The following is a 72,089-nucleotide window of genomic DNA, read 5'->3' on the forward strand; positions in this document are numbered from 1 at the left end:
CTTTGAGTTGTAGAGTTAGCTGATTTACTACCATTTTTTCTTGTTTTTTGAGATAGGCCTGTAGAGCTATAAACTTCCCTCTCAGGACTGCTTTCATTGTGTCCCATAGGTTTTGGATTGTTGTGTTTTCATTGTCATTAGTTTCCAGGATGTTTTGAATTTCTTCTTTGATTTCATTGATAATCCAATCAATATTTAATAGCATGCTATTCAGCTTCCAGGTGTTTGAGTATTTTGGGTTGTTTTTATTGTAGTTTATTTCTAATATTATGCCATCGTGGTCTGAGAAGATGCTTTTTATGATTTCAATCTTCTTGAATTTGGGGATACTTTGCTTGTGACCCAATATATGGTCTATTTTTGAATATGTGTCATGAGCACTTGAGTAGAATGTATATTCCGTGGCACTGGGGTGAAGTGTTCTGAAGATGTCTATTAAGTCCATCTGATCTAGTGAGTCATTTAGGATTGCTGTATCTTTGCTGATTGTTTGTCTAGAGGACTTATCCAGTGCTGTCAGTGGTGTATTAAAGTCCCCCACTATGATTGTATTGTTGTTGATCTCTCCTTTGATATCTTCCAGGAGTTTTTTTATGAATTTGGGTGCTCCTGCATTGGGTGCATATATGTTTACCAGGGTTATATCTTCTTGTTGAATTGATCCCTTTAGTATTATGAAGTGGCCTTCCTTATCTCTTGTTATGGCCTTCACTTTGAGGTCTATTTTGTCCGATATAAGTATTGCTACCCCAGCTTTCTTTTCCTTTCCATTTGCCTGAAAGATATTTTTCCATCCTTTCACTTTCAGTCTGTGTGAGTCCCTTCTAATGATGTGTGTTTCTTGTAGACAGCAGATGTATGGGTCATGTTTTTTTATCCATTCAGCCACTCGATGTCTTTTGTTTGGAGCATTTAGTTCGTTTACGTTTAAAGTTATTATTGAAAGGTACTTATTTGTAGCCATTTCTTTTTTTGTGTGTGTGGCTGTTTTCTTTCTGAGCTTTTTATTATTTTTATACCAGTCCCTTTAGCATTCCTTGCATTGCTGGCTTGGTGGTGATAAACTCCCTTAGCCTTTTTTTGTCTGTGAAGCTTCTTATTTCCCCTTCAAGTTTGAATGATAGCCTTGCTGGATAGAGTATCCTTGGATTCAGTCCTTTGCTTTGCATCACTTTGTAAATTTCTGTCCATTCTTTTCTGGCCTGATGTGTTTCTGTTGAGAAATCATTTGACAATCTAATGGGAGCTCCCTTGTATGTAACTTTCCGTCTCTCTCTTGCAGCCTGTAAGATTCTCTCTTTGTCCTGAACATTTGCCATGGTAATTATGATGTGTCTTGGTGTGGGTCTTTTCGGGTTCACCTTGTTTGGGACTCTCTGGGCTTGTGTGACTTTTTTCTTCCCCACCTCAGGGAAGTTTTCTGATATTCTTTCTTCTAATAGCATTTCTAATCCTTGTTCATCCTTCTGTTGTTCTGGTACCCCTATTATTCGTATGTTGTTTCGCTTCATGTTGTCCCAAAGCTCCCTTAGGCTCTCCTCCTGTCTTTTAATTCTTTTCTCCAATTGCAGTACATTTTGGGTGTGTTTTGCTTCCTTGTCTTCTAATTCACTAATTCGGTCCTCCGCTTCTCCTAGTCTACTGTTGATACTTTCAATGGAGTTTTTCATTGCAGCTATATCACTCTTCATTTCTTCTTGGGTCTTACTTAAGTTGTTGATTTTTTCATCTGTTTCTTCTAGCTTCTTCCATATGTTATCGATTTTTTCATCTGTTTCTTCTTGCTTCTTGCAGAGGATGTCGATTTTTTCCTCCATCCGGTTTATGCACTCTAGGACCCTTATTCTGAATTCTTTGTCTGTCATGTTGCATGCCTCTGTATTACTTAGCTGCTTTTCTGGAGAGTCCTCCTTCTCTTTCCTTTGGGGGTTTCTTTGTCTACCCATGTTTGATCTCACTGACATATCTAGACGTTGAGTCGTTCAGTGGTTGCTCCCTTGGTGGCAGTGACTCCTTGGTCTGTGGTTGCTCTTCGGGCGGTTGCGGTAGCAGCTGCTCTTCAGTTGGCAGCAGCTCCTCTGGTGTGTGCTGTTCACAGCTGAGGTGGCTCTTCTGGCTGGTGGGGCGAGGCTTCACATACAGCTGCTGTTCCTCAGCAGAGGGTGTGGTGCTCTGGAGGTTGCTGTAGCTTCGATCTGCTGCATTGATTTAAAGGCACAAAATACAACACAACAAGGCACCACGTACCCGGCAGTATACACAAATATATTCACGATATTAATAGTCCCAAATAAAGGTGACAACCCGAATTAAGAGAATTAGGGGATAAGGAGGATGGAAGGGAAAAAGATAAAAGAGAAAAAAGAAAAGAAAAGTAGGGACCAAAAAAAGGAGTGCAAAAATGAAATTGGGAAAAAGGAGGGGGGGAAAAAAGCGAGAAAAGAAAAGACAAGAAAAAAAAAAAGAAAAGAGTGAAAAGAGAGAATGAAGTGGAAGAGGGGAAGAGACTTTTAATATGAGGAGAATACTCCTATAGAACCGCCATTAATCCCAACAGATTCCAGCAACAGCTCCCCGGAGATGAATGCAAACTAGAAACAACCAATAATATAACGATGAAAATAGAATGAGAACACTAATCCCAAAATAAAATAAAGAGAAAATAAAATGGCACTTTAAAAAATGGTAAAATGGTAGCAGTAATAATACTGGTTAAAATAAGAAGGTAGTAGTTAAAAGGGTAAAATGAGGTGATGGAAAAAGAAGAAAAAAAAAGAAAAGAAAAAAAAAAAGAAGAAAAAAATTGGTTTCTTAGTTAAAAGGTGAAAAAAGAAAAAAAAAGAAAAAAAAAAAAAGAATTGCAGTAGTGAAGGTCCTTCGGTTCTTCTATTCTTCAGTGTGGCTCGCCTTAGACCTGCCAGGTATTCAGGAGAGAGTTGGGTTTCCCTGCGATACACTGTTCCTCTGTGTTGTAAACCACAGTCCTTATTTTAAAGCAAGCCGCATTTGTTTCCCAGACTGCCTTATTTTGTGTTTAGCAAAGAGTCAGTTTGTGGGTCAGCCTCTGGGTGGCAGTGTTCTGGGGTTGGCCTCTGAGGCTATAGGGCCTCTCTGTCCAGTGGAAGTTCACTGCCCAGAGCTGGCTGCGTAATAGTTAGTTACCGGCGCTGTGTTGTTGCTGGGATTCAAGAATTTCAACATTTTATAGATTTTAATTTTATATAAGGACTGAAGTATGAGAACCAGATTCTTAAATACAATTAAACTATTTTGAATTCTCCAGAGTGTACTTATTACCAGCACAGATTTTTTCTCCTAAGTGGCAACTCTTCAGAAAGAGATAAATTATTTCTTGTATACTGGTACATACAACCTGTAAATGAAGTAAACAGATATTATTATAAAAACATAGTGTATTAGCATAGTGTCAACATTTATTCAAAAATTTTATGTTATTAAAACCTTAAGAAAGATCTTAATGAAAAAGTCAGACATTAATACATGCCTGATACCTAGATTACAAAAACCAAATATGGAAAACTGAAAAAAAAATGCTTTGGGGTTAAATTATTTGATTTATTTTTTTGATTAAAAGTCTTTATAATATGAAGCTTAAGGCACGTGCCATTAGCAGCAGAATCTTTCACAGTAGTTCGAAGGTTTCAAAGGTATACTTATTTCTAAGGTTCAATTTTTGTTATACTTTTTATTTTTTGATGGCTGGAAAAACTCAGGAACACACACAACTGTGCAATAGAAACTCAAATACATAATTGACTCAAAAGGTAAAGAAAAGACAGCATAGATCTTCTTATCCATTTTCAAAAATGTTGTTCAAACATTTCAAAATAATTAATCCCAGCTTAGTAAAAGTCATAATGTCTCTGCTAAATATATTTTTGAAGTTAAAAAAAAAAGGAGGAAAGAAAATATTGATAATATGGATTCAGGAGGTAGGTCAAATGGAATAGTGCTCAAAACTCTCCCTGTAGTTCATAGAAATAACAATGGCAACAATAATAAGATCCTCGGTATTATTTCACCATTAGCACATCTTCACACTGTTTACATTTGGGAAGTACTAGCAGTCTGAAAATGAGAATGTGTGCCATTCTGTTAGACATCTTTCCTTTATTTTATTTTACTTTTTGATGGTAAGGCCCTTATGTGAAATCTACATTCTTCACAAATGTTTAAGTGAAACCATACAACCAATGGGTCCACGCTGCCTGTCACTCCTTGAGCCAATTAAGGGAGACAGGGTTGAATTGTGTATGAGCATTTATTCCAATAATGCCAGAAGTATGTGAGAGCAGCAGGTCATCTACAAAATCTGTTCTGTACTCCCTTATAATCCAGCTGCTTATATTGGGTAGAATAAAGATTACATGGGCAAAGTAGGCAAGAGGAATAAGAATGGGTATAACAGTTACAGATTACAGGCAATGCTAGTGGGATTTCATTGTTTGGGCAACAAGATTATTAATCTTTTCATGATAATGGACTGCATTCCAAGTTTGACTCCCCAGGTGAAGTGGGGAGCAGGGTGTACAACTCCCAGAAATCATGATTAATATTTCTTATAATTATAGCTAGTCCCCAACATTCTATTTCTGCACCTAATATAACTATACATTGTTCTTATCTATAGGCACAGTGATGTTCTATATCAGATCTCTAGAACTTACCTTACATAACTAAATTTTACACACATTGATTAACAATTGCCCATTTCCCCCTTGAAACTGAACAATGGATGGGTCCTGGGTGCCAGTCACTACTTGAGCCAATTAAGCAGAGACAAGGTTGAATCATGTATGAGTATTTATTCCAATAATGCTGGCAGTATGGGAGAGCAGCATGTCATCCACAAAAGTCTGCTCTACATCCCCGGCCTCCCCGCCCGCCCCCAGCCCCCCCCCACACCCCCCCCCCACACACACACACACATGCCTCCGTAAGTCAGCTGCTTATATTGGGTAGAAGGACAAAAATTACATGGGGAAGTAGGAATTCCAGGCATGGGGAAGTAGACAAGATATAATCATTACAGGTTACAGGCAATGCAGTCTGGGGGTCCAAAGGGCAGGTGCCTCAGAGACCAGATTGTTTTGGCAGCAAGGTTGTTCATCTTCCCATGATGATAGGCAATTCTCAAAAAAGGAGAATGTTAACTCCTCCCATGTCCGGGCGTACAGCGCTCAGCCATGTCAGAATGTGCTTTCTCCAATCAGAACAGAACAGTCACAGTAAACAGAACATGACTAATATTTCTTATAACTATAGCTACTCCCCACTGTTCTATTTCTGCCCCTAAAAAAAATAAGCCAGTCATAGATTTGCTTCCTCTTATTCTTATTTGGGAACTTTCCATCTCTTTTCCTTCACACCCCTTACCCCACCTCCACTTCTTTCTTTTTTTTTTTTTTCCTTTCTCTCTCATCAATCCCTGAACCCATCCCAGACAGGGTGATTAAAGTCCTGCTTAGGCTGCAGGGTCAAGAGATGGCCCATTGCTAACCCTGCACCCACCCTACCCTACCAGTTCTAGTACAGCACACACAAAGGCAGCATGGTTGAGCAGAGAAGAGCAGTGCCCAGTGACAGGAGAACTTCCTTTTATTCCATCACTGCTTTTTGCCCCACTGAGTGACTTTAGCCAGTGAATACTGAACAGATTTAACAGGAGTATCTCAAAAGCATCTTTCAGTTCTGGCATCTCAAGGTTCAATCTTTCTAAGACCAATAAGATTTTATGTCTCTCTCTCTCTCTCTCTCTCTCTCTCTCTCTCTCTCTCTCTCTCCCTCCCCTTACCTCCTCTCACCCTCTCTAAAAATCAATGGGAAAAATATCCCCCCAAAAATATCCTTGGGTGAGGATTAACAAAACAAAATGATTTTTCTATTTTTTTAGAGAGAGGGAGAGAAAGGAGAGAGAGAGGGAGGGAGAGAGAGAGAGAGAGAGAGAGAGAGAGAGAGAGAGAGAGGAGAGATTGTTATTTCACTTATTTATACATTCATTGGTTTCTTCTAGTATGTCCCCTGACCTTGGATCAAACTCAAAACCTTGGTGTATGAGGAGGACACTCTAACCAATTGAGCTACCCAGCCAGGACAAGATTAAAATGCAGAAGCATAAAGCTAATGATGGAGATTCTAGAACCAAATAAAGTTTTGGGTTTTACCATTCAAAAGAGGAAGGAAAATGTTAGAAATGGAGACAGAAAAGGGTGAAAAGGGATCTATACACAAGCTGATATATGCACATCAAATGAAGGAGGTGTGGTGAAGAGAGATGGACTGGAAGGAGTGAAACACAAAGCTATTAGAGGCACTTTGACTTCCTTATGAGGAGACAGAAAGAAGCTAGGTAGACAGGGAGAAGACAATGGGTGGGGGATGGAGGGGGGGCAGAAGCAGAACCTGAAAATTTAGCTAGGCTGAAGTTACTAAGGCAACCCAACTGGGTGGGGAAAGAAGGACATGTGAGGGAGAAGCAAGCTTTAAAATGTATGGATGTTGCTAAAACAGGTAGCTTGTAAATAACCAATCACAAGTCAGTGAGACTTATAAACCAATCCCAAGGATGTTGCTAAGGCAGAATTCTTTGAAAGGACCAATCAGGAGCTAGCAAGGCTGTCTCTAACCCCCCAACACCCTCCCCCCACCCCCACACACACACTCCCCCCACCCGAAAAGAAAAAACTTGTTACCTCTCTCTCTCTTTTTTCTGGGGTGCTATGGATCTCTGACGTTCCTGTGGTGGGGGAGTACATCCCTGTGCCAATGTGGCTTATGGCCATGTGGGACACTACACATAAACTAAATCACTCAGGTGTACTACACCCAATTGTATCCTGGAACAGAAGCTCTGGGCACTGGCTTGCTTTTTACTCTCCTGGAATGCTAGCTGCACCTTTTCCAGGACTGGTTTCTCTCACTAAACTTTGTCGTTTTGTGAGACAGTGAACTCGGACTCCCCACATTTTGGTTTCACTTCCAGTTTTCGGAAATTCAGAAGGCATAGTTAAGGTCTATAATGAGTTTAAGATTAAAAATAAGAGATATGGCCCTAACTGGTTTGGCTCAGTGGATGGAGCATCAGCCTGTGGACTGAAGGGTCCAGGGTTCGATTTTGGTCAAGGGCACATGCCTGGGTTGTGGGCTCGATCCCCAGTAGGGGGTGTGCAGGAAGCAGCCGATCAATGATACTCTCTCATCATTGATGTTTCTACTTCTCTCTCCCTCTCCCTTCCTCTCTGATATCAATAAAAATATATTATAAATAAATAAATAAATAAATAAATAAATAAATAAATAGGAGATATGGAAAGTGTAAGAGACTGGCTATATGGTGAAGGGTTCAGAGACACCCCACCACCATCAACCACACCCCTCAGAGGAAATAGTTATAGTGCATAGGGGAACTAATGTGAGATGTTTCTAATTTAAATCAAGTCATAGCATGAAGTTATAAGTGTCTTCAACTTATGTGTTAAACAAATGCATAATGTATTTGGTGTCCACTTTAGGCCTGGCACTGTACAGTGGTCCAGGAACAAGGTGGTGAATAGAGGCACATGTAGCCCTGGCCCTGTAGCAGCAGTGGTTACAGTGTGGTCCCCATGTGCCAAGGTTGTGGTTTGATCTCTGTGAGGGCAAGTGCAAGAGGCAGTCAATGAGTGCTTGGATGGATGGAACAGCGAATCTGTGTTTCTCTCTCTCTTTCTCTCTCTCTCTCTCTCTCTCTCTCTCTCTCTCTCTCTCTCTCTCCAATTTAAAAAAACATATAAAAAGAAATGGATGTCTGGGCAGGTTGCTCGGTTGGTTGGAGTATCATCTCATGCACCAAAAGGTTGCGGGTTTGATCTCTGGTCTTGGTGCTAGGGAGCCAACCGATGGATGTTTCTCTCTCACACACACTTCTCGCTCTCTCTCTCTCTCTCTCTATCTATCTATCTCTCTATCTCTATCTCTTTCTCCCTCAAAATAAATAAATGTATCTTTGGGTGAGGATAAAAAAACAAAATGGAGGCACATGTGCTTAGCCTATGATGTCTCTCTCTTCTGTAAGAACCTCGACAAATGCTAATGACTTCACAACACAGTGCTTCTTTACTAGTTGAAACCTGTGCAAACACATGTGCTTATTATGAGCAAAACAAACCATGATTAGAAAGACATTTTCTTCCCTGCTTGGAGCCTTGAAGTTGGTGACACTTCAGGGGGCAGAAAGGTGAAAATTACTGTGGCAGTTTAGTCAGTTCTAACTATGCTGAATTCATTCATGAGCATGCCCAGCAGGCTGTCCACAAAAACAAGCCTCTCTGATTCCGCAGGCTTCACTTTCTGGCATTAGACTCTCCAGCAGCACAACTGCACTTAAAGTACAATCACAGACACTTGTGCTTCTTATTATTTTCTGAATTACATAGAGGCCCCTTGAGTAGATGTTCAAAAGAAGAAAAACTGTTGGCTGCTCCTTGGCATCTACAAATTCAATGTAGGAAATCATAATAACCAGCCTGTTTATTTTCGGAACTGTCAGGTTGAACTGCTACCTCAAATTCAGAAACTTTAATTCTCTTTACAAAATAAAAGATTTCTTTCCCCTGCTGTGGTCTACTGCAGTGAGAAAACTTCCAGTTCCCCAAGCCCATTACCCATCACCCACTCTAGCTTTTGGAAAAGATGCAAATGTTCAGTTATTTCTTTCAGCTGTACCACCTCTCAAGGTGCTCCTGCACACAATTATCTTAAACAGTTTATTTTACAGTACAGAGGATGTACATTTCTGAGCAGTATAAATGTGGTGTAGGTCTCCTAAACAGTCTTTTCACTAATCCCTTTACCATCTTTATCATATAACCTTCCTAAAGCCAGTAAGTAAAATATAACCTCTACTAAATTTCTCCCTTAACATATGTGCACACCAGGTTGTGATACTGATATATGGTCGTGTGCTTATGCTTCACACAAATAGTGCAGCTGTATCCTTTGGAGTAAACATTCAGGAACACAGAGTGAATTTCGTTTTCATCAAGGTTGCCATAAATAAATCTCCAAAGGAGACTGATAACATGTAACTTTGGACTTCAAACTGTAAAGGTTCTCATGTGCTAAAATAAAATGTGAAATCAGTATGAAAGCCCACAGTGAAGGTGAGTTTACACGAAGTGTTACAAAATTAAGAAAAAAAGAAAGACAGCATCAATGTTTCAAAAACATGGTAGATTAAATGTGCAACCTACACAAGCAAGGAAAATCATACCTGCTTTCTGTTTTTCAGGGTTTAGGAAAAAGATGTTTTTAATTGTTAAAGGCAGCAGGGTTATGTCTCTAAATCTTTCTTATTCTGCTCTAGAATTAAAGAGAAAAGAAGTGAGAAGCAATGAATTTAAGAGAGACACCAAGATGGTCATTTTATCTCTCAAGAGGGCACCAGCTTTATTAAAAGTCAGAATGATAAAAATGTATTCTGACTCTCTACCCAATTATTTTGAGATCTTTGAAAAAAAAGAGCTCTGAAAGGGAAATGTAAGAAGTAATCAACAAGAAACTCATAAATATAAACATTAAAATAGATTTAAAAAATTTCTTCCTAGACACCCAAGATTATAAATACCCATTCTCTTCTCCCCTCTTTGGTTACACTGGGGTTGAGACAACATTGCACAGTAGTATAGTCAAAAGTGGGCAGCTTTGGTTTCCTGCTGAAGGGGCTGCCTCCCTACTGAATGCTGCCAAAGTTCTCCCTGCACCTAGCTGCCACTTTCTCTTCCTTCTGTGGACAGAGCCATAAACAGCAAGCATGTTAGGAACTCAATGAAAACCGTTCTTTCCACTCTTCAGCTGCTGAAGGCTGTGTAAATATCTGTACCCCAATTTTGATCAGCATGTAGTAGAGCTGGGCCCTGAACCCCTTTAAACTAACAGCCTCAGTCATTTTCACTGCCTTTGCTCAGCTCTGCTCATGCTACAAGGTCAACCCCATGCTCCCCTGATATTAGGAATTCTTCTCCAGCCTCTTCTTGTTTAGTATTTGCCTCAGATGTCCTATATCATCTCCAAGACTATAAATGTATGTTAGCTGATGGATGTTGGCACCAATTCAATGCCAACAGGAATCCCCAATTTGGGGCACCATATAGAAGTAAACTTTATTCAGTGCAAACAGTTCAATTTTGGTACAGCACAGCTGTGAGAATAGCACAGCTATGGTTTAAGTGTTTATGTATGTATGTGCATGGACAAAGACTCTACTTTGGTAAGGATCAAATTCAACACTACAATTACCCCAAACAAAGTGAGGAAAATTCTATTCAGGCTGATTGTGCTGGAGAATCTGCCCTCTTTCTGGAAGAAAGAGAGAAAAGCCACACTGCATAGTATTAACAGTAGCCATTAGTTACTGAGAAATTGAAATGTTGTTCATCTGAATACAAAATATCTCATTAATAATTTATGTTTATTACATGTTGAAACTTTAATATAGTTTATAAATTGATTTAAATAAAAAGTTCTATTAAAATTAATTTTACTGTTATTTTAATTTTTCAATGTTGCTGCTAGAAACTTCAGAAGTACACATGTAGCCCACATTATGTTTCTATAGGCTGGTGCTGATCTAGGACCCTTTAAAAATTCTTTTGCTTCTATATTCTTCCTATCTTTGGTAACAAAACTTTGGAATTTATGGCACTGAAACTCTCTTTATTCAAAGAAGTCTTTCTCTATTTCACCTAAGCCAATTCACCCAAAACCTATTCATTCAAAACATTGCCATCTACCGAGACAAAATAGTAATAGCCCTGAAAGCAATTTCACTGCTAGAGTCCTGGCACAAGCGTCTCCCTCCTGCTCATATTTATGGTTAAGCAAATATACAGTGACCCCAGAGTGAGATCATTGTAAGACTTGCTGAGTTTTAACCTCCGATGGCCCCATATGTACCCCTGGCTACTTTCCCTCTCCTCTTATGATATAGCACAGGATAGCATATCTTGGCAAGTTGAGCACCCCACTGAGGGGGAGGGAGAGGTTGTAGCACCAGAGTGCTTCCTGTAAGAGGTGCTCTTCATAAGGGGGTTCTCACAGATCCTCCTTTGGGGATTACAGTGTTCAGAGCCTGCCTTCACACCTAAAGATATTTTCAGTGCTTCCAAGTGAAGTCTCCAAATCAATTTATATTCTTAAACACATTGTAACATCTTCAACACCTGAACCCCAAGTTTCCCAGTGGCCTCATTGGAGACTTTTTTCATAGCCACACTAATAGAACCTGCCCAATGGGTGGGGAGTGAGGGGCCAATGAGAAGGAAGATCAAAGTTGACACAAACCAATCCTCTGACAGAAATTTTGAGAACCTACCCAGCCCCATCCTCAAAACATACTCAAAATGGAAACAATATTCTATGGTAATATATTTTCAAAACTTGTATCAGCTATTTTTGTAGATGACACTAGTACTACCTATTGACTATATCTTAAAAGAGAATTAGTACTTAATAATAAACTGCTTAATTGTTTATAGACCACCAAAAGTTAGTGCTGGCCATTTTGATTAATTACATATTACATACATATGTTTGTATGTGTGTGTACATGCATATGTGTGCACATATCACACTCATTTTCCCTTCAAGTATCAAGCATTCTTTTTGTGAAGTAAGATTCTAGGTCATGTTTATTTTTATGTTTTTATATTTTCCAATTTTTCCATATGATAAGAAAAGAAGTAGAGATAAGAGAATGAGAGGTGGAGGGAGAGAGGGAAACAGAGAGAGAAACTGCTATCTCAAAGGTGCTCCTTTCAAAGAAGGAAGTGAGTCGTGATAAAAGCCCTCTCTCAAATAGCTGGGAGGAAACACCCAGGAAAACTCAGTAATGCACTCATGGGATCACACATCCCTCTCTTATCCCTGAACTAAAGACATTTTCCTCAGAAGGAATGGGGTAACATTACATGCAGTGAAGGTCATTTTTCTTTTACATTCAAGACAAAAGCTTTTTAACATTCTTCTAGTATTGCCTAACCTAATGCTCAGCTGGAAACTAGTTTTTTTTAATGCTGATTCTCCAGGTCAACCTTCAGATGCTCAGAGGTAATAATTTTAAAAAGAACAACAACAAAATTACTAACGGAGCTTTGCATTGGTTCTCCCTACAAGCAGGCACAGAAGTATTGCTCTATGGCCATAAAAATCAATTCTTTCCAGAATAATATTGAGATCATAGCACCGCTAGCAGGAAACAGAATGTTCTGGAAATTCAATTTACGTACATGCATTTTAGGTTTAAAAATGACAATGTCAGAATCTCCATGGTGCCTCAGAACCTGCTGCTTCTGGACTAGCCCTCGGTATGAAGGACTGATTCGCATTCTGCAGGTCTTACCAGCCTACAGGCTGAGCACCAATTTATGTGGATTGATGGCCCTTTATTTACTCTGCCTTACAGGCTGTGACCATTTGAAACTTCAAAATGAATGAAGTCAAACATAACAGCCACTTTCGTTCAATGAAGCAGTGAGACAAGACTGTGGAAACCAAGCATTCCCTCAGAAAAGAAAATGAGCCTGGGATCCCTCAAGCTCTCAGATCTCCAACACACTGCATCTGAGTGCAGACCAAAGGATCTGTGCTGAGCAGGGATGAAACCTGGGGATGCTGCTTTTCTAGCTAAAATATACAGCTTTAAAAACTTAGCAATCCATGTAAGTCTGTTCATTTAATAATTAAACTTTGAAGTGTTTATTCTAAATACATAGAATTGTATTCTAAAGTTAAGAGGCTTATTACAGTCTTGTTTCCAATTTTAAAAAAGTAGAGAATTGGTTACTAAATTATAAGTGATTAAAATACTGAAATACCACAAAATCATTAAAAAATCACATTTTAGCTCTGTCCCATGTGGCTGGAGCATCATTAGTTGGAGCAACATCCTATGCACCCAGTGGTTTCAGGTTTGATTCCCAGGCAGGGGACATACCCAGATTGAGAGTTCTATCTCTGTTCAGGGTGCATATGGGAGGCAACCAATCAATGTTTCTCTTTATCTCTCTCCCTTTCCCTTCCTGTCTCTCTAGAATTAAAAAATAAACAAACAAAAAAACATATCCTCAGATGAGGATTAAAAAAATAATAAAATAATAAAATCAGAAATTAGAATATTTAAAATATAGAGATAATCCTATCTAATAGACAAACATGGTAATTGACCATACCTCCGCTATGCTTCCCATTGGCTAGTCAGCAGGATATGCAAATTAACTGCCAACAAAGATGGCGGCTGGCAGCCACACAGCTGAAGCAAACATGAGGTTTGCTTGCTCCAGTGATGGAGGAAACCAAGGTTCCCTGCCTGCCGCGGCCCAGCTCTGAGCTCCGGAAGCAACAATGTTTCAATTATAGAAGCTAAACAAACCCAGATATCTGCTTTCAGCCAGCCACGGCCTCAGAGCTGGAGCTGGGTCTCAGAGTTGGAGCCGGCTCTCAACTCCAGTGACAGCTATAGGTGGTAAATAAATCCCAGAATAAAAAGAAAAAGAAAAAAAAAAAAGAGGCTGGGAGCTTCAGTCACCCGCCAGCCTGAAAACGGCCTTCAGCCCCTCACCCAGACTGGCCAGGCACACCAGTGGGGACCCCCACCATGAAGGGGGTGTGACCAGCTGCAAACAGCCATTAGCCCATCATCCAGGCTGGCCAGGCACCCCAGCAGGACCCCCACCCTGATCTGGGACACCCTTCAGGGCAAACCAGCTGGCCTCCATCCATGCACCAGGCTTCTATCCTATATAGTAAAAGGGTAATATGAAAACTGACCCTAACAGCAGAACAACTGGGAATGACTGGTCACTATGACACACACTGACCACCAGGGGGCAGACGCTCAATGCAGGAGCTGCCCTCTGGTGGTCAGTGTGCTCTCACAGGGGGGAGCTCTGCTCAGCCACAAGCCAGGCTGATGGCTGCCAGTACAGCAGTTGTGTGGGAGCCTCTCCAGCCTCCTCAGCAGCACTAAGGATGTTCGGCTGCAGTTTAGGCCTGGTCCCCACTGGCAAGTGGACATCCCCCAAGGGCTGCCAGAGGGCTGTCTGATTGCCACCTTAGGCCCAATCCCCCAGGGAGCAGGCCTAAGCCAGCAAGTGGTCACCCTGAGGGGTCCCAGACTGCGAGAGGGCACAGGCCGGGCTGAGGGACTCCCCTCCCCCCAATTGCACAAATTTTTGTGCACTGGGCCTCTAGTATATCACATAAAAAAGATTTTCAAATTGTATGACATCAAATGTATGTATCAACACAGATGAGCTATATTGATTTAATAATGCAATATAGATGGAAATGTAGACATAAGTACTTTAAAAAACACTAAAATTATACACACAAAAATGTTGATTATAGATGTTTCATTGTGGAATTATGAGTGATTTTTTAAGTTCCCCTATGTGTTTCTATGTTTTTCCCAAATTTTTAAATTAATGTAATATAAATGTAAGAAAAAATATTCATAACTACAGTCAAAATAAATTTCTATCTCAATATATATCTCTGTTTATTGAGTATCAACATCCACTAAGGTTTAAAAAATATTCACATATCTTAACACATACCTTATTATAACAATGCATTTTCCATGACTGGGATGGCTGAGCTCCACAGGGCCCTGGAAGCAAGGCCTTGACTGGGTGAAATATTAGCAGCAGTCAACCTGGGGTTTCAAAGCAGGTAAGGTAGGAAGTCTGCAATGCTTTTAAATAGTATCACTTAGACGTTCCATGAGCTGACAGCATTTATGAACAATATAGTGGTCAAATAAATATGAACTGGCAATTACCATTAATGAGCAAATCCCTATTAATCACAATTTGAATAAGGATGAAAATTGGCCACCATCAGGAATATTATTTCAAGCAGGCATAAGTCTAAAGAGGTGGGAAAAGAAAGAAAGCATGAAGATGAAAAGACCCTTGATACATCTACCTTTGTTCCTCCATTCCCGTAAGTGAACCAGAAAAGAAAATCTAGCAAAATGCCTAGATTAATGATTCCACAATATATTGAGAGGTAATTTGGAAAGTTTAGAGCTGTGAGAATACCCTGTCCTAACTTTACTTATAACAATGAAATAATAAAGATTCTCCTGAGTTAGAGAACAACTTTACAAGTATTGGACAAATTCCAAAAAGTTTCATGTGTGACTACGGAGAATTTCATTTATGAACCTCTAAAATTTAAATGCAGAATTACATTTATATTGATTTGGGGCATTTTCTAATGAATTTCTAGTTGTTTCCCACTTGCATATCTACTTTATAGAACACTAGAGGCCCATTTCATGAAATTCATGCATTGGGGAGGGGAGGGGGTGTGAGGGTTTTTCCCTCAGCCCAGCCTGAACCCTCTCCAATCTGGGACCCCTCAGGGGATGTCCAACTGCCAGTTTATTCCTGATCCCGAGATTGGGCCTAAACTGGCAGTTAGACATCCCTCTCACAATCCAGGACTGCTGACTCCTAACTTCTCACCTGCTTGCCTGCCTGCCTGATTGCTCCTAACTGCCCCTCCTCCCAGCCTGATCACTCCTAACTGCCCCCCCTGCCAGCCTGGTCACCCCATGCAGCCTGCTGTTCAGTCGTTTGGTTGTCCCTCACTAAACCCCCTGTTGGCCTGGTTGCCCCATACAGGCTGTGTTCAGTTGTCCGTCTGGTTGTTTCAGTTGTGACGGCCCCTGGCTTTTTATATATTAGGATACTTATATACTATACTATATTATATTATATTATAAAATCACTAGAGGCCCAGTGCACATTTGTGCACTGGGGGGTGTGGGGGTCACTCAGTCCGGCCTGCACCCTCTCCAATCTGGGAGCCCTCAGGGGATCCCTCTCCAATCCAGGAGTTTTTGTCTATCTTTACAACCATATGAGTGACTTGTCTGAGACCCCAAGTCAGTTTGGTTTGTTGCTCACAGAATAATAGTAATTATTATTACTATTATTAAATTATTACTAAATTATTAATAATTATTACTAAATTATTAAAATAATAATTTTTTTCTTTGCTTCATTGGTGGGGATTTTCTGGAAGTTATAGGATATCTTCCTTATTAATTTTTCCTAGACACTCTGATTTTACTTATGTCTCTCACCTTTGCTTTCCCTCCATCCCTCACCACAACAGTAACTTGCTCCAGGCTCACTTTCTCACTTTGCTCTAGTGTCTAGGAGATCTGTCTGCCACCACAACTATGATTCCCAGCATTCCCGGTGCTCCCCCCTCCCACCACCACCCCCCGCTCTGGGCTTCCAGTTCTGGTCCTGGGGCTGCCACCAAAACTACTATTCCCAGAATTCCTGGTGCTCCCTGCGATCTTGGTTTTTCCTTCCTGCTCTGTCTCCGTCCCATGGCCTCCCACTCTTCCAAGTCCTCCAAGATGCCAGCTCTCCCTCTCTGCTCGTCGTCTGGTGGCTTGGGGAGCCAAGTTCCCCAAGCCACTCCACTCTCCACCTGCTCTCCCACTCTGCTCTCTTTGTTGGGTTAATTTACATACTCACTCCTGATTGGCTGATGAGTATAGTGGAGGGACAGTCAATTTACATGTTTCTCTTTTATTATATAAGATAGTTGATTATATTATATTTACTAATCTATCTACACTAATAAGAGACAAACATGCAAGTTGACTGTACCTTTGCTATGCCTTAAGCCATGCCCACTAGCCAATCAGAGCGACTATATGCAAATTAACCCAACCAAGATGGCGGCCAGCAGCCACGGAGCTGGAGTGAGCAGAGGCTTGGTTGCCCCAGTGATGGAGGAAGCCAACTTTCCCACCTGCCATGGCCAGCTCTGAGCTCAACTCAAGGCAACAAAATTTCAATTATAGAAGATAAGTAAACCCCAGATACCTGCTTTCAGCCAGCCGTGGTCACGGAGCTGGGTTGCGCCTGGCGATGGAGGAAACCAAGCTTCCTGCTTGCCCTGGCCAGCTCTGAGCTCCACTCAAGGCTACAAAGTTTCAATTATAGAAGGTAAATAAATCTCAGAATAAAGAGAAAAAAGAAAAAAAGGAGAGGCTGGGAACTTCCGTCGCTGGGGGGCTTGGCCAGCCTGAAAACAGCCCTCAGCCCCTCACCCAGACTGGCCAGGCACCCCAGTGGGGACCCCCCCACCCTAAAGGGGGTGTGGCCAGCCTGCAAACAGCCATCAGCCCCTCACCCAGGCTGGCCAAACCTCCATGGGGTGAGGGTCCCCACTGCAGGAGGCTTGACCAGTCTGAAAACAGCCATCAGCCCCTCACCCAGGCTGGCCAGGCACACCAGTGGGGACCCCCACCCTGAATGGGGTGTGACCAGACTGAAAACACCCATTAGCCCCTCACCCAGGCTGGCCAGGCACCCCAGCAGGACCTCCACCCTGATCCGGGACACCCTTCAGGGCAAACCAGCCAGCCCCCACCCATGCACCAAGCCTCTATCCTATATAATAAAAGGGTAATATGCAAATTGACCCTAACAGCAGAACAACTGGGAATGAATGGTCACTATGGCACACACTGACCACCAGGGGGCAGACGCTCAATGCAGGAGCCTTCCCCTGGTGGTCAGTGTGCTCCCACAGGGAGAGCTCTGCTCAGCCACAAGCCAGGCTTAAGGCTGCCAGCACAGCAGTGGTGGCGGGAGCCTCTCCCGGCTCCTCAGCTGCACTAAGGATGTCTGACTGCAGCTTAAGTCTGCTCCCTGCTGGTAAGTGGACATCCCCCGAGGGCTTCCGGGCTGCCAGAGGGATGTCTGACTGCCAGCTTGGGCCCAATTCCCCAGGAAGCAAGCTTAAGCCATCAGGTGGACATCCCCCAAGGGGTCCCAGACTGCAAGAGGGCATAGGCTGGCCTGATGGACCCCCCACCCCGAGTGCACAAATTTTTGTGCACTGGGCCTCTAGTGTATATATAAAAGCCTAAGCTATCAAATGACCAGTCGATCAGTTGCTATGATGCCCACAGACCATCAGGGGGCATATGCTCAATGCAGGAGATTCCCCCTAGTGGTCAGTGCTCTCCCACAGCCAACCTCCTGCAGTTGGCTGGCCAATCTCCCGCGGTCCCTCCCCCCGGCCAACTGGCCCTCTCGATTGGCCCAGATCACCAGCCAGGCCAAGGAACCCCACCCATGCATGAATTCATGCACCAGGCCTCTAGTCTATAATAATAAAAGGGTAATATGCTAATTAAACTGGATGTTCTTCCAGACGTCCTTCTTTCTGGACAAAGCTATAGTGGGAGGTGCTGAGGAAGAGGCAGCAGAGAGCCCCTGGCCACAGTGGCAGTGGGTGGAGGCCAGGACCAAGGCCCTTGCATGAATTTTGTGCATCAGGCCTCTAGTCTATATATAAAAGCCTAAGCGACGGAATGACTGAACTACCAAATGACTGGTCAACCGGTTGCTATGATGCACACTGACCACCAGGGGACAGATGCTCAATGCAGGAGCTGCCCCCTGGTGGTCAGTGCACTCTCACAGCCAACTTCTCACAGCCAGCCAACCTCCTTCAATCCCTCCCCTCTAGCCAATCTCCTGCAGTTCTTCCCCCTAGCTAGCCAACCTCCCATGGTCCCTCCCTCCAGTGCCTCCTGTGGCCCCTCCTCCCAGCTGGCCAGCCCCCCTGATTGGCCCTGATCACTGGTCAGGCCGAGGGACCCCACCTGTGCACAAATTCATGCACAGGCCTCTAGTGTCATATGTAAATCTCATATAATACATCTTATTATATAAATGTCAAAAGCATTATGAAATCTATTCTAAAGCTAATAGATCAAGCATCACACTATTTGGTATTTATTGTGTTAGCCCAATAGCAGGAAGTTGTTCTAACAGTTTGTTTGATCAATTGAAGCCTGGATTCCATGGTGGCCTTTAAGCAATGAGTTGAGGTATGGAAATGTCTCTATCATACCGTAATTAAAGGAAATTGGAGGTTTAAGTAGATGGAAATGTGGAAGTGGGCCTCTTCTGTGCAAGACTCAACATTACTTCCAAACCATGGCAAAGCAAGGGACCACCGCGAGGGGCCAGCACCCCAAGAAGAACTTTGTGTGGCTGTCCAACATAGCCTTGGGATGATGATAAGAGATTTTGCCCTTGACTTAGATTCTCTTATTTCAACAGAAAGAATGATATCTCAGGGTAGCAGGGACGTAGGTATGAGGCTCAGCTATCAGAGACAACGTTGGCCCAATGCAGTAGCAATCAGAATTTACTGACACCTAGAAATCTATACAGATTTAATGATGGCTCCCTATTAATTGAATAGTTGGGTAACTTACAAAGGTATTCCTTGATTAATATAATCCATAAATCACTATGTGTGATGACAAACAACAAACAAAAAAACTAAGGTGTGAGTATGATTCCACACCCAGACCTAAATCAGTTCCACATTCTGAACCCCTTGAGTGAGAAAATAGTCAGAGAACCATTAGGGATGGACTCTAAAACAAGGCCTCAAGGAAATACTGCAAATCTTCCCTCATTTTCCCCAGAAAAACCTTTACCCATATTAAAGGGTGATTGTGTGAAGAACAGATGCCCAGATCTTTATGGGATTATGATATATTAGTTCTGAATTGACACTAAGCCCAGGGGACTCAAATGCCATTGTGGTTGAATGGCTACAATGGAGCTTATGAAAAGACAATTGATAAACAGAATCTCGGTCTAAGTTTATCTCACAGTGGGTCCCATGGGCTCATAGCCCATTCTATGCTTAATTCCCAAGTTTCTGCATGAATAATTGGAATATTTTCCACATTGCTTCCCTGACCTAAAGAATAAGAACTATCACAATAGAAAGGGTGAAGTGAGGCCCCTGAAACTGCCTGCTCTATCCCTGAAAAAATGGTGAAGCAAAAGTAATACTGCATTTCTGAGAAAAATCAGTTTAGTGTTACCATAGAAGATATTAAAGATGCAAAAATTGTGAAGCTAAATGGAGCCTCTGGAATGACTATGAATTATTGTAAACCTAATCAAGTTATGATTACCAATGGCCAATTAGTACAATTAGAAGCAGTTTTGCCTTCACCTGGTAGAGATAGAACCATTGTCTGACAAGATAATCCACAGAGACCTAGACAATCAGATCAAGCATGTTAATGACAATATCAGGAAATACCAAGTAGCCCAGTTACCCCAGTGTAAGAATGAAAATGATAAAACTTATTAAATTCAGGAGCATGAATCTTTAGTGACATTACTAGGGATTGCTGGTTTGGGTAGCATATTATTAATTTCATGTGAAAGGAAGTTATTGCACTTGGCACTGACTATAAGAACAATAAAAAATACAATATACATTATAAATATAGTATATATATTCAAATGTGTGTGTGTGTGTGTGTGTGTGTGTGTAAACTCACTCTAAATAAATAAAGAGATGCCAGTTATTTTTAGCAAACCAAATAGCTGATGCAACCATTGTGAGGTAGAATACAGCTTGGCTTATAGCAGGAAGGGAGAGGAAGCTGGGTGACCACAGAGTAGGAAGCAGGAAGGAAGGTTAGTGTGTGATAAGGTCCAGGGATTATCTGGAACCAACTTACAGGCCTCAACAGTCACAGTGAATATTTTCCATGTGGCCCTGGGGGAAGGGTGAGGAGGACTGATGTGATTTGATTTGTTTAAAAACAATGAATCTGGCTTCAATGTGAAGACTTTGGGAAACAATATTAGGAAAATTAGAGGTATTAATTTGTCAGAGAAAAGAAAGGAAAATAATGGTAGAGTTGGGGTAATATTCATCTTGAAGGTTCTAGTGACCATTATGTTACTTATTGTGTTGACTTATTTATTGAAAAATTATGTATTTATACTGCTATCATTAGCAAAAGTCTCAAGGTCCATTTGATTGGTTTCATGCAAGGTGCCATGTCACTATTTACTGAAAGCAAACAGAATGACACCATATAGGCTGTGAGGGAGAGTGCCACTATTAAAGATTAATAATCATATTTTTAGTTTAGATAGAAACAAATTATAATCAAATATAATGGATCAACCCAATGGGCCATCCTACATTGCCCCAGAATGTAAGTGCACACCCAACTTTGGAGAAAATTGGCTTAAAGGGATATTCAGTGGTATGGAGTTAATGAAAGTTTAGAAAAATTGTCAGAAGTGTGTTCTATTTGCAAACCTCCTGGGATAAGATAAAGAGTTTTGGGAAACTGGGTAATAAACTCCTTTCTCCAACATCCTAAATGTGCTCAGATCCTCAGAGTTGAGGGTACAAAATAAAAAGCCCAGCTTTCCACTTCTGTCTTTCGCCTCTGTCTCTTTCCACCTCCGTCTCTTCCCATCTCTTTCTCTGCCTTTTCCATAAATCTGCACTAAACCAACCCCGTAGTACAATGCTCAGTCAACAATCCTGGGGAAATCAGAGCTGCACTTGAGGAGCAAGGGCACACAGTAATCCAGGTGATGGGGAAGAGCAGTGGATCATTATCTGGGTTTAAGAATTTGTGAGATAAGAACTTCACATGACACTGCCTCCCTGCACACTGTGATCATCCCACTGTCTGCAGACTAGGAAATCTGGGCTCAAAGGATTGAAGTGAATATGCAAAGGTTATTACACCATTCAATACATATTTTTAAATGTCTACTAATTGATAATACTTAGTCTTCTTATTTATTACTTTTAAAAAATTACAGTAGTTCCCCCTATATGTGGTTTGCTTTCTGCATTTTAGTACCCTATGTCAACCTCAGCCTGAAATATTAAATCAGTGGTTCTCAACCTTCTGGCCCTTTAAATACAGTTCCTCATGTTGTGACCCAACCATAAAATTATTTCTGTTGCTACTTCATAACTGTAATGTTGCTACTGTTATGAAACATAATGTAAATATCTGATACGCAGGATGGTCTTAGGCGAACCCTGTGAAAGGGTCGTTAGACCACCAAAGGGGTCACGACCCACAGGTTGAGAACTGCTGTATTAAATGGAAAGTTGAAGAAAAAAACAATTTATGTTTTAAATTGCACACTGTTCTGAGTAGTCTGAAGAAACATTGTATCATCACTCTTCGTCTTACCCAGAACATGAACCATCCTTTTGTCCAGCACATCTATACTGTATACACTATCTGCCTATTAGTCACTAAGCAGCATCTCAGTTATCAGGTTGACCATTGCAGTATCACAGTGCTTATGTTCAAGTTACCCATGTTTTACTTATAATGGCTCCAAAGTCATTCACTTAACTTTTATTACAGTATATTGTTATAATCATTCTATTTTATTGTTAGTTACTAGTGGCCTGGTGCACAAAATTCATGCACATTAAAAGGGAATTAAGTAGAGGAAATATTTTAATATTGCTATTTGCCCCATCCCCTGGCCAGCGCCAGGTGGGAGATGCAGCCTCATGTCCCCCATCAAGCTGCGCCAGTCAGGGGACATAGCCTTACATCCCCTGGCTGGCACCAGGTGGGGGACGTAGCCTCATGTCCCCCGTCAAGCCGCGCTGGGTAGGGTATGCAGCTTCACATCCCCCTCCAAGCTGTGTCGGGTGGGGGACACAACCTCACATCCCCCAGCCTTGCCATGCACACAGCCCCGCCCACCCGCGCCTGCTGCACACACAGCCTCCTGCTGATCCTTCATTACAGCATGAGGGCATCATGACCATTTGCATATTAGCCTTTTATTATTATAGATTAGTCTCTTGCCGAAACCGGTTTGGCTCGGTGGATAGAGCGTCGGCTTGCGGACTGAAGGGTCCCGGGTTCGAGTCCGGCCAAGGGCATGTACCTGGGTTGCGGGCACATCCCCAGTAGGAGATGTGTAGGAGGCAGCTGATCGATGTTCCTCTCTCATCGATGTTTCTAACTCTCTATCTCTCTCCCTTCCTCTCTGTAAAAAAATCAATAAAAAAAAAATTAAAAAAAAGATTAGTCTCTTACTATGCCTAATTTATAAATTAAACTTTATCATAAGTATGTCTTATAGAAAAAATATTATAGATAGATAGATAGATAGATAGATAGATAGATAGATAAATAATTTGGTAGGTACTGTAATATTAAAAGCGTATCTGATAGCAGCCAATATAAACCTAAGCAGATACTAGTATGATGACCAGACTGATGTCACACAAAGATAAACAGTAGGGAAGATGACTGGAACTGAGCCTTCTGTTTCCTCTGTAACACCATTCACATGTTCTTCAAAATCATTTTTTATGGACTTAGAAGCTTTGCATTGTTTCCCTTAGCGGACTGTAGGTGTTCACCCACATTCTTTATTTCTTCATTTTAAAAGGTCAGTATCAGAAGCCTGTCTGGTTCTTGGATAAATATGAACAACATTCTACCCTGGCCTCAAAGGCAAAATGCAAAAACCACAAGATACCCGAAAATATGTGTGAGGCAGTATGAGAAGTCCAAATGCACACACAGACCCATCCAGCCACTGGTTGGCCCTGTAACCTTAGCAAGTTTCTCCTCCCTTTAAGCCTTGTTATCTTCATCTGCATAGAGGGAATTATAACCTACATAATTTAACAGTGATGTCAGGATTCAATGAAATGGAAAGGCAGTATCTCATAGAGGTACAAGAGTGGTCTCCTGGATCTGTCTTTTACCAGCTGTGTGATCCTGGGTAGAACCTCTCATGTTAAAATCCATCATCTGTAAAACATACAGTGATAGTATTTACCTTGAAGGGTCTAGTGAGCATTGTTATTTGGCACATAAAAACTATTACAGTGCCTGGCACATGACGAACATTCAATAAATGTCAGCTATCATGTTAATAATAATGATCATGAACAAGAACAAGTGCCCAGAATATAAATGAGATTCTCCACTTGTACAACACAACCCATAATTCGGTGACCCACATTAGTCATTCCCCTTTAAGACTAAGACTCAATTTATGATAAAATGGAAGCCCCTATATACAAAATTATAAAGGCATTTGTACAGAAGCTGTAGCCCTCTCAAGTATGGCTTTGTCAGAAGATATTTGGTCTTGTAACCTGTTAAGTTTACAGGACCCATTAATGGCTTAAACCAGCTGATCTCTCTATGAGAGTGCTAGAAGCCCATTCAATGCTTTTACTATGAAGTGTTGTCCTAAATATCAGAACACCCAGGAACTAAAACACCACCAGGTACGTTTAGGGTTTGATGACAAGTAAGAAAGATCTATCCAGAGAAATCCCTTAAATTGTTATATTAAATGCAACTTCTTTCATACACCACTCATGGAGCTGGGGGGAGGAATTGACTACTATATGTGATATGATTTAAGGATTCAACATGATTTAAGGGCTGTTGTTGATTTAAAGGACTTCTTCATGGATCACAAATTTCTTGGCACTTTCACTTAAGTTTTTTATGTTGTCATATTTTCAGAGAAAAACAACAAAATAGCTAGACAAAACAATAACATCACACACACACACACACCTCCTGCCTTCTCTAATGCATTTTTGTTTACATGCTTGGAAGAGCTAACAGTCTATCATTGCATCCAATCAATAACACTGGAACTGAGCATGGGCTTGTATCTTTGTAATAAATCACAAGACAAGAGCACCTCCTTTAGTAGCAGGCCCTAAGAATGATAAAATAAATATAGATTTGTCTTCTGAGAAAAAAATTGTACATATATATCTCCTGTCTGTCTTGATTAATATCAAAAGATCCCTCTTTTCTTTCTGTATGTTTTATTATATTCATGGATTTTTTTTATATCTTTGACATGCTTTGCAGAAACATACATAATCAGGTCAAAAATATGATAAGCCGATGGAATAAATATGATCATGCATAAAAATTATATGAGGAGTAGGGGTTTGTTTTAATACACATTTCTGTGCCTAACTCTAAAGGTTTCTGATTCAGCAGGTCTGGGTGAAACCTGAGATTTTGCATTTTTAACCATTTCCCAAGGGTTGCCATTGCTGCTGGTCAAGAGACCACAATCAGAGGATCAGTGATGGAGAAGAATGATCAGCAACCTTACCTGGAGTCACAGGCCCAGAATTCTGGTCTCAACCATGATGCAATATGACCAGAGACATGGTAATTAATCGTCTAGAATAGATCATCGTTTCTCAATGATAAAATAAGGAGTTTTCAGTAGATGAATGTCAAGTTCTCTCCCAACACCAATGATCCATGAATGCTATGCTTTCTCTATAGACAAGAAGAAGAAATAAAAGGCATCCGAACTGGTAAGGAGGAGTTAAAACTGTAATTATTTGGCAGTTGACATGATATTATACATAGAAAACCCTAAAGACTCTACCAGAAAACTACTAGATTTAATAAATGAATTTGGCAATGTAGCAGGATACATTATGTTTCTCTCTCTAATCGATGGCATTTTTACACACCAATAATGAATTCTCAGAAAGAGAAACTAAGCAAGCAATCCCATTTACCACTGCAACAAAAAATTAACAAACTTAGGAATAAACTTAACCAAGAAGGTAAAAGACTTATACTCAGAAAACTAAAGGATGTTGCAAAAAAAGATAGAGGAAGATATAAGCAAGTGGAAGAATATACAGTGTTCATGGACTGGTGGAATTAACATCATTAAAATGTCCATATTACCCAAGGCAATCCACAGATTCAATGCTATCCCTACTAAAATACCAATAGCATATTTCACAAATCTAGACAAACACTCCAAAAATTTATATGGAACCAAAATACCCCAAATAGCCTCAGAGAAAGAAGAACAAAGTTGGAGGGTTCACAATACCAGATATCAAGTTATACTACAAAGCCACTGTCATCAAAACAGCCTGGTACTGGCACAAGAACAGGTATACAGATCAAAAATCCTAGAAAAAACAACAGGCAGCAAAACTCAGACATCACTTGCAGCAATATGTTTACGGATACATCTCCTAGGGCAGTGGTCGGCAAACTCATTACTCAACAGAGCCAAATATCAACAGTACAACGATTGAAATTTCCTTTGAGAGCCAATTTTTTTAAACTTAAACTATATAGGTAGGTACATTGATATTAACTTAATTAGGGTACTCCTAAGCTGGCCTTTGCTAAAAACGTCCTCAATCTGATTGAGGTACGTTCACTTAGGTCGACCCCTTCCAATTCTCCCATCCACACTCATCTTGTATACTTGTTTCATCTATCTCTTTTCATTCATCCTCTCTATATGTCCAAACCATCTCAACATATCTTTCTCAATCCTCGACACTACATCTTCTTTCACTCCACAACATTCCCTAAAATTAACTTAAAAAACTTTATTTACAGTTTTAAGTCTTAGTTAAACTACAGGTACGTTGAATAAAACTTGATATCATACTTCATAAGATATTATTTATTGATAAAATTAAATTCCTTACAATTTACCTTACAATATCCATCAAATTAAATCATGACAATGACTGACAAACACTAATGTGAACAATGGCCTTGCATCTCCTTGGGAAGTTTGGGTAAGTCAGGTTTGTATGTTGTTGTTTTTAATTTTAGGCACGATTCCAGGTTCTCATCAGTAAGATGACTTCTCAATTTACTCTTGATAAGGTTCATGCTTGAAAATGATTGTTCGCGTAAATATGTAGACCCGAATAAGGAAAGAACAGCAAACGCTAGTTTTTTCAGTTGATTATATGAGTCAGGAATACTACTCCAGGTGTCAAAAATCAACATATCTTCCTTCTCCAGGTCTTTCAAAGCAGACCTCTTGTGCTGTGAACTAAGTTCACATTTGTTTTTCTCCAATATTTCTATATCAGCACAAAGACGTTCAAATTTCGAGCTCCATGGTTCTTTGTTTTTTAAATCCAGCAATTGCATTTCAAAGTTGCCAGTGTCAATATTAAAGGGAGAAAAATTTAATTCTGTTACAGTAGCATTGAGAGGTTTTTTAACAAAGGCTAACGTCGCTTTGCTGTTTCTGAATTCCTAAAACCTGTTGAGAAAAGCTTCCCTCATATTTAAAAGTGTTGTTTTAAAATAGCAAATGTCAGTATCAAAATTATTTTCTTGGCGATGTTTCAACAGGCTTGGAAAGTGAATCAAAGTTTCTCTTTCAAAATCTTGGGCAAAAAGAGAGAATTTGTTTTCTAATGAAATAACTTCTTCTAACATAGAAAAACTGTGTTTCCTTTCCCCTGTAGTTTACGATTAAGCTGATTTAGATGAGACGTAACGTCTACCATGAAATAAAATTTTTGGATCCACTGATCGTTCGTTAGTTCTGGATAGTGAACACCCTTCTCAAGGAGAAATGCTTTAATATCTGTTAATAAGGAAGCGAAACATTTCAAAATGTTTCTTCTTGATAACCAACGTACCTTGTTATGCAGCAGAAGATCTGCGTACTCACTCATTTCAACTAAAAATTCTTTTAAATTGGCAATGATTAAGAGCTTTAGCTATAATGGAGTTGATAATCTTAATCACCAATTCCATAACTTTGCAAATTTCTTCTGGAAATGTCTGCGCACAAAGTGCTTCTTGATGAATGATGCAATGGTAAGTAAGTATCTCATGATTAAGTTTTTCTTTCAAAATAGCAACAAACCCGTTTCTTACGCCGGTCATACTTTTCAACCCGTCTGTTGAAATTGAGACAATTTTATCAAGTGGAATATGATGTTTTTCAATGCACTCAATTACAGCATTTGCTATATCCTCTCCACGTGTTTGACCTTTCTTTGAGTGGCAATAATCCTAAAAGTTCTTCTTTAGGACCTGTAGATGAAATAAATCGTACAAAAAGTGAAACTTGCGCTGTATCATTTCTGTCACAAGACTCGTCAACTGCTATTGATAAAGCCGAAACCAATTTAAGATCTTTGACTTGCTGGTTGGTTATATTCAAAGACATTTTGACTGTTCTATCTTTCACTGTTTTAGCAGACAATGGTAACTCTTTAATTTATTTTAGAATATCTGCTTTGTTCTTAAAATCCCAAAATAGCTCTTTGTATGCATTTATAAAACAACTTTTTATGTATTCGCCGTCTGTATATGGTTTTCCTCTCTTAGCAATCTCTTGACTAACAACAAAACTTGCAATATTAACATTGTTAGAGGATTGCATCCAGTAATTAAATACAGAACTTGATTTTTCTTGACTCTTCTGAAGTTCCTCAACTGCTTTCTTCTTTGCATCACCGACAGGATATTTAGTACTCAATGACACGTGTTTAGTTGTAAAGTGTCTCTCCAAATTTGATTTCTTATTATGCGCCAATTTTTCCTGACAAATAAGACAGGTCAAAAGGCCATTTAAGTTTGAATAAACACGAAAGTCTCGATCCATTCAACTTTAAATTCACAGTTTTCATCTTCTGTTTTTCTTTGCTTCTTCTTTGTAGCCATGTCAACCAGGGCACGTAAAAAAAATGTTTCATTTTATAATAATAAAGCCACCAACACAAAAGAATTACAATTCTTAAATTGATGACAAAAAATACCTGTAGGATTTGCAGCTGGTTGGAAAAGTACAGGTAACTTTATGCTTTGAGTAGGTACTTTTGTCACCCGCGCACGATTTGCGGATGCAACTAGCACTAACCACTGCACAATGAGACTGCTGACTGACTGGCTCATTCAACTTGTGCATGAATCACGCGTGCCTCCCCCGCGCGGCGTATCCCACGGCCCAACCGACTGACACCCCCCACTTCTTTTAATGCCACTTCTTCAAAATAGACTTGCCCAGGCCGAAAACCAACTTCTGTGCATGGGTCACGAAGTTTCAATCGCACTGTATGTGCGCGCCCGTATGTGGTATTTTGTGGAAGAGCCACACTTAAAGGGCCCAAAGAGCCACATGTGGCTTTCGAGCCGCGGTTTGACGACCACTTTCCCGGGGCAAAGGAAACTATGGAAAAAATAAACAAATAGGACTACGTCAAACTAAAAAGCTTCTGCACAGCAAAAGAAACAATCATCAAAATGAAAAAAGAGCCCACTGTATGGAAGAACATATTTGGTAATTACACATCTGATGAAGGTTTAATATCCAAAATATATAAGAAACTCATACAACTTAACTAAAGGAAGACAAACAATCCAATTTAAAAATGGGCAAAGGGCCTAAATAAACACTTCTCAAAGATGGCCAATAGACATATGAATAAAATGTTCAAAGTCACTGATCATCAGAGAGATGTAAATTGAAATGACAATGAGATATCACCTCACACCTATCAGAATGGCTACCATCAACAAATCATCATATGAGAAGTGCTGGTGAGGATGTGGAGAAAAGGGAACCCTAGTACACTGCTGGTGGGAAGGCAGACTTGTGCAGCCATTATGGAAAACAGTATGGAGTTTTCTTAAAAAATTAAATATGGAACTGCCATTTGACCCATGATCCCACTTCTGGGAATATATCCTAAGAAACCAGAAACACCAATCAGAAAGAAGTTTCTCACCCCTGTTTTCATAGCAGCATGATTTAGAAATAGCTAAGATCTAGAAACAGCCCAAGTACCCATCAGTAGATTTGTGGATAAAATAGTTATGATATATTTATACCATGGAATACTATGCAGCAATGAAAAAGGGATCTCTTACACTTTGAAACAGCATGGAGGGACCTGGAGAGCATTAGCAAAATAAGCCAGTCAGAAAAAGACAAGTATCACATGATCTCATTCATATGTGGAATCTAATGAACCAAATAAATGATTGAACAAAATAGGTCCTGAGACATAGAAGCATAGAACAGAATGCAGAATCTCAGAGGGAAGGAGGGATTTTATGCATATATGAATATATGTTCTTTGTGCATAAAGCATGGACACAGACAATAAAATAGTGAAAGCCTGGGGTAGGGGGTGGGGCAGGCTAGAAAGGGTCAATGGGGGGAAAAAGAGGACATATATAATACTTTCAACAATAAAGATTAAAAAACACACAGCAGAGGCAAATGGTTAGAATGTAAAATAATAACAGATTCCACTACACTAAGATTTTACTTGATTCACTGGTAAAAAAAACAAGCCAATGTGCTGTTAAAAAACTAATTTTTAACTATGATTAAAATAGTTTCAACCCAATACCTGTACATCTTGAATTAGCTTTCTTTATTAGCATCATTTGCTTCTTGGCTAACTTAGTAAGATCATCCTGGGGCAAAGTTTCCGCTAAAAAATGTAGTGACATTACCAATTTGTTATAACTAATATTTTAATTATATCACACACACAAAATATCACATCTGCTGAAAAATAAAAGTCCCAATGAAGGAATCTTTATGTCAACCAGACACCACATTAAAAAAAAAAATCCTCACCTAAGGATAATTTTTTCATTGCTTTTTAGAGGGAGTGGAAGGGGAGAGAGAGAGAGAGAGAGAGAGAGAGAGAGAGAGAGAGAGAGAGAGAGAGAGAGAAATGTGAAAGATACATCAATTGGTTGTCTCCCACATGAGCCCCAACTGGGCCAAGGGGTCAAGCCTGCAACCCAGATGCATGCCCTTGACTGGGACTCAAACCTGCAACCCTTAGGCCAATGCTCCAGCCACTGAGCCACACTGGACAGGGCAAAACACCACAATTTTGAAATGATCAAATGCAAGTTCAATTCAATGTTTAGTTAAGCAACTACTAGGAAATGTAAAAATAGCTCATGACCTCTTAAAGATATTGTTGTTAGAGGTTAAGACACTTCCTAGGCTTTGATTTCTTTAACTGTAAAATTAGGAGACTGAGGCTAATTCTACTTAACCTTCTTTAGAATTGTGAAAGTATTTCATGGTATCCAAGACAAGTCTGGCTGCATGAAAACATGCACTGGTAAGCATAATTCTTTTAGCAATAAGATGAATCAGGTTACATTATGGCTTTAACTAAAAAAAAAATCAAGGAAAATAAATTAACTTGTGGGTTGTTTGCTCATCTGTAAAACTGGGGAACAATGGTAGTTATCTCATGGTTACCATGAAGCTGAAAAGAAGGAGTGTTTCGGCAAGTGCCTGAAACTTAGCATGCAAGTGATAAACCGCTATCTGTGAGAATCACTGAAGGGTAAACGGCTGTACAGGGCCATGAAAATTACAAATTGAACTCTCTACAGAATAGAGTCCCTGACTCCTACCTACCCATGTCTGCTCTTTCCACTACACTATATGAATCCTCATAAATTAGACTGCTTTGTTTATGTCTGAAAAATTGCAGAATCTCTCAGCTGTGCTAATCAAGAGCAGTAAGTAAACAAAAAGTCAACTCTTTTCATACCAGTAAACTTAAAAAGGGGATAGATGGGTGTCTGTGTACATTAAAATTGAGAGCCCTTGAAGAAAGGCTATTTCTTTTTAATAGAAACTGCCCCGCCCCCGCCCCCAGGCTCCCCATGCCGCAGTTTTCCAATTCATCAGCCTTCCACTCTCCAGGGAGCCTGCTAGTCAAGTATTATCTTCATCTTCAATTTCCTGACTCCATTTAAAAGGTAGATACATAAAAATATGCATCCAAACAAAAGGAGAGGGAGAGAGAGAGAGAGAGAGAGAGAGAGTTTCAGATGTACAGTGTAGGGATGGGACAGGATCCTGCAAAACAATCAAACCCAGGTGGTCAGACTGTTTTCCTAATCTGGACTAGAACAGGGAAACTTGAGAGGTAAAACCCTTCAGTGGGATCAGGTAGAGAAAACCTTTACCGTGAGAAAGACCTGGGGAAGTGCCGGGAGCCGGTCCATCCTTGCTGTTTCAAGGGACCTGGCATATATAGCATACTGTTCTTAATATGTTTGCTCCCCTTAGCGCTGTGTGTTTTAACCAAGGTCACCTCTCCGAGAAAGGTTGTTTCCCCAGGTAGGAATTTTTCCCTGAAGTTAGGGAGGGAATAAAACCCCTCAACTAAGTGCCAGGCGGGTAATTAATCACTTTAACTATGAACAATCATGCTTAAGCTACATAATCTTTACTCCCTGGAATGGAGATAAGAAAAGCCCTAACCTTTGTAATAGAGATTGACAGGATTAAAATCAACTGGTATAAATACAGATGTAATAAGACAGCAAGAGACAGAACTTAGGAGAGAGAGAGAGAGAGAGAGAGAGAACCTAGGCACAGAACGTTCACTAGAGACAGAAGAACTTCGCTGGAGAAAACATGGCAAAAGATCCTGGACTGAACCTGACTACAGAAATTGGCAAGAGAACCTGACTAGAACCTGGTGACTGAACCTGGCTGGAGAACCTGGACAGAACCTGGCTGGAGAACCTAGCGAGGGAACATGGCTACAGAACCTGGCTGGAGAACCTGGAGAACCTGGCTGGAGAACCTAGCAAGAGACCATGGACACAGAACCTGGCTGGAGATCCTAAGCAGAACCTCTCTGGAGATCGAGACCAGAACTTGGCTGGAGATCCTGGCTAGGCTGCTGATCAACTGAACACTGTCTCCTTGTCATTCCTTCTTCGCCGACTTCGTCCACACCTTTGGGGACCCCTGGACCCGCTGGGGTCGGACCCCGGCATATGGCGCCCGAACAGGGACCCCTAGGTAAGCGCCCCACTCTCGGGATGGATAGGACTCCACCGTAGGAAGAGGGTGGATAGTCTTCGCCGACTCCGTCCACACCTTTGGGAACCCCTGGAACAGGATTCCCCTAGGTAAGCCCCCCCCCCCCCATTGAGAACCCCACACTCGGGATGGATAGGACTCCACCAGGGTACTGCAGACCCCCCTACAGAGGATAAGTAGGGTAAGAAGGTGGATAGTACAGAACTCAGATTGAGAAGATGTGCCATACTGAGTCCAAAGAAAGAAGACTCTGTACTGATTCTTAGATTAAGAAGATGTGCCATACTGAGTCCAAAGAAAGAAGACTCTGTATTGATCTTTAGATTAAGAAGATGTGCCATACTGAGTCTAAAGAAAAAAGACTCCGTATTGATCTTTTAACACATATGCTTGCTAGCAGAGGAATTAAGGTTACTCCCAGTCAGATGGAACATTTTATACAAGAAATACGTCCATGCTTTTCTGAGGAAGGAAAGGTGCCCGAAAGGTAAATGTAGAGGCATGGGAGAAGGTAGGCCCAAGGAGCCTTATCCTTAACCCCACTGCAGCCTTTCCACCCCGGGAAAGTGCAGGATTGGCAAGCTCTCCCTGGGGTGATAGATCATGACTCAGGTAATAGCGGAAAGCGTCAATCCTACTCTTAAAATGGATACAAGAGAGCATTTGGGGTTTTTCTTTTTAATGCCTGCTTTTAAAAAATAAAAAAGGGGGAATTTGCCGGGAGCCGGTCCATCCTTGCTGTTTCAAGGGACCTGGCATATATAGCATACTGTTCTTAATATGTTTGCTCCCCTTAGCGCTGTGTGTTTTAACCAAGGTCACCTCTCCGAGAAAGGTTGTTTCCCCAGGTAGGAATTTTTCCCTGAAGTTAGGGAGGGAATAAAACCCCTCAACTAAGTGCCAGGCGGGTAATTAATCACTTTAACTATGAACAATCATGCTTAAGCTACATAATCTTTACTCCCTGGAATGGAGATAAGAAAAGCCCTAACCTTTGTAATAGAGATTGACAGGATTAAAATCAACTGGTATAAATACAGATGTAATAAGACAGCAAGAGACAGAACTTAGGAGAGAGAGAGAGAGAGAGAGAGAGAGAGAGAGAGAACCTAGGCACAGAACGTTCACTAGAGACAGAAGAACTTCGCTGGAGAAAACATGGCAAAAGATCCTGGACTGAACCTGACTACAGAAATTGGCAAGAGAACCTGACTAGAACCTGGTGACTGAACCTGGCTGGAGAACCTGGACAGAACCTGGCTGGAGAACCTAGCGAGGGAACATGGCTACAGAACCTGGCTGGAGAACCTGGAGAACCTGGCTGGAGAACCTAGCAAGAGACCATGGACACAGAACCTGGCTGGAGATCCTAAGCAGAACCTCTCTGGAGATCGAGACCAGAACTTGGCTGGAGATCCTGGCTAGGCTGCTGATCAACTGAACACTGTCTCCTTGTCATTCCTTCTTCGCCGACTTCGTCCACACCTTTGGGGACCCCTGGACCCGCTGGGGTCGGACCCCGGCAGGGAAGGAGGGACTGTATCTGGGAAAACCATATATAAATGGCTCCCTGGACATGGGAAGGGTTGGTGGGGAGGTGCTGCCCGGAACCCCAATCTGCTGCACTGTCTCTCCCCCAATAGCTGCTGCCTCTGATTTAGCCAACATTGCAGTCAGTGAGGGGCTCTGCCTCCTCCAGGGCCCCACCCCATGCTGATCATGGCTACCACCCTGTGGTTCTTGCACCAGGCCCCCCAGGCCGCCAGCTCCATCCCAGGCCCTGCTGCCAACAGCTGCAAGCCCAGCCCTGCAGGCTGCTAGCTCCACCTCCATCAGGGCCCTGCAGTTGCTGGGACCCTTGGAATGAAGCTGGAGTCCTGAGCAATTTATGGTCATAGAGTTAACTAATTCCCTCTATTAAGTGAGCCAGTTAGCAAAGGAATTTACTGTTACTTAAAATGCTGTTACACATCACTAGTCAATTATTTTCAGGATTTTATAATGACTCAGGTGCTTTGGTTCTGCATGTTTATAAATGAGAACATGGAGAGTTTAAAGGACTTGCACAAGTTCATAACTCTAATAGTGGTGAACTTCGAATCAAGCAGAGAAAATTTGACTTCTGAATCTTATAGATATTAAAAATGTATAATTTTTAACAATTTTAACTAAAGTTCACTAAACACTGTAAACTTTGCTTTTGTTTAGATGCATATTTTTATGTATCTAGCTTTTAAATGTCAAACAAAATGGAAATCTGCTTAAATTGTATTAAAAGCAATGAGACCTCTGTGACTAAAAATTTTTAACTTCTGAATTATTTTATATTGGGAGAAAAAAATATCATTGCATACATTCCCTGTGCTGTCCTTTACATCCATGTGATCAATTAGTACTTTTTAATTCCTTCACCTTTTTCACCCAGCCCCCAATCCCACTTTCATTTGGCAACTATTAGTCTGATCTCTGTATTCATGAATCAATTTCTATTTGTTTGTTTGTTTATTTTGCTTTTAAGATTCCACATTTAAGTGAAATTATATGGTATTTGTCTTTCTCTATCCGAGTTATTTCACTTACCATAATACCCTCTAGGTCAATCCATGCTGTTGTAAATGGTAAGATTGCATTCTTTTTTATGGCCAAGTAATATTCCATTGTATATATGTACCACCACTTTTTTATCCACTTGTCTATTAATGGGTACTTGGGTTGTTTTCCTAGCTTGGCTATTGTAAATTATACGGCAATGAACATTGGATGCATACATATATCTTTCAAATTACTGTTTTGGGATTCTTTGGATATAAACACAGGTCATAAGGCAGTTCCATTTTTAACTTTTTGAGGTACCTCCATAATGTTTTATGCAGTGGCTGCACCAATCTGTAAATCTGCGTTCCCACCAGTAGTGCATGAGGGTTCTCCTTTCTCCACATCCTCACCAACACTTGTTGCTTTTTAATTTATTGATGGTAGCCATTGTGGCAGGTGTGAGGTGATACCTCACTATAGTTTTAATTTGCATCCCTCAGATCACTAGTGACACTGAGCATTCTTTCATATGTCTATTGGCCATCTGTATGTCCTCTTTGGAGAAGTGTCTGTTCAGGTTCTTAGCCCATTTTTTAATTGATTTGTTTGTTTGTTTTAGTGTTGTGTTGTCTGAGTTGTTTATAAATATTGGATATTCCTTATCAGATGTATCATTGGCAAATACGTTTTCCCATTTAGTATGCTGTCTTTTCATTTTGTTGATGGTTTCCTTGGCCGTATAAACACTTTTTAGTTTGATGTAATCCCATTTGTTTATTTTTTTTCCTTTTGTTTCCCTTAAGGAGATATATCAGAAAAAAAAATTGCTAAGAGAAATGTTAGAGATTTTACTATCTTTTCTTCTAGGAGTTTTATGGTTTCTAATCATACATTTAAGTCTTTAATCCATTTTTAGTTTATTCTTATATATGGTATAAGAAGGTGGTCTAGTTTCAGTTTTTTGCATGTATCTATCCAATTTTTCCAACACCATTTATTCAATAGACTATCTTTACCCCATAGTATATCCCCCCACTAAATGGAACATTAAGTTGACTACTGACTAGAGAAATACCAATCATTCAATACATGAAAGATACTATCATTATTAGTATAAAAAGCATTACCTCAAAGGGATTCAACAGAATATTTCCTGTGCAATTAGTTTGAAACTAGTGTTAGTTGAAATGATCCAGGGCCTGGTTTTCTTTTTTTATTTGAACTAGTTAGTTTAACTCTACTTTCTTCTAGAACATTGATTGTCCTTAAAAATAACATAGACAAGAGAGTAAGTATATTTTTAACCTTTTATAAATAAACATTACCAAAAATATGAAAAAAGTGTCAGTTTTCCTTTTTTTTTTTTTTTTCTCACCCAGGATATATTTCTTGACTTATAGAGAGAGAGGAAGAAAGAGAGAGGGAGAGAGAAACATCAATAAGTTGTCTCCCATACACTCCCTAATCAGAAATCAAACCTGCAACCTAAGTATGTGCCCAGACCGGGAATGAAACTCTCGTCCTCTTTGGTGTACCGGACAATGTTCCGACCAACTGAGCCATGGAGCCGGGGTGGGTCACCTTTCTTAAAGGACTTCCTCAAGCATTAAAAATTACTTTGTTTTACCAGAACACATAGGAATAATAGGAATAACATAAATACACTTACTTTGAATTAATAGAGTTTAATTCAAGCTGAATGGTGTATTAGTAGAAAAATACACCTATTTGTTTGAAAGCCTGGAAAATATATGAACGTGGCCTTTAGGTTATATCCTTAGGGGAGAATAACATAATTTAGTCTTCTTTCTCCTACAAAATACTGCCATTACCTTTTTAGTTGTCCCTGGCCAAGAATAAGCCTAACTCTTATTCTGTGTATTATGTGTGAGGGAAGGGTTGTCTTAATGGAGGGCACCATCTGCTGGTTATAAGAGGTACTGGTTGTGAGAAGACTACTATTTGCTGTTAAGCAGACTCTTCACAATATTTTGTTTTCCTTCTAATTTCACCTCAAATCTATCAAAAAGTACCAGAAGGGAAAACAGCCTTTTTATAAACATGGCCAAGTTGGTATTTTTGTAGTTCTTTGATTTGACTTTTGTGCTTCTGAAATTGCTGACACATATTGACTTTTTAAAGAAAAATCATCATGCTAATAGGAGATCCCTATCTTTATTTCTTCCCAGATCAAATAAAAAAATATGGTTATTGCCACCCTTCTTGTCCTTGCCTCTAGTCAATGCGTTGTTCTTTCTATTTATTGAAAAGATCTTAAATATTTTCACTGCTGTCTCTTATTTAGTTTCATTTTCATGAATATCTATTTACATCTGATAATATCAGAGTGAAGAATGTTTTCTTGATTTTTTCTTCCAAGGGCTATTAATATAATATAAAAAGTAATATGTTTCCTGTAATTAATGACCATGTTATTTGAATTTATTCAAAGGTTGTATAAACACTTTAATATTAGGATATTTCTTGTGTTTTACTTAGTATTCATATGGACATAAAATGTAAATATTTATAACAATATACATACACTAATTTAAAAAAATGAACTGCTTTCTCAATGTATTTGTTTCAAATTACTCTTTAGAAGAAAGGAAATTTTAACTTTATACTTAAAGGAACTAGAAAAAAAACAAGTGAATACAAGAAAGGAATTAATAAAGATCAGAGCAGAAGTTTTAAAAATAGACTCTTAAAAAAATACAAAAGATCAATGCAACCAAGATCTAGTTCTTCAAAGAAATAAAAAGATTGACAGAACTTTAACCAGACTCATCAAGAAAAAAAATCCCTAGCCAGTGTGGCTCAGTTGATAGGAGCATTGTCCTGTACACGGAAAGGTTGTGGTTTGATTCCCAGTCAATGTACATACCTAGGTTGCTGGCTAGATCCCCAGCACCCTCAAGGCATTTGCAGGAAACAACCAATCTCTCTCTCTCTCTCTCTCTCTCTCTCTCTCTCTCTCTCTCTCTCCCTCTCCTCTCTCTCTCTCTCTTCCCCTCTCTCTAATAATGAATGAAAATATCCTCAGGTGATAATTTTATTAAAAAAGAAAGAAAAAAGAAACACAAGAGAGGACCCAAATAAATAAAATCATCAAGGAAAAAGAAGTAACAACTGACACCACAGAAACACAAAGGATTGTAAGAAGATATTATGTACCATTATATGCCAAATTGAACAATCTGGACCAAATGGACAAATGCATAGAAACATGCAATCTCCCAAACTAAATCTGGACGAATCAGAGAATCTGGACAGACAGATTACAACCAGCAAAATTGAAGCAATAATCAAAATCACCCAATGAACAAAAGTCATGGACTGGATGGCTTCACAGGTGAATTTTACCAAAAATAAAAAGAAGAGCTAACACCTATCTTTCTCAAACTATTTCAAAAAATTCAAAAGGAGTAAAAGTTCCCAAGCTTATTTTGTGAGGTCAGCATAATCCTAATTACAAAAGCAAGTAAAGACACTGCAAAGAAATAAAATTATAGGCCAATATCCCTGATGAACATAGATGCTATCCTCCACAAAATATTAGCAAACCAAATCCAGCAATACATTAAAAGATCATACACCATGATCAAGTGGACTTTATTCTAGGATGCAAGGTTGGTACAATATCCACAAATCAATAAATGTGATCTATCATATAAGCAAAATGAGGGATAAAAATCATTTAGTAATATCAATAGATGTAAAAAAAAGCCATTTGTCAAAATTCTGCAACAATTTATGATAAAAACTCGCAGCAAAGGGGGAATAGAGGGAGCTAGATGTTGACAATCTTGGAGTCAGAGATGTGGCATCTCTGAAAACATTCTCAATCTGACCAGGTTCTAAGGCATAGGCGACAGCTGGGAATCATGAGAAAGACAGCGGGGCCTTATGAGATCTAAGGGTGAGTACAATTCAAACCTCCTCTTCAAGGACTCAGTGAGGAAACTGCCAGACCCAGGACTATGCCTGGTGGGCTGAGGCAGGTTCTATACAACCTGCCTAGAGAGCCGGACAATTGAGGGCGGATGCTCAGGTTTGAAATCCCATGCAAGGATCAGCCTGTGGACTCCCTCAGATATTCCCAGTGAGTTCGACCATGTAGGGAGAGGACTGGCCACAGGCAGGGATCCTGGATGACACATAAAGCTGCAGAGCTCTAGACTGCTCCAGAAAAAGAGACTGTGGTTCCCTGATGCCAGCTCTCATGGGATTCCTTGGCCCTGCAAGCCTGGGCCATGCCAGGAGTCAGCTTGTGAGAAACACCTGGGAGAGCTCCCATCCACTGACAGCCTGTGTACCTTCCCAGAGCAGTGTCAAGAGTGAAGTGCAGCTCTGACTGGTTTGGCTCAGTGGATAGAGCGTCGGCCTGCGGACTGAAGGGTCCCAGGTTCGATTCCAGTCAAGGGCATGTACCTTGGTTGCGGGCACATCCCCAGTACGGGGTGTGCAGGAGGCAGCTGATCGATGTTTCTCTCTCATTGATGTTTCTAACTCTCTATTCCTCTCTCTTCCTCTCTGTAAAAAATCAACAAAAACAATAATAATATATTTTTTTTTAAAAAAAGAGTGAAGTGCAGGCAATTACTGCCCCATGGTAAGGTCTGCTGGTCTGCCTGATTCACAGGCATACAAGTTGTGGATGCCTGAGGACAGGTCTGTGGGAACCAGCTGCGCATGTGCTTTCCTCAATGACTAGGCATTCAGGCTTCCTGTTCGATGTCAGAGTCTGAGACATGTAAGAATAGTTTGGGACACAACTGGCAGCTGCTGGGGGACACTCCAGGCTGCCAAGGTCCATCTAGCTCCAAGACAGAGTTATAAATTCCCCTGAAGCCAGATCTCAAAATCTTGGAGAGAGATATCCTGGGATCTTGGAATCCATTTTAGACCTGTCCAGGGCCCCAAGGGATAAGTCACAGTTGGAAATCACAATTGCTTGTCAGGCCACAGGCAAAAGGAAAGCAAGACTATAGGTTCTGACTGTAACCACCATTCAAACCTCATCAATGTCCAAGTGCTGGGAACTGCTGGCCCTGCACACTGCCTGGCAGACCAGGGAAGGCTGTATCCAACAGGCCCACGTGGCCTGATGAGTAAGGTCAGATGCTCCAGTGTGACTGAGCATGGGTGGGCCGGCTCACTGAGATCTGTCCCTGGGCCTGGCTTTTAGGGACAGACCTGGCCATAGACAGGGACTTCGGGAACACTGCATGCTGCCAAGGTTCAGCCTGCTCCCAAACAGAGGTGCCTTTTCCCTTGAAGCCAGATCTCCCAGGAACCCCTTAGCCTTGACATACAGGGCAGTGCAGAGAAATCAGTTCCTGAGGAACTCCTGTGAGATCTCTCCCCACAGAGGCCCTGGGTGTCTTCCTGGCACAAGGCCATACAGGGTGTGGCTGAAACAACCTTCCTATTCAGCATCACGAGTGTGGTGGGGGAACCGCTGGCCCTAAGAAGATGACTGCTAAGCTGGGTGGCACCCATTTCACAGACCAAGAAGTGCTGGGTGCCTGACATCTGGTGGCACAGAAGCCACATGCACATGCTTGTGGGGTGCTGACTGGCCTTCCAGGCTCCATGGCACTGGTCCTCAGGTCAGGGCCAGGAAGGGATATTCTGGGCCACAGATGGGAGCTTCCGGGGGACTCTCCCATCTCCCCAGGTTCATCTGGCTCCAAACCAGAGTTATCAATTCTGAAGCCATATTATTGAGAATCTTAGAGCAAGATCTGGTGGGATCTCAGAAGCCATTCCAGGTTGGTCAGGGCTCTAGGGGTTGCAAGACAGCTGGGAATCATGTCTACTAAGTCCCTGGGCAAAAAGCAACAGAGTCTTCTGGGGTCTGGGAGTAAGCACAATCCACTTCCTCTAAAGAGCTATGCAAATATAAGGGATAAGGATACACACAGTCTGCAGGAGTCATTTAGAAAAGCCTGCTTGTGGAGGGGTAGCCGAGACAGGTCCTGAATTCAGCAGGCAGATTGTAGGGGACAAAGTAGCAAAGAGGATGACATAAGCAGACTTAGATGACAAAGTCTACCTGTCTGGAGGAACAGTCCATAGAAGAGTTAAACAGAGATGTGGAGGTATATACAGAGCAGGGGAGAGGAAACTGGGAAGGTAAGCTGGGGCCAGACTATGGAGCCCCGGTGTGCCGAGATTCTGAGAAAAAAATCATATTTCCACATAAATAGGGAGAAGACATTGAGGACTTTTGAGCACATGCACGATATTATCCCTGGAGGGACACAGACCCACAGGTCACAGACTGAGGTCAATATACAGATGTTTTATTTCCTGATGAGGACTATGCTTTATTATAATTTTAAAATTAATTTATTCTCTATCAATAGGGCCTGCTCAGCTCTGGTTTGCTACAAGAATCATCCATTCTATTGCTTTATGACCACTGATTTATGCATTTATGTTACCTATCTGTCCATACAAATCACATGGGGCTTTAATGTCTGATTAAGTGAGACTTAGAAAAAATTTAACCTGGTGCCAGAGAGAGGATGCAGTAAAGGTTGAAAGAGGAGAGACAGTGAGGAGGGGTGAATTCTGCACACATGTACCTGGACCTCACTTCTAGATGTAACCTGGGCTGTGGTGTTACAGCCTCAAGATTGGAAAATTAGGTGTGAAAGGAGGCAAGCCTGAACTCTGCTGCCAACTTGACACTTATCCCAGGGCAAGTCCTGTATGGCACATGGGGTACAAATACATTTTAAGGAGAAATTGTTTCAGATGTGCAGCCCAAATTCAAATTTTCTATAAAGAGTAAAATAAAAGGAATGCATACTTCCGCCCCCCCCCCCCCCCTATTCTGTATAGGCCACATTTAGGGATTTGAGGAAAATCAGATACATTTCCCAGGGCATGTAACCAGCCAATCAGAACACCTCATTCTTTAGGGGAGGTAACCTGGTCAATACAGTAGTCATAGCCATCCCATCAGGCCTGCTGCCTTCTGGTCTGCCCTTGCTCACATACCTATCACTGTGTACATGGGACTAATAGGTGGGGCTCCGTCTATGTCGAGCCATGTAACAAGGACACTGTGGGAAAATGCCTGGCATCAGAGGGCATATATAGAGAGCTATTTGGGAGGAATAAGTTTATTTATGTTTTAAATATTGTGTTATTGTTGATAGTATTATAGATCTCTTCCATTTCCTCCCTTTTCCCCCTTTCCCAGCCCCTACCGACTGCTCCAGTTCTTCACTATCCTATTGCCTGTGTCTATGCATATCCTGTATAATAAATAGGTAATATGCAAATTAACCCTCACACCCTCACAAGATGGCTGCCTACAACCAGGCCACCAGGGGGGTTAGTGAGGGACGACCAAATGACTGAACAAGCAGGCTGCATGGGGTGACCAGACTGGCGGGGGGGGATCATGAGGGGCAACCAGGCCAGCATGGGGGGGGGCAGTTGGGGGTAACCAGGCCAGTAGGGAGGCAGTTAGGGGTGACAAGGCCAGCTGGGGGGGCAGTAAGAGGCAACCAGGCTGGTGGAGGGGGCAGTTAGGGGCAACCTGGCCAGCAGCGGGGGCCAGTTAGAGGTGATCAGGCTGGCATGCAGAGGCAGTGAGGTGTGATCAGGCCGGCAGGGGGCAGGGGGCAGTTAGGGACCACCAGATAGGCAGGCAGGTGAGCAATTAGGAGCCAGAGGTCCAGGATTGTGAGAGGGATGTCCGACTGCTGGTTTAGGCCTGATCCCTGGGATTGAGCAGTCGGACGTCCCCCGAGGGGTCCTGCATTGGAGAGGGTGCAGGCTGGGCTGAGAGGACCCTCCCCTCTGTGCATGAATTTCATGCACTAGGCCTCTAGTACTGTAATAATTATGTATGGTGCCATTTGATTACTGGAAATATTGGGGGGAACACTTTGTAAAGTATATGATTGTCTAACCAATATGTTTTAACACCTGAAACTAATACAAAGTAATATTGAATGTAAATTGTAATTGAAAATATTAAAACATAAAAAACGTTATGTCACTGAGAAAAGAAAATTTCATTGTCAACTGCATTATAGTGAGATCCATGACCATTTAAAATTATGGGGAATGTTAATAGTATTCCTTACTGCAGTCCTTTGAGGTGTATTCTTCAGACTATTCCAATATTTAGCTATAAAAAAGAGAAAAATGGTTTTCTTTTGTAAGCCTGCTTGGTTTCAGTATCATTTGCAGTCAGTGTAAAAATGGTCTGAAAATGGTTCTTAACCTAAAATTATGGTACAAAATGAAGACCCTCAGGAAAAAAATTAAATTAAATTAAACCTGTCTTGCCCAAGTGAGAGTCAACTGATGATCTCGATTTAAAACATTTGGCTCCGCCTTCAGCGCCTCTCGTGATTCCCCACCATATGAAGAGGGACTTCCTGTGAGTCATGCCGAGGCTCCCACTACACTCCTCCTCGGGCTTTGGGTCCTGCCCACACCCATCCTGCTAGGCAGTCAGAAAGAATGGCCTGCGCGCCCCATACTCACCGGAGTGCTCAACTTAATCCGGGGTTACTCTGCCTCAGGGAGGGCAATAGTCACTGAGACCAGTCCCTGCAGGTCTAGACTGCCTCAGGGATTCACAATATGTGCACTGCATCCCACTGAGATGATCCTGAGACGATGGAGAATCTCTTCACCTCTGCATAATGGAAAACCATTTTCCTCTTTTTTATAACAGACCTAGGAGGCGTCTGTGTCAGTGGAGGAGCAGGGCCCCAGGCCAGAGCCCCAGGGCAGCAAGCTTGTTCTAAGTGCAGCAGTTTACTCCACAGCCATTGTGAACACTGAAGGCATGACTCAGAGGCAAATTAAGGCTGTCCACTTAGAAGATGCTGTGAGAAGCCCACCAAGTAGACATACAGCAAGAAGTGGCAGGCTCAGACAGCTCTGGGGCCAAAAACCCTCTCCTTAGCTTTGCCAGGGCTGCAGTGACATCCAAAATTCGTGCAGATTTGGGTAGGGTCTGCCTAATAATGGGACTTCCAAAGGGGCCCCAAACAAAGGCCTGAGGAGCGAGCCCATCCACCTTCTTTAAAAGAGTTTTTGAGGCTTATCAAAAATATACTAGCATATATTTTTAAAAACTACAGAATCTGGAAGGGTGGTTGGGGATGCCAATATCTCAATTGGTTGAGAGTGCTTTGACAGTGTTTAACAGCTATGACCAAGTCAGGAAAGGACAACAAGTTTCACTGCTTGCCACAGCTGCTAACAACAACAAACCAAGACCCAGTAAGGCACTTGCTGTGGAAAACAAAGGACCCTGGGTGTGACCCTGGGCCCCCGCCACCTGCCTGAAAGGTTGTCCACCTTTACAATGTGCATATTGTAAACAAGAGGCCTTTGGAGACAAGAATGTTGTAGCTGCTCCCAAATATAGGAGAAGGATCTTTCCACAAAGCAACCACCAGCAACCAGGAATGATCAGACCCAGGAGCTCCTCTCACTAATTGACACCAGAGTTGTAGTAAATTCCAGACAGGACCCTCTCCCCAACTTTTACATCATGGGGGTGCCAGAAAGAGAAGAGAGAGCAAGAAATTGAAAACCTGTTTGAAAAAATAATGACAGAAAACTTCCCTAACCTGGTGAAAGAAATAGGCTTTTAAGTCCAGGAAGCCCAGAGTCACAAACAAGATAAATTCAGAGAGGCCAACACCAAGACACATCATAAATAAAATGTTGCAGCTGATCAATGACTCTCATCATTGATCTCTCTCTCTCTCTCTCTCTCTCTCTCTCTCTCTCTCTCTCTCTCAAATCAACAAATCAACAAACAACAAATGCTGGCAAAGATTTGGAGTAAAGTACACTGCTGGTGGGAATGCAGACTGGTGCAGCCATTATAGAAAACAGTATGGAGTTTCCTCATAAAATTAAAATGGAACTGCCATTTGACACAGTGATCCCACTTTTAGAAATAGATCCTAAGAAACCCAAAACACCAATCAGAAAAACTACATGCACTCCTATGTTCAAAGCAATACAATTTACAATAGCTAAGATCTAGTAACGGCCCCAGTGCTTATAAGTAGATGAGTGGGATAAAAAAAATAAAAATAAAAAAAAAAAAGCTGTGGTATAATTACACCATGGAATACTATGCGGCTGTTAAAAAAAAAAATCTATAATCTTTTGAGACACCTGGAGGGACCTGGAGAGTATTATGCTAAGCAAAATAAGATAGTCAGAGAAAGACAAGTATCACATGATCTCACTCATATGTGGAATCTAATGAACCAAATAAACTGATGAACAAAATAGATCCAGAGACATGGAACAGGCTAATGAATTTCAGAGGGAAGGCGGGCGTGCGTGAGGAGTGGGAAGTGATCAACCAAAGAACTTGTATGCATATATGCATAACCCATGGACACAGACAATAGGGTAGTGAATGCCGAGGGAGGAGTAGGTGTGGGGTGGAGTGGAAGAAAGGGACATCTGTAATACTTTCAGCAATAAAGGTAAATTAAAGAAAAAAATACATAGAATGGCTGAATTCCTAAAACAAAACAAAACACAAGCTTTAACAACATGCTTCCTAAGAGAGACCTACTTTAGCCTTAAAGACACATAGTTTGAAAGTGAAGGAATGGAAAAAAATTATTTCAAACTAATGCTAACCAAGAAAAGCAGGGTTAGCTATGCTTACATCAGACAAAATAGATTTTAAACTAAAAATGATAAAAAGAGAAAAGGTCATTATATAATGGTAAAGGGGTAAACCCATCAAGAAGATAACAATGGTAAGTAGTTATATGGCTAAAGCTAGGACAACTAAATATATAAGGTATAAATTCACAGAACTACAAGAAGAAATAAAAGGCAATACAATAATAGTTGAGGACTTTAGTACCTCATTCTGAATAATGGATAGATCAATGAAAAAATACAGCACATTTAAACACTATATCCAAATGGACCTAATAGATTGTACAGAACATTCTGTCTGACAACAGAAGAATACTCATTCTTCTCAAGTGCACATGGAACATTTTTTAAAATAAACCATATGTTAGGCCATGAAACAAGTCTTGGTAAATTCAAGTAGATTAGTATCATACCAAATATCTACTCTGACAACAAAGAGGTGAGAAAAACTGTAATTCACAAAAGCATGAATTCATAAAACAAAACAAAACAAAACACAAGCTCTAACAACATGCTTCCTAAGAGAGACCTACTTTAGCCTTAAAGACACATAGTTTGAAACACTATCCTGAATAATGGCCAACAAAGCGATTAAGTGGGAAATTTAAAAAGTATCTTGAGACAAACAAAAATATAAGCACACATACCCATACTTATGATATGCAGCAAAAACAATTCTAAGAGTGAACTTCATAGCAGTAAACACCTACATTAAGAAGCAAAGATCCCCAATAAACAACCTAACTCTATGCCTTCAGGAACTAGAAAAAGATAAGACTGATTCCAAGGTTAGCAGAAGAAAGCAAATAATGCATATTTGAACAGAAATGAATGCAATAGAGAATAGTAAAAAAATAAAAAATATTAACCAAACCGATAGTTAATTCTTTAAAAATATAAACAAAATTTACAAATCTTCAGCTAAACTAACCAAGAGGGAAAAAGAGAGAGTCAAAATAAAAATTATAAATGAAATAGACACTACAACTGATACCACAAAAATACAAAGGATCAGAAAAGGCTACTATGAACAAATATATGCCAACAACTTGGTCAAGTTAAAAGAATGGAAAATATTTAGAAATATAAAAATTATTAAAACTGACTCAGAAAGAAATTGAAAGTCTGAATAAATCAATTACTAGTAAGGAGATTGAATCAGTAATCAAAAATCTCCCAAAGAAGAAAACTCAGAACCAGATGGCTTTACTATTGAATTTTATTAAACATTTAAATATGAATAAATGACAATATTTCTCAGAATCTTCCCAAAAAAAATCAAAGATGAAGGAAGACTCACAAACTCATTTTATTTACAAGGTCAGCATTATCCTGATTCCAAAGCCAAAAAAATACACTACCAGGAAAGGACACTATAGACAAGTAGCCCTATGAATAACAATGGTTGCAAGAGAGGAAGGAGTGTTGTGGTTCAGTGGTCGGCAAACTCATTAGTCAACAGAGCCAAATATCAACAGTACAACAACTGAAATTTCTTTGAGAGCCAAATTTTTTTAACTTAAACTATATAGGTAGGTACATTGTTATTAACTTAATTAGGGTACTCCTAAGGCTTAGGAAGAGCCACACTCAAGTGGCCAAAGAGCCGCATGTGACTCGCAAGCCACAGTTTGCCGACCACGGGTCTAGGTGAAAAACGTGAAAGAGTTAGAAGTACTAATTTTATGAAATAGTCAAAGGGATGTAAAGTACAGTTTAGGGAATAAAGTCAATAATATTGTAGATACAAGAATTCTTTTTTTTAAAAAATATATTTTATTGATTTTTTACAGAGAGGAAGAGAGAGAGATAGAGAGTCAGAAACATCGATGAGAGAGAAACATCGACCAGCCGCCTCCTGCACATCTCCTACTGGGGATGTGCCCGCAACCCAGGTAGGTACATGCCCTTGACCGGAATCGAACCTGGGACCTTTCAGTCCGCAGGCCGACGCTCTATCCACTGAGCCAAACCGGTTTTGGCAATACAAGAATTCTTAATAAAATAGACACAAACCAAATTGAGCAGCAATAATCATCTACCATATTTAAGTGGGATTTACACCTGAGATGCAAGCATAGTTCAAAATATGCAAGTCAATCAGTGTGATACATCACATTAATAGAATGAAAAAAATCATATGATCATCTCAATAGACTCAGAAAAAGCAAAATTCAACATTCATTAGTGAAAAAAAAATTATGTACAAAAGGAACATAGCTCAACATACTAAAGACTGTATTTTTAGTACTACAGCTAACATCATACTCAATAGTGAAAGATTGAAAGTTTTTTCTCTGAAATTAGGAAAAAGACAAGACATAGAAACAACCTTACTCTCACCACTCCTATTCAGCATAGTAATGGAAGTTCTTGCCAAGCAATAAGGCAAGAAAAAAAAAAGCCATCATAATTGTAAAGAAAGAAGTAAAATTATGTTTATTTGCAGATGATATGACTTCATACAGAAAATCCTAAAGACTCTACCAAAACAATGTTAGATATAATTAACAAATTCAGTAAAGTTTCAGGATACACAATTAACATGCAGAAATCAGTAGCATTTCTATACACAAATGATGAATTATTTGAAAAAAGAACAAAGAAAATGATTCCATTTACCATGACATCAAAAACAATAAAATACTTAGGAATAAGCTTTGCCAAGGAGGTGAAAGATCTCTACTTTGAAAACTATAAGACATTGATGAAAGAAATGGAAAAATACACGAATAAATGGAAAGATATTCTGTGTTTATGAATCAGGAGAATTAAATTGTTAAAATATAAGTACTACCAGAAACAATTCTATCAAGATCCCAATGGTATTTTTTACATACAAAGTAGAAAAACAATTCTAAAATTTATATGGAACCACAAAAGATCCCAAATAATCAAAGCCATACTGAGAAAGATCGAAGTACCACACTTTCTGATTTCAAGCTATATTATAAAGATATACTAATCAAAACAGTATGGTATTGGCATAAAAAAACAACAACAGACAAATATATCAATGGATCAAAATTGATAGCATAGAAATAAACCCAAGCATGCTAATATTTGACAAAGGAGCCAAAAATACTCAATGGTGAAAAGGAAATATCTTCAATGAATGGTGATGAGGAAATAGAATTTTAACATGTAAAAAAAAAAAAAAAGTATACCCCCATTTTATGCCAGTACCCAAAACAAACTTGAAATGTATTAAAGTCTTAACTGTAAGGCATAAAATTCCTAAGGGAAAAAACAGAGGGAAAAGGTCCTTAACATGGATCTTGGAAATTATTTTTTTAGATATGATACCTAAACCACAAGCTACAAAATCTAAAATAAATAAGTGGGACTACCTCAAACTAAAAGCTACTGCACTGCAAAAGAAACAATGAACAAAGTGAAAAGAAACTTATGAAATGAAAAAAAGTTGTAAATCTCACATCTGATAAAGGGGTAGTATCCAAAACATATAAAGAAGCCATAAAACTCAATAGCAAAATAATAATGATAATTCAACTAAAAAGGGTAAAATGAATGGACATTTTTACAAAGAAGACATACAGATGGCCAATAGGCACATGAAAAGATGCTCAATATCACTAGTCATTAGGAAAAGGCAAATAAAAACCTCACTCCTGTTACAATAGCATCATCACAAAAGATAAGAGATAACAAATGCAAGCAAGGATGTGGATTAAAGGGAACTCTTGTGTACCATTGGGGTTATAAACTAGTGCAGCCACTATGGAAAACAATATGAAGGATCCTCAAAAATTTGAAAACAGAAAAACCATATGAATCAGCAATTCCACTTTTGGGAATATACCCAAAGGAAATGAAATCACTAACTTGAAAAGAATAAAAGAAGCTGCAAAACTATTATTCAGGAAGCATTTTAAATCCTGTTGCCCAGCATATGTCATCAGTTTGGCTCAAATAAACTCATAAAAATTATCTACAGGTTTGGACGTTTCTCATGGGGGCACTTTCATTGTGCTCAGAGCCCACCTGGACATACTGGGGTCTCAGCTCATGAAAACCAAGGGACTCAGACCTGCTCACCAGCCACCAACTGGGAGTGTGGAAAAGGTCTCACCGAGACAAGTGTGCTCTGGGTGATTTCAGATTCAGGGGAGGATCTGGGCAGACGCTGGTCCTGTGAACATGCTGATCAGCCTGCACAGGATAAAAGCCAGGGTGCTTCTGGCCCATACCAAGGGTCCCATACATGGACATCATAGAATGATAACAATGGCGTACGTCATGATTGTGTAATTCTTTTTTGAAAATGTTTTTATTAATTTCACAGAGGAAGGGAGAGGGAGAGAGAGATAGAAACATCAATGATGAGAGAGAATCATTGATTGGCTGCCTTCTGCACGCCCCCCACTGGGGATGGAGCCAGCAACCCAGGCATGTGCCCTTGACTGAAATCGAACCAGGGCCTTTCAGTCCGCAGGCCCACTCTCTATCCACTGAGCAAACCAGCTAGGGCCATGGTAGGCAAACCACGGCTTGCAAGCCACATGCGGCTCTTTGGCCCCCTCAGTGTGGCTCTTCCACAAAATACCACATTCGGGCGCACACATACAGTGCAATTGAAACTTTGTGGCCCATGCGCAGAAGTCACTATTTTGTGGAAGAGCCGGTATTTTGTGGAAGAGCCACACTGAAGGGGCCAAAAAGTCGCATGTGGCTCGCAAGCTGTGGTTTGCTGAGCTGCAGTTTGCCGACCACTGAGCTAGGGCATGATTGTGTACTAGTAATTCTTTATCAATGACCACAGACAGTCTCCCAAATCCTTTCTCTTTCTGACAGTTTTGCCATTCCACTTGCCAGTCACATACACAGGAAAAGTTGGTGTTTACCAGAACAGTCAGGGTCCAGCATAAGATGACAGAGGGCCTGATGTAGAAGAGAGCGTGTGGTTTCAGACCTGCCCACCTGGAGCTCCCAAGGCAATGGTGATGCGTGGACTCCACTCCAGAGGAGGTGGTGCCAATGTGCATGCCCCTTCCTCTCTGTGAACACAGAAAGCAGGTTTCCATCCTATTTCCCTTGGGAAATGTTCCAGCCTCAATCTTGCAATTGTCTGGGGTTCTCTTAGAGAGGGGACAAGGAGTTGGCTGAAGTCAGATGCTTGAGCATCATATTTGTGGATCTGGATGCGTTTCCAGTGAATTACAAGGAAGCCGTTATGATAAAGGGGAAAAAAATCCCCAGAAATCAAAATACGGTCTGAAATAAGATAATTTTATCTCAAATAACTGGTGGCCACTCATCATTTTCCAGAGACTGCTACATATCCCAATTCAAAATTGGAAGCGTTCTTAGTGGCAATGTGAATGCACTCATCCTGTCAGCTGACCTTCAATATTCTTCATAAATCTAGGAGTTAAGCAGTGACATTTATGGTCCTTATAAGGATGAATAAAATTTAGGTACACAGAGCATGAGTGGTATAAATTCACATTCTGGTTAGGAGCAGAAGGGGTTTGACCCTGGCTGGACTGGTAATAAATGAAGTACATGTAACTACTCTGCTATAGCAACATACCTAGGCAGCTGTGTGCTTCAAACAATCCACATCTACATTTAGATTTATTTTTATCCCTGGTCCTTTTATTTTAGATTGAGGGTACATTTTAAAAAATATATTTTTATTGATTTCAGAAAAGAAGGGAGACGGAGAGATAGAAACATCAATGATGAGAGATAATTATTGATCGGCTGCCTCCTTCACATCCCACACTGGGGATCAAACATGCAACCCAGTCATGTGCCCAGACCAGGAATTGAACCATGACCTCCTACTTCATAGGTCAATGCTCAATCACTGAGCCACGCTGGCCAGGAAACTTTGAGGGTACGTTTATTATAACTTTGGTTGTGGTTATTTTCTATTTATGTGTAAAGATGTATTTTGTAGACCAATATCAATTAGAAACAACTCTCTCTCTCTCTCTCTCTCTCTCTCTCTCTCTCTCTCTCTCTCTATATATATATATATATATATATATATATTTGATTTTTTACAGAGAGGAAGGGAGAGGGATAGAGAGTTAGAAACATCGATGAGAGAGAAACATCGATCAGCTGCCTCCTGCACACTCCCTACTGGGGATGTGCCTGAAACCAAGGTACATGCCCTTAACCAGAATCAAACCTGGGACCCTGCAGTCCACAGGCTGACGCTCTATCCATTCAGCCAAACCCGTTAGGGCTAGAAATAACTCTTTAGAGACTGTTCAACTTCGTAAGCTAAAGGACAGAAAAAACAAGCCCAAATTAACTAGAATGGCCAAATCATTAAAAATATCAATACAAATTTAAATAAATAACGGACTTTAGGAATGAAATGAAGAAACGTTTTTTAACTTAAAATATTCTTTAAAAAGCAAAACTTTGACAGGAAATAAAGGAATAAGAAGGAACATGTGCGTACTTCTGGGTTCCTGACCAGCATGTAAGGAACTTGGAAGTCATCACTCGGCCTAACTAAAAAGAAAAAGCTGAACAAACTGAAAATCAACAGTTCTTCTTAGTTCCATCATAGAATGGAAGTCACCGGAATATACAGAGAGGAGCAAGTTAGAACAGAAATCCAACAGCACAGACCTGCAGGGAAATCAGTGCTGGTATCAGAATGCCTGAGCTGTAATTGTTGAATTACTGGATACTCTGTTAACCACTCCTCTCCCAGAGACCATGCCAGCCCTCATGTCTCCATCTCTGGTACATACAGCTGTGTCTGCCCTCACATGCCTCCATGCTATGAGCCTGTAGCCAGATCTTCCGTTTGTATCTGGATCCCACTGTGAATATAGCCCAGGTCTTCTCCACTATGTCTCCATCCACTGTGTCTGCAGCCCTTGTTGGCGACAGGGTCTCCACCCACTGTGCCACATTCGGTATCTGTTCACCTACTGAAAGGCATCTTAGTACCTCCCAAGTTTCTAAGTTCTGGTCACTGTGGATAAAGCTGCTGTACATATTTTCTTGCTAGTTTTTATGTGGATATACAGTTGGTAAATACATACCTATTATCATTTTTTCATATTGTAGCAGCCTTTCTAATAGGAGCGTGTTGCTGTTTCATTATTGTTTGTAGTTTGCTTTTTCTTAAGGACCAATGATGTTGCCCATCTTTACATATGCTCATTTCCCATCTGTATGTCTTTATTGAAGTGTCTGTTTAGATATTTACCTATTTTTTAATTCAGGGAGTTTGTTTTCTTATTTGTGAGTTTTAAAGTTTTGTTGACCATTTTGGATACAAGTCCTTCTTCAGATATGCATTTTGCTAATAGTTCCTTTGAACAGTTGAAAACTGCAATTTAATGAAGTCCACATTATCAACGTTTTCTTTCATGGATTGTGCTTTGGGTGCTATCTATAAAATCTAACCACCAAAGCAAAAGTCAGAGATTTTTCTTCTGTGTTTTTTTTTTAGAATCATGATTCTGGAAACATCTTTTTATAGGTTTGCCTTTTACATTGTCTATGAATTATTTTAGGTAAATTTACACGTAAGGTGTAAATTTGTGTCTTTGTTCATTTATTTTCCCCAGGTGGTCATCCTTTGGCACTATCACTATTTGTTGGAAAAGGCTGTCTTTTCTTCAACTACCTTGCTCCTTTGAACAAGATCAGTTGATTATTTTTTCATAGGTCTATTTGCAGACTCTCTATTCTATTTATCTGTGTTATTCTTTCTCCAATACCATGCTGTCCTGATCACTGTCACCTTATTAAAAACATTGGGATTGGAAGTATGAGTTATTTTCAAGTTAGTTCTTCAGTATTGTCTATTCCTCTCAAGTCTTAAAAAGAGTTTGTCAATGCAAAGATATTTTCTGCGATTTTTATTGAGATTATGCTGAATCTATTAGGAAGTACTGTTATCTTATATTTTTGTCTTTTGACGATATTAAATAGTTTTCTACTCACAGGTTTGTACATACTGTGTTGGGTTTGTGTTGGTTTACACCTAAGATTTATTTCATTTTCTTTCTTTTGTATGTACGTTTCTTTCATTCTTTTTTCGTTCTTTCCTGCCCCCAATCCTCCCTTTATTCATTTGGGAGAGGTAAATGGGTGGGGTAGAGGCCTATTGTAAGTGGTATTTTGGTGCTTTTTTTTAATTCCTATTGTTCATTACTAGTATATAGGAAAGCAATTAAATTTTGTATATTTATCTTGGTTGCTTCTGGTTATCTACACTAATTCCCAGCAAAACTCGTGATGCTGAGTTCCCCTCCCTTTGAATTTGGTAAATTATGATCTTGAATAATCTTAACACTGAATTTCGGTGATTCAGTGAAAGGCCTGGAGGGGGCGCCCTGCAACTGCTAAACAGTGAGCTCTAAGTGTCCTGAGAGCTATCCTCAGTGTCCGCAGGGGGCGCCAGACTCCTCCTTTCTGACCCGCGAGGAGCATTCTGTTTCCCTGCAGACTAGGAGGAGCAGAACTTGGTTTCCTTAGGACTCACCCAGGTGTCCCTTTGGCCTGGGAACCACTTGGGAGGTGCCAGCGGGAAAATGCTCTCTGATCCCGCTCCTCTGGTTGTTGTGGAGGAGGCTGGGCCGGCTTCTCTCCACATTTTCCTGAAATAGCCAACAGAGAAGTTCTCTTATGGACAGTTCCCTCGTGTTTTGTTCTTCGCTTTCTCAATTTGGGCAAGATTTATTTTACAAAAAGAAATCCCTTCATTGAGGGTTTTCATGAGTAAAAATCACGTTCTGTTTTGTTTGTTTGTTTTTAATCAGATTAGGGATTGCTTCTGGGCAGAAATCCCCTTACAGATTCAGCTAGGGGAACCCTTGTGGGAAGTGTCACGGCCTCTGGTGGGGGGAGGGCCAGGGGATGCCTGCAGGCCACACAGGTAACAGTCTTCACACACCTGGACATTTGAATGGCTCATGTTTCCTACAGCATCACGTAGTTGGAAAAGTATCGCACAATTGAATAGGTGTGTTATAATTCATGATTCTACCTTAAGTTTAAATATTTTATGTATACAAAAGCCAAATATTTTATTTTCTTAGTTTATTTTCAAATGCAGAATGTGTATCCATGTTTCGTTAAAGTTTTGATTTCTCTTCACGTGCTCTCAAAGTTACTTTCTCTCATTGGTTTTAACAGATGGACAAGCCCTGTAATCATTGTGATGCTTGACATTGTCACAGTTGTTCCTTGGAGCGCTTTATAATCTAGTTCTGCTTGAGTCAAAATATCATTCCACAATGGAAATGTTTATAAAATGTGCAATGTATTTGCATCATGTCGCTTTTGATTCAGTGTGATCCAGTTCACGATTTGGTGTTACGCATATTATTGTTTGAGAAATATTATTAAGCTGAGTGGGGGGTGCCTTGATTGGCTTTATCCCCTCCCCAGGGTGGCATAGGGGGGAAACTGCAGCATCTCCCTAGGGCACTTCAGCAGGCAATCTGTGCCAAAACCGTATTAATCCTTTGTGACTCCAGAGGCACTAAAATTCCCCAGTGGAATTCCAGAGCGAACAAAGCCAGAGAGATGGTCCTGAAACTGTCTAAGCACTTTTCTTCATGACACTCAACACACACGTGCAAGACATACTCAAATCAGTGCAGCCAGAGTCAGAAGCTGACAGCTGGAAACTGAGATGAAGGAGTGAGAAGCAGCAGTGGTCCTGGAGGGTCCCGAGGCAGCGAGACAGGTGACTGCTCTTCTCCTTGGCCTGCAGCACCGGACAGTATGTATCCAGGAGAGGAGGGCTTCATGACGGAAAATGGAATTCCAAACCTTCGCCTGTCCCACAGCATCCTGAAATCATCCAAGACACTGAGGCAAGTGGCTATTAACATAATATTTGCACAGTGCCTCCTTAACATTCAGACTCACAAGTCTCACAGCTCTGGCTGAGCTGGAATCAGGGAGGGCCTAGAGTCCATATCGAAATTTTATGTTGTCTCTGATTTACTGTCATGGTATTAACCGGTTGTTTTAAAAAGTAATTGATTTGCAAATAATTTCAAACTTCTACTAGTAGAATAATTGCACTAGCAGTACAAAGTGCTGCTCGTCTTACCCAGCTGCCCCGGTTATCACTTTGCTGCGTTTGCCCTTCACAAGAAACGTTCAATTATTCCTAGTACCTTTCCCTGAATTGCATTCAGCAGCAGAGGTGTCATTTTTTTTATCAGTATTCTTTTCCCTAATACAAAACACTCTCCCAAATAATCACCACACAACTCTCAAATCAGGAAATCAACATGGTTCAATGCTATAATCCCCTCTATAACCCATGTAGAATGTATTCTTCCATTGCTGTCCAATTTTCCTTTTCCAGAACTGTTCCTGAGACTTCTCATTTTTACATTCTTCACAGATTTAAAGAGCACAGATGACCCCAAGCGGCCTGCCCAGGCCTCCTCCCCCAGCAGACCCAGGCCCTGCAGGAACCCCCCATGCTGGGGACGTAAGTCCACCCACCCTGTCAACTTTATTGCTGGGTGAAAATTCTTCCAGTTTCCCTTTGACAATATGTCAATATTCCATTGAACTTTTACCTACAAGCCTTTGTGTCTGTAGATGACTCTTATCTGCACCAACCACTTTCTGATGGTGACTTCCGTTTCTGTCATTGCTCCAGTATTTATATCTGGCTTCTGACTGTAACCAAGCACCTGCCTGCTCCCCAGGTATTCATTACAACATTATGGATTCATGGATCCTTTTTTTTTTTTTTCAATGTCTTGTCACCTGTCTTCATTACTTACTTTGAAGCTCAAATTGTCCCAAAGTTGACCACTGGGGTTCTCTTCAATATGACTAATCCAGCCCCATATGTCATCTGTGCTTGTCCAGATGGTGTCTGAGGAGGGAAGATTCCATTATTCCTGTCTCATGTCCCCAGATTACACTCCCCTCAGAGGTGTGTTACTCTCATCATGCCATGAGAGCAGCCGGCACTGAATACCTACAATTCACCAGTAGCTGTCCACTTTTTCTCTGGGTATATTCTCTACTATTTACTTCAATTTATTCTGCACCTAAAGGTCTCTTTGATAAACTAATTCCTTAACATGTGTCTTTTTTGTTTTAACTTGTGGTTGATTTCCCACTGGCCTTAGAATAAGGATCATAGGACTGACCATGGCCTTTGAGCCCTGAGTGTTCTGGCCTAAAGTCCAATCCACTCCACTTACCTGCAGTGCAGTCTTCTCTCACTTATAGTGACACAATGGTTCTCTCTTGTCTTGGGTATTTTACACATGTTCCCTTAATCTATTAAACCAATTCCCATTTCTACCAAAATTTCCAAGACTTAACCCAGCTATATCTTTAAGGTCTCAGCAATAATATCTGTCCTTTCCAAGATTTGCTTACCATCTTCACAAATGAAGTCATTCAGTAACATGTACACACACCATCCTTCTCTGTATTAATTATATCTTCTAAGCTAAACTTTAAACTCCATGAAGTATATTGTCTGACTATTTTATTTCCCAATATAACCCCAGGCTCAGACCTGGCTCAGAGTAGACCTGCAATGAATATTCTTTTGCAGCAAAAAGTGATCATTACTTTTATCATGAATGCTGAGGGAAAACTAGGCTGAAGAGATAAAAGATAAAAAAAAGTAAAACCTATAGAAGAATAACATAATATTATGCAAGATTACCTAAAACACTTACTCTTTAATAATAACGGATATGGCTTTCTTTGTTTCAGTATAGAGTATCTTTAAGATTATCTTTTATAAAGAAGGCAAGGTGGAAAGATGCTCTTTTGGAAGTAAAAGCTTGTACCCAAAATGAAAACATATCTCAAAAATTTTCTTCAGAAATAATTTATTCTTATATATCACCAAGATATCTTGAGACAGTTAACTCTTTAAAAAAAATGATCAGCTAAATACCTCCTGTGTATAGGCAAATCCATGATTAATCCTGGCTCATTTATCCTGAAAGCTCCTAATATTGTAAACCTTTGCAGAGATTTCATCCTCAGAACCTGAGCTGGAGCTGATATGGAGGGAAATATGCTGGGTGGTCCTTCTCTTCCCTGGTAGTAAAATATGGACACTCCATAACCCTCAATGTGGTTGATTCCTTGAGTATTTTATATAATCATAAACATTGCTCATCATATAGAGCCATAATAAAGCCCACAACCAGGGAGCATGTTGGTAGATTAAACCCACTTAAAGACTGATTCCCTTGCTGTAAATTCTCCACAGTATTTTCCAAAAAGGCTAAAATTCCCAAGAGATGATTTTCTTTTTGAGGTTTTTTTTAAAAAATGTATTTTTTATTGATTTTTTTGCAGAGGAAGTGAAAGGGAGAGAGAAATAGAAACATCAGTAATTAGAGAGAATCATCGATCAGCTGCCTCCTGCACACCCCCCACCAGGGATTGAGCCCACCAGTTATCAAACTAGCAATCTCTTGGTGCATGGGGTGATGCTCAACCAATTTAGCCACACTGGCCAGGGCAACCTCTTTGATGCTTTAAACAGTGACAGAATTAATATAATCACTTTATTTTTCTTGATTATATCTAAATGATTTATATTAGAGGAAAACATTTTTTCTTAGGTTATATTCACATAACATAAAAGTAAGCATGCCAAAGTGCACAACTCATTAAGATTTAGTACATTCACAGGTTGTATAACCACTACCTCTATCTAATTCCATGATTTTCCAGGACCAGAGAAGGAATCTCCATGCCACCAATGACTGCCGGGGCTGACCAGCGGACCCTGAGCAACAGATGAACAGATTACTCTGACACATGTTTTTGTGAAAGAGAGGGCTAAAGGACAAGTTTTCTTTAGTAGCAAATAGCTCTGATTGTCTGCCTCGTTGGCTTTTTTATTGTAACAAAAGCTTGAACTCAAATTAACCTCTAGGTACAATCAGCAGGGTAAGTATCCTTGAGAAAGTATATGCTTCTACAAGGTTGAATCTTTAAAGACTAAACATAGAGATTCTAGCAAAACACCCCAGGGAATTGGACTCCTTTGGAAAAGTCAAGGTAGGGGCTGCTGCCTTCGGCAAGGTCCCCTCTGAGGGGGACCCCCAATCTTTTGGAGAATCCTCCTTACAGACATTCCAACCAAGTCCCGTGCTTCCCCACAAATGATGTCCCATTCCATCCTCCTTCCAAACCCTGGCAACCACTAATCTGCTGTCGCTTCTGTGGATGCACCAGTTCTGGCTATTTTACATAAATGGAATCACATATTACAAGCATGCCTAGCTTTACCTCACTTTGCTTTATTTGCAGGTGCTTCATTTTCTACAACTGAAGGCAAAATCCACCAGCAAAAAGATTACAATTCTCTCTATTATGACACTTCATTGAGATGTCTGGAACTGAACCTGCAATCTCTCTCTTGTATGCCTGTATGTGACTCTCTGTGTCTGGCTTCCTTCACTTAGCATTGTATTTTGTGAGATTTATCCACAATGCATTAGTACTTCATTTTTTATGATTAATATTCCATTGTATTTATATATCACACTTTGTTTATCCATTTATATGTTAATGGGCATTTAAGTTGTTTCCACATTTGGGCTATTGTGAACAATGGAGGCAATCAACATGTGTGTACATGTACATGCTTGAGTGCCTGTTTTCAATTATCTTGAATATATAGCTAAGGGTGAAATTACTGGGTCTTATGTAATTTTATGTTTAATTTTTTATAAAAGCCCAAACCATTTTCTATTATAGCTAAATTATTTTACATTCCTACCAGTGATGTACAGTGAACACTTACTTGTTCTTTTTTTTTCTTTTTAAAATTGTAGCCATCCTAGTAGGTGTGAAGTGATATCTCAGTGTGGTTTTTTGTGTTTTTTTAATTTGCATTTCTCTAATAATGAATGGTATTGAGCTCTTTTGTTTTCATTTGCTTCTTGGCCATTCCTACATCGCCTTTGAAGAAAGGTCTATTCAGGTTTTTTTGTCTACATTTTTAGTTTTAGTGTTACATCTATTTTGTCTACATCTATTAGTTTTAGTGTTATTGTTGTTGAGTTATGGGAGTTATTTGTATCTTCTTCATATTAACTCATCAGATATATGATTTTCAAATTGTTTCCCCATTACATAAATAGGTTGCCTTTTCACTCAGTTGATAGTGTCCTTTGATGCAAAGAACTTTTTAAATTTTGAGATAGTCCAGTTTATCTAGGTTTGACTATTGTTGCCTGTTTTTGCCCATTTTGAATTGGATTGTTTGTCATTATGTTATTTAATTGTAAGAGTCTTTCATATATTCCAGATACTAACCCTTGTGAGATATATGATTCGCAACCTTACTCTGTAGGTTGTCTTTTGATTTTCTTGATCGTGTTCTTTGGTGCACAAGAGTGCTTCCTTTTGATGATGCTCAATATATTTATTTATTTATTTATTTATTTATTTATTTTGGAGTCTTGTGTTTTTTGCTTTCTTATCTAATAATTCAGTGACAAATCCAAGGTTGTGAACATTTACACCTGTGTATTCTAAGCGTTTTAGGGTTTAGCTCTGATATTTAGGCCTTTGACCATTTAGGATTACTTTTATATGTGGTATTTGTAGTACAAATTAATTATTTTGAATATGAATACCCAGTTGTTCTGGCACCATTTGTTGAAAAGACTGTTCTTTCCCCATTGTATAATCTTGGCATCCCTGTTGAAAATCAAATGGCAATAAATACATGGACTCTCAACTCTATTACATTGGTCTATATCAAGCATGTCAAATTCAAAGGCTAACACGGGACAAATAAGCAAGTTTTAAGTTTATATGGGCCACAAATAAAAAAAAGCTTCAATTTTCATACAAACGTAGGTTTATTTTGAATGAGACAGGCTGAATACAAAGGGCTGAAATAAATGAATAATCTTTAACATAAAATCAAAAAACATTTTAATAAAAATTAATATTTTATATTGAACATTAACTTATCAGATATTGAATAACTGCAAAAATTAATAAGCATAATCCAAATAAATCTATTTTTCTTATTCTCCAAATGCAAAATATTTCCTGTTGCACACACCAAACAAGTCAGTCCAAGACTAATGGTGGGGTAATCGGCTGCTAAAATATTTGCTGCTAGTATTCATGGAAAGAAATGCTGTGCCTGTGCATAAGGCATGTAAGGGAAATGAATGCAACCTAATTATAGTAATCAGTCATTAGCAAACGTAGTTAGTTATTAATAATTATGTATAACAGGATATTGTAAAAATTAAGTTATGAATTTTTTATTAAAACATTTCTTATATACCGCTATATTGTCTGGGACGCAAAAATATTCACTGTGGGCTGCATGTGGCCCATGGGCTGCGAGTTTGATATGCCTGGTCTATATGTTTGTCTTTGTGCTAGGACCATACTGCTTTGAGGACTGTAGTTTTGTAGTAGATTTTAAAATAAAGAATTGTTAGTCTTTTTAAATTGTTCTTTTTCAATATCAATTTGGCTATTCAGGACCACTTACAATTTTATTTGAATTTGAGGATAGGCTTTTCAATCTATGCAAATGACTGTTAGAATATTAATAATTTCATTGAACCTGGAGATCACTTTGGGTAATATTGCCATTTTAATAATATTAACTCATTTAATCATAAACACCATTTAAAACATCTGTTTAGGTCTTCTTTAATTTCATTCAACAGTGTTTTATATAGTCTTTCACCTCCTTGGTTAAATACATATCTTAAGTATTTTATTATTTTAGATACTATTATAAATAGAATTGGTTCATTAATTTCCTTTATACTTGTAGATTATGAAATTATTTATTGTGACTGTATACCAACAAAATTGACTTATGTGTTAATCTTGTATCCTAAATCTTCCTGAGTTCACTTATTCTACTAGGTTGTGTGTCTGTGTGTATTCTTTTTGATATTTTATATATAAGAGTGTGTCATCTGTGAATGCAAATAGTTTAACTTTTTCAGTGTGGATGCCTTTAATTTTTTCTTTTTTAATTTCTCCAGCTGGGACTGTCAATATAATATTGAATGGCAGTGGTGAAAGCTGATCTCTTTGGCTTCTTCCTGATCTAGGTATGATGTTAGCTGTGGGCTCTTCATAATTGTACTTTATCATATTGAAGATGTTTCTTTCAATTTCTGTTTTTTGAGTATTTTTAATCATGAAAGTGTGATGGATTTTGCTTTTTATGCATCAATTCAAATGATCGAGTTATTTTATACCTTCATCTATTAATGTGGTATATTACATTGACTTTCATGTTTTCAACCACACTTTAATTCCTTGGATAACTCCCACTTGTCTTCTATATATATAAAGAGGTAATATGCTAATTAGCTGGGACACCGTAACAGTCATGATCACTAAGGAGGAGGCTGCCTGCGCATGCGGTGAGGAGCTTTGCTCCTGGAGACAGGGTGGAAGCAGGGAGGCGCCCAGAGGAGGCGGGATCATCCCTTGCCTGGGAGGGTGTGGGTGAGAGCCTGTAGCGCTCCCCTCACCTGTCCTTTGCCACCCACCACTCACACTCAGAGCACAGCACAGCAGAGGGGGGGTTTCCATGCTCTCCTCTGGCGCGTGACAGGGCGGAGCCCTCATGCTGCTCCAGAGATGGGGCGGAAGCAGGGAGGCACCTGGAGAAGTCAGGACCAGCCCAAGGCAACTCGAGGGACTGAGGGCAGGGCTTGATGCATCCAGAGAAGGCCAGAGGGGTTGGGGTCTAGACCAGGCGTGCTGGAGCTCTGCGTGGAGAGGTTCGGGTGTCAAGGCAGGACGGAGGGTGGGTGGGCGGGCGGGCCATACTGGGCTCCTAGTATTCTATAATCTTTTAATATACTCTCATATTCATTTTCTAGTATTCACTTGTGGATGTTATGCATCTATATTATGATACTTGGGTGTAGGGTTTTGTGTGTGTATGCGTGTGTTATCATTATGTCTTTGCTCTTAAAGTAACACTGGCTACATAGAAAGAGCAAAGAAGTATTTCCTTCATCCTAAAAGTTTTAGAAGGACTGATGTTAATTTCACTTTACCTGTTTGGTAGAATTCACCCCTGAAACCATCTGTTTCTAAACTGTTATTTGTTGGGAGGTTTCTGCTGCTTCAATCTCTTTGCTTGACATAGGTCTATTAAGATTATTTGATTTCTTCCTGAATCAATTTTGACAATTTTCTTGTTTCTACCCACTTGTCCATTTTATTTAGGCTATTTAATGTGTTTGTGTATGATTGTTCATAGGATTTTATCTTATAATTCTTTTTATTCCTGTAAGTCAGCAGTAATGTCTCTACTTTAATTTCTGATTTTATTTGTATCCTCTATTTTTCTTTCTCAGTTTAGCCAAAGTTTTGTCAGTTTTTTTGATCCCTGTTTTACCATTCTCTGCTTTGTTTATATCAACTTTATTATTTAATTCCTTTTTTTGGTTCTGCATGTAGGTTGCTCTTCTTTTCTCATTCCTTATGGTATAGACAGAGTAAGTTTAGTGGCTTGAGATCATTCTCCTTGTTTAAAGTAGGCACTGAGCTATAAATTTTCTTCTGAGCACACTTTAACTGAACTCCATAACTTTGGATATCTTGTATTTTTATTTTATTTTGTCTGTAAGTATTTTCTAATTTCCCTTGTGATTTTTTTTCTTTGACCCATTAGTTGTTTGAGTATGTTGTTTAATTTCCACATATTTGTGAATTTTCCAGTTTTCATTCTCTATTGATTTCCAGCTTCATTCCATTATAGTTGTAAAGATACTTGGTATCTTTTTTTGAGACTTTTTTGTGCTTTAATAGATGGTCTATCCTGGAGAATGTCCTGTATGTATCTGTAAATAATGTATATTCTGCTCTATAGATATCTATATTGTCTTCATTATGTTATCTAAGTCCCCCATTTCCTTACTGCTGTTCAGTCCAGATATTGTATCCATTACTGAAAGCTGGGTATTGTAGTCTCTAGTTATTAATGTAGGTATGTGTATTTTTTCTTTTACTTATGTCAATATTTGCTTCATATATTTTGAGTCTCTGTTGTTTGGTATGTATATATTTACATTATATCTTCTTGATTAAGTTACCCTTTATTAATATATAATGTTCTTCTCTGTCTCTTGTAAAAGCTTGTGACTTAAAGTGTATCTCATCCAACAATAGTATAGCCACTCCAGCTACTTTTTTATTACTATAAGCTTGCAATAAAAACTTCTTGTTTTTATTTGTTTTCTTTCAATCTTTTTGAGTGTTTGTATCTAAACTAAAATGTCCTTTGATAAATAATTGGATAAAGAAGATGGTGTACATGTATACAATGGAATACTACTCAGCCATGATATAGGATGAAATACTGCCATTTGTGACAACATGGATGGACCATGAGAATATTATGCTAAGGGAAATAAGTCAGACAGAAAAAGTTCAGAGCCATTTGATTTCACTTATATGTGGGATATAAAACAAACTTGTGGACATAGACAACAGCATGGTGGTTACCAGAGGGAAAGGAGGTTGAGGTGTAAAAAAGGTAAAAAGGGGACAAATATATGGGGATGGAAGATGATTTGACTTTGGGTGGTGGGCACACAATGCAATGTACAGGTCATGTATCATAGAAATGTACATTTGAAATCTATATTATTTTATTAACCAACATCACCCCAATACATATAAGTTAGAATAATAATAATAAAACAGGAAAATGGGTCTTATAGGTGACATAATGTTGTATTGTTTAAAAATAAAATCTGTTCTGTCACCACTGCCTTTCGATTAAAGAGTTTAATCTGTTTGCATGTAAAATAATTACTGGTAAGGAAAGACTTATTCCTGCTATTATTGTTTTCTGTATGTCTTATACCTTTCTTGTTTCTCATTTCCTCAATAGCTACCTTATTTTGTTTGATTGGTTTTTATAGTGTATTGTTTTTATTTCTTTCTCATTTCCTTTTCTATGTATTTTAAAGATACTTTTTATGTGGTTACCATGGGACTTACAATCAATATCCTAAATTAATGACCGGATTTGAATTGATACCACCTTTGCTTCAGAAGAATGCAGAACTACTCCTGTAGAGCTTCTTCTTATGTTGCTGTTGTCATAAATTAATATTTTAACTTTAATTTTATTTAAGTATATTTGGTACACAATATTATCTATACTAATAAAAGGATGACATGCTAATTAGACTGGGCATCTTCTGGACGTCCTTCCTGACAAAGCTGCAGCAGGGCCTGTGGCGGAGGAGAGGCAGCGGGGCCCAGGGCCCAGGCTGGTCCCATGTGCGCAGCATGGCCCCTCGTCCACAGAGGCGGGCCCCGGGAGAGGCGGGCAGTGCCGGAGAGCCCGGGCCAGTCCCACCTGCTGCCACACAGCCCTTCCCTCCCCAGAGGCAGGCTCTGGGAGAGGCGGGCAGGTCCCACCCACCGCCACGCAGCCCCTCTGTTTGCAGAGGTAGGCGGGTGCTGGGAGAGCCGGGGCGGCCCACAGACCTGGATCCTCTGCAGAGGCTGGATGGGGTGTAACCAAGGTGCCTCAACCTCCCACAGCCCCTCCCACAGCTGGCCTGACCCCAGGTCACCCACACACACACACAAGTGGGCAGGGGGCAGGGCCAGCACTAAGAAGTGAGGGCTGTGGGTTGGCAGCAGCAGTGGGGTGATGGGAGCAGCGCCTTCCCCTGATCCTCCTGGTCCCCTCCCACAGAGGGAGACCAGATTATGGCTTCCACGGTGCCATCAGTAGGACATCCCCTGAGGGCTCCCAGACTCTGAGAGGGGGCAGGTCAAGCTGAGGGAACCACCCCCCAGTGCACGAATTTTCATGCCAGACACTCATGCTTTGATTGCTAGCCAGGCAGAAGGACTGCACCCATGCATGAATTTCATGCACTGGGCCTCTAGTGTTAGTTATATTAGTTTCAGGTGTACAATAGAGATTTGACATTTTATACCTGAAACTAGAGGCCGGATGCATGAAATTTGTGCAAGGGCCTTGGCCCTGGCCCCTGCCTGCTTCTGCCATGGCCAGGGGCCTCTGCCACCTCTACCTCGGTCCCCACCCACTGTGGCTTTGTCTAGAAGGAGGGACATCTGGAAGGACATCTGGTCTAATTAGCATATTACACTTTTATTATTATAGATCCTTTCATCCTTCAGTGGACACCTAATTCATTTCCATATCTTGGCTATTGTAAATAAAGCTGCAATGAACATAAGGGTAGTTGATATCTTTTTGAATGTGTTTTTGTTTCCTTACTGAGTCATACAATAGATCTATTTTTAGTTTTTTGAGTAATCCTTACACTTTTCCCCTAGTGGTTCCACCAATTTGAAGAACCACTAGCAGTGCATGAGAGGTCTCTTCTCTCCACATCTTTGCAAACACATGCTATTTCTTGACTAGAGAGCCAGTGCACAAAATTCGTGCAAGGGTGGGGTCCCTCTGGGTGGCCTGCAGAGATTGAGCCCTAGCTTACACACCCAGCTTCACAGCCCCACAACCCCGCCTGTCACCCCACCTTGGCCTGGCACTACCCACTCGCCCCCACCTCTGCCGCTGTCGTTAGTCGCCATCTTCAGGGACCTCCCGCATCCCTTTCCGGCCCCAATTGTGTACTGGTGGGGTCCCTCAGCCTGGCCTGCACCCTCTCGCAATCCAGGACCCCTCAGGGGATGTTGGAGAGCTGGTTTCAACCCAAACCTGCAGGCCAAGGGACCCAACTGGTGCACGAATTCATGCACCAAGCCTCTAGTTTTGATAATAGCATATTATGTGTGCTGGATTAACATCACACTCTTGTTCACAGAGCACCTTAAAATGGTCTCAGTTGAATCACCCCTATTGATGTCAAAGACTAAGGGGCTTGCAGCTTCTTTGTTGAATCAGATATAGTTTTTTGAATCCCAGATTTATTTTTTGGTATTCACAATATAACGGCTAAAGACATGACACAATTTTTAGCTTAATCTGCATTATAAATATTTTCTTAAGTCTAAAAAATAAGCAAAACAATAAAGCAAACTTCTGCTTCGGGGTTGGTACTTGCTGATCTTCATAATATAAATATCTTCATCATGGTCAATTTCACAGTACCAATATAATATCTTTGAATTCAGAGTTTGATGAAATGTGCAGTAGCATATCACAGACCTACACTAAGACATATCATAATTAAAATGGCTAAAGTTAAGGATAAGGGCCAAATCTAAAGTTAGCATGAATGAAACAAGTTACATACAATGTAAACCCCATAAGGCTATCAGCTGATTTATCAGAATAAAATTTACAGGCCAGAAAGGAGTGGCAGATAATATTTAAAGTGCTGAGAGAAAGGAACCTACAACCTAGAAGACTATATCCAGCAAGGCTATTTAAAATTGAAGGAGAGATAAAGAGTTTTCAAAGCAAGCAAAAACTAAAGGTGTTCAGAACCCCACTGAACTGGCTTTACAAAAAAGTGTTAAAGGATCCTTTTCATGCAGGAAAGACCATAACAATAAATAAGAAAACACAGCGGGGTGGGGGAGAAATCTCACCCATAAAGGCAAATGTACAATAAACACAATGAATCAACCATTTAATATGAAGGTTAAAAGATAAAGGTAGCAAAAAAATACCTACAATAAAATAAATAATTGGAGGGACACCAAAAATATATTAAACATGACATCAAAAATAAAGAGTGAATGGGGGAGTAAAAATGCAGTGCTTTTAGAATGTAATTGAACTTAAATGCCCATCAGTTTAAAATAGAATGCTGTAGATATACATGGAGATTTGTGAACCTCATGGTCACCATAAACACAAAGCATAAAAAATATACACAGGAAGTGAGAAAGGAATCCAATAAAAACACTAAAGAAAATCAACAAATTAAAGGAGATCAGAGAAGAAATACACAGAAAAGAATAACAAAACAACCAAAAAAAACAATTAACAAAATGACAATAAGTGCTTACCTATAAACAATTACTTTAAAAGTAATGGACTAAATGCTTTAATCAAAAGACATAGGGTGACAGAATGGATTTAAAAAAAAACAGTTCCATCTATATGCTGCCTACAAGAGAATTGCTTTAGATCAAAAGACATACTAAAAGTGAAGAGGTAGGAAAAGATATTACATGAAAATAGAAAGAAAAGAAAGCTGGAATAGAAATACTCATATTAGACATAATAGACTTTAAAACAACACCTGTAAAAAAAAAAGATAAAGAAGGACATTACATAATTTCAAAGGGGTTAATCCAAGAGGAGGATATAACACCTGGCCAGTGTGGCTCACTCGGTTGAGTGTCATCCCATGCACCAGGAGGCTGCTGGTTCAATTCCCAGTTAGAGCACATGCCTGGGTTGCGAGCTTGATCTCCAGTTGGGGTTGTGCAGGAGGCAGCCAATCAATGTTTCTCTCTCATCTACATTTCTATCTCTTTCTCTCTCCCCTCCTCTCTCTGAAATCAATAATAAATATTTTTAAAAAATTTTAAAAGAAGAGGATATAATAATTGTAAATACCTGCACATCCAACATAGGATCACTCAAGTGTAAAAAGCAAATAATAATGGGCATAAAGAAAAAAACGAACAGTAATACAATAGTAGTTGGAGACTTTAATACTCCACTTACCTCAAAGGGTAGATCATTTAGACAGAATATTGATAATAAAATAATGGCCTTAAGTGCCACACTAGACCAGTTTGAAGTAATACACATTTACAGAGTATTTTATCAAAAATGCAGATTACACATTTTTCTCAACTGCATGGAAGACATTTTTCAGTATAAATCACATATTAGGCCACAAAACAAGCCTCAATAAATGAAAAAAAGACTGAAATTATGTCAAACATATTTTCTGATCACAATGGCATAAAACTGTAAATTAACTATAGGAAGAAAACTGGAAAAATAAAAAATACATGGAGTTTAAACATGCTTCTAAACAACCAATGGATCAAAGAGGAAATTAAACAGGAAATAAAAAACTACCTTGAGGCAAATGTAAATGAAAATAAAATTCATTTATGGAATACAGCAAAAGCAGCTATAAGATGAAAGTAAGCCTATGTCAAGAAGCAGAAAAATTCCTAGTGAAAAATCTAAATTTACACCTAAATGAACTAGAAAAAGAACAAACAAAATCCAAATTAAGTAGAAGGAAGGAAGTAATAAGGATCAGAATGGAAATAAATGAAATAGAGAAAGGATAGAGAAGATCAATAAAATGAAGAGCTGGCTCTTTGAAAGGGGTAGGCAAAAGTAGTTTACTTCTGTTCATATGGAAAATAATACAATAATTAATAAATAATAATACAAGAACAAACTGTTTCATGTATTCACAATTGTGAACCTACTTTTGCCAACCACTTTAAATAGGGAATTCATATAACTCAATAACAAAAAAATAAACACTCTGATCAAAAAATGGGCAAGAACATGAAGAGACATTTCTCAAAGAAGACATACAGATGGCCAGCAGGCATATGAAAAATGTTCAGCATCACTAATCATCAGTAATGTAAATCAAAACCTGAATGAGATACACAGTCACAGTGGTTGGAATGGCTATTATAAAAAAAATCTATATAATAAAAGCCTAAATGACCATTACAGTGGAATGACCAGAATGACCAGTCGCTAGGATGTGCACTGACCACTAGAGGGCAGATGCTCAACACAGGAGCTGCCCCCTGGTGGTCAGTGCGCTCCCACAGGGCAAGCACTGCTCAGCCAGAAGCCAGGCTCACAGCTGGTGAGCACAGCGTGGTGGCGGGAGCCTCTCCTGTGTTCGTGGCAGTGGTAAGGAGCAGTGAGCAGGCAGGCGGTAAGGAATGAGGGGTCCCAGATTGCAAGAGGGCACAGGCTGGGCCAAGGAACCCCACTGGTGCACGATTGGGGCCAGGGAGGGATGTGGGAGGTTGGCCAGCCAGAGAGGGATCGCGAAAGGGCTCCAGGGCATGTTCGGCCTAGCTTGCTTAGTCCGGATCAGCCAGACCCCAGCAGTAAGCTAACCTACCGGTTGGAGCATCTGCCCCCTGGTGGTCAGTGCACGTCATAGCGAGTGGTTGAGTGGCCTTAGCATATCATTAGCATATTACACTTTGATTGGTTGAATGGCCGATCAGACGCCCGGACACTTAGCATATTAGGCTTTTATTATATAGGATATTGATCCAGAGAGAGAAAATACCTTCCAAGAAGGACTCTTTGTGGTTAATTGGGCCCAAATTCATAATCAATGTCTACCATCCATTGTTTGCAGAGGCCTCTCTTACATACTGCATGTTAGAGTAAAGCTGCAGACTAGGCTTTCAGCTTGTGATTGTGCTTCTGCGTCTGAATTGACCCTTATAGGACAGCTCCTAGGACTGCAGTTGAACCAATAAGACAGATTTTTCCTGTCTGATCAGAGTGGCACAGCTATATATATTCTCATTTGCAGAGCTGTTCCATTCTAGCCAATCAAGACAGTGCTTTTTAGGCCAATCAAACATGAGGATTTGGAATTTTCATTTGCATGAGTATGGGCCAATCAGAGATCATGAGTGGGGACTTCTCTCTATGCAAGCCAGCTTCACCTTTGTCTATGGGTAGCGCACTTTCAGTTTCCCTCAGACTACTTTCCCAGCATGAGCCACAGCAGTGGAATAAAGCTCTCTCACCTTACCAGAGCAGAACTGTCTCACTGGATCAGAACTGTGATACTGGATTGCCTTGTCTAAGTCACCTCACAGCCATGCTGTTTCACAATCGAACTGTTTGCACTGAATAAAGTCCTTCTCCCCTCACCACATACTAAATTGGGGGCTCCTGTTGGTGGTGATGACCTTTAGTTTACAAAAGTAAGGGATCAGGTATGAACTGTGGACTCAATTGAGCAAAAATTAGTATTGTTTGCTGCATCAAATAACTCAAATTTTGACTTTTAAACCTTTCCCACTGGGCTGCTAAAAATACAACCTTTGTCATTCTAATGGATAAAATCACTCTAGGGCAAAATCCCCTTACCTTGTTCTCTACCAAAGCCCTGGGGAGGCCCTTCTGGCCCTTCATTTTGTACTGTCTTTGCAGAGATATCAGATGCTCAGAACATGTGATTCATTCAGGTCTGGGTGTCTGTGAAGATGAGGCCTGATGTTTTTATCAGGCTGGGAACCCTAGGTTAGTGGTTTCCAACTTTTCCACTGAGTCTCATCTCATCACATTCATTTCTTACCCCTGGATGCCATTTTTGAAATAGGTTTTATTCTAAGCCAAGTGCATTAAGTCATCTAATCTAATAAAAGAGAAACATGGTAATTGGCGTAGGACCACTACCCTTCCCATTGGCTAATTAGGGAGATATGCAAATTAACTGACAGCCAAGATGGCGGCCCGCAGCCAGGCAGCTTGAAATTAACATGAGGCTTGCTTGCTTCAGTGACTGAGGACTCCAACGTTCCCCGCCTGCCATTGCAGGCCTCTGAGCCTGCAGTTTAAAAAACATTGTAACGAATATAGAAGGTAAACAAAACCCCAGAAACCAGCTTTCAGTGAGCTGGGATCTCAGAGCTGGAGTCAGAGCTGGAGTTATACATTGTTTCTAACCGAAACAAACCAGATACCTACTTTCAGCAGCAGAGGCCTAAGAGCTGGAGCCTCAGAGCTAAACCTGGACCAAAATTTTAAAAAAAAGAAAAGAAAAAAAGGAGCCGTTGGGAGCTTCCGTCACCAACCAGCCTGAAAACAGCCCTCAGCCCCTCACCCAGACTGGCCAGGCACCCCAGTGGGGACCCCCACCCTGAAGGGTGTGTGACCAGCTGCAAACAGCCATCATGCCCTCATCCAGGCTGGCCAGGCACCCCAGTGGGGACCCCCACCCTGATCCAGGACACCCTTCAGGGAAAACCAGCCAGCCCCCACCCGTGCACCTGGCCTCTACCCTATATAGTAAAAGGGTAATATGCCTCCCAGCACCGGGATCAGCTGAGCCGCGAGGCCTCCCGGCACTGGGATCAGTGTGACACGGGGCAGCGCCCAAACCCCCTGATCACCCTGCGGCTCTGTTCGTGACAGGGGAAGGCGCCCCAACCTCCTGATCAGCACTGCTCTGTGCCTGATACGGGGGAGCTCCCCAACCACTGATCGCCCTGTGGCTCTGTGTGTGACAGGGTGCGGCGCCCCAGCCCCCCTCCCCCCACGGGCCCTGCTCTGTGTGTGACAGGGTAGAGCCATAACCTCCCCATCGGCCCTGCCCTGAGTGTGACAGTGGTGGCGTCCCAACCCCCTGACCGGCCCTGCTCTGTGGGTGATAGAGGGCGGCGCCCCAACCCCCTGATCCACCCTGCTCTGTGTGT

The sequence above is a fragment of the Myotis nattereri genome, assembly GCF_964212035.1.
Source record: "Myotis nattereri genome assembly, chromosome: 3".
In the NCBI taxonomy this organism is placed as follows: Eukaryota; Metazoa; Chordata; class Mammalia; order Chiroptera; family Vespertilionidae; genus Myotis; species Myotis nattereri.